General features: G+C 43.0%; 1 protein-coding gene across 2 annotated transcripts; it reads left to right on the top strand.

The window, feature by feature from the left end:
* Positions 1-32,839: 32,839 nt before the first annotated feature.
* On the top strand, positions 32,840-67,478 carry Zbtb10 (zinc finger and BTB domain containing 10). Of its 2 annotated transcripts, NM_024489.2 has the most exons (7): positions 32,840-34,327; positions 43,843-43,929; positions 47,098-47,980; positions 59,301-59,408; positions 61,995-62,171; positions 62,330-62,502; positions 62,761-63,748. In NM_024489.2, exons 1-7 carry the CDS (start codon positions 33,383-33,385, stop codon positions 63,058-63,060), a joined length of 2,673 nt encoding a protein of 890 aa, NP_077815.2. In that variant the 5' UTR covers positions 32,840-33,382; the 3' UTR covers positions 63,061-63,748. The 2 variants fall into 2 exon arrangements, with proteins under 2 accessions (NP_077815.2, XP_038959128.1); XM_039103200.2 differs by lacking the exon at positions 43,843-43,929 and having other exon boundaries at positions 33,269-34,327; positions 62,761-67,478.
* The last annotated feature ends 4,611 nt before the right edge of the window (positions 67,479-72,089 follow it).

The raw sequence follows: 72,089 nt of genomic DNA, 5'->3' as shown, positions 1-72,089 counted from the left end.
GCTTACATAGCCACTACTCCCACTCCAGGGCCATGCTCCAAGACAAGAGGCTGCTTGTAATTCCTGAGCAAAGTGCGATGTTTCTTAGCTCAGGGTAACTGTGCATGAGATCATCTTTCCACTTTTTTCCAGATTGGTCCCAAGCAGCCTACAAGTTCCAGGCCATGGGCCATTCCTTGTAGGAATTTGTTTCTGGTGTCCCTAAGTTAGACCACGGACTTCTAAAGAACGCTCATCTTTGCCTGCCCAGTAAGTAGGAGGGCATTAAAAGGCAAGTGAAATAAATACAGCATCTACCCGACATCAAAGCACAGAAAGCGAAGGTCCAGCATCAGTCATCCCCCTGCCCCTTCTCGCCCAAGACTAAAGGGGCATAAATCACTCAAACTGGGCATCCTGCCTCAGCCTTCCAAAGGCTAAGATTACAAACTTGTGGTCTGTCCATCTGTCTGTCTGTGCATAGTACTGGGGACTAAGCCCAGACCTAGACAAGTGCTTTACAGTTGTGTTATATCCCGAGTTGTTTTTAACGATTTGAGACAGAATCTCCCTAAACTGGCCAGCTAGCCTTAAGTTTGTGATCCTTTTGTCTCGGCCTACCAATTAGCTAGCTTGTAGGTGTGTTCTACCTGACCTGGATTTTACAGGAAGATTTAAAGGGAATTAGATTCATGTTTGTCTTGGTGTATGTGTGTGTGTGTGTGGGGGGGGGGGTGTCTCACTATTGTCCCTGGCTAGCTCTGAACTCAGACAGACATCTTTCCTCTGCTTCCTCAGTGCTAGGATTAAAGGTGCACACCACTACACCGGGCTATGTTTCAGAGGTTTTGTTGTTGTTGTTTTTGTTTTTTAAAATCTTAAAAAGGAAATAGGTTTTTGTTTGCTCCTTCCATCTCCAAGAGCTTTTTAATATAAGTGAAACAGGGAAGCATCAATCTCGAGACTATGTCTCCACAAAAGAAGTACACTCTACAGGGAGTTTCCAAAGACCATACATTCTATGTCCGGGACACCAACCCTTGAATGGTGCTCCTCAGCTAGTGAAAATAATCTATGGAGCTGTGCACGCTGTGACCCTGGCACTCTGAGGTTGAAACGGAATGATTGCCTTGAGTTTGAGGTTGGCTGGGTCTCTCTCTCTCTCTCTCTCTCTCTCTCTCTCTCTCTCACACACACACACACACACACACACAGAGAGAGAGAGAGAGAGAGAGAGAGAGGAGAGAGAGAGAGAGAGAGAGAGAGAGAGAGAGAGAGAGAGAGAGGGGCCAAAAAATTTACAGAAACTGTGGCCAAACCCACACTTTGAGCTATTGACATTAAGACCCAGAAAGCAGCCCTTTCTCTTTAACTCTGAGAATGCTGCTTCCCAATGGCCACATTGTTGGTCATTGTCCATTAGAGTGAGCTGAAGTAGAGTGAGGAAGATGTGCTTTGAGCAAGAAATGGACAGCGCTGTCTTCATCCAAGAACCAGAAGATCACTACACTGTTTGACCTGAGTTTATTTATTCTTACATAAGGAGATCGTTATGCCTCTCAGATAGTCTCCCAAATGGTGCAAGGGTATGTTACAGTATCTATTAGGAGATTTGAAGGACAGCCTCCCTCCAATTTACAAACAGGAACCACGTGAGCATAAGCACACCGTGACTGCCTCGTATGTAGTCGTCATGGGTTCTAAAAGCCTCTTCACGGATCTGTGACTACACCGATTCCATAAATCTAGGCATTTGCCCTCTACTGTGCTTGGAGGAGGATTGAGAAATCAGCTGTCAGCAATCTCCCCAGGGACTGGGGAGTCTTGGTGATGTAAGCACTTTCCTTCATTGGGTTAAATTTAGGAGAAAAGGACAATTTGCTGAGTTGGTGGTTTTATGTAGCTATAAGCCAGTTTTCCTTTTCATATGTTGCTGGCCCCAGGGCATGCTTATGAGGTACATGGAATTCATTTCCACTGAAGGAGAAGCCCGCCAGCACAGTAGAGAAAAATGAATGAGACGGGATGGTGGGACTAGCTATTTGCTATGAAGTCCAAAAGAGTATAAAACAGAGTAGAGGCTGGGGATTACAAATGTGCATACATTTACGCAGGCATTCCCCGGAAGCAAGCACATTTTCTTGATTTTTTTTTTTTTTCATGAAACAGGTTTCTGGAAGATCAAGGGCGGGAAAGTTTGTTTGAAGTGCCAGTACTCTCTGAATTGCCAGGCCAGTGGGATTTCAGACAGAAGGGCAAACCCACAGTTTGGTTATGTACTCTCATGGGGTTGACAGAAATTACCACCAAGAGTAGCACAGAAGAACATTTGGGACTGCAGGGACAAAAGATTTCAGAAAGAGGCCCTTTCTAAGCTGAGGTCTAAATATAATGACAGATTTCAGGTGTAAGAGTCAGGGTACGGGCAGGCAGGGCATGCTGGGATGGGGATCAAGGGCGAGGAGGCATTTATGCAAACAGAAATAGGCAGTGCATTCCAGATATTCAATGTAATTCAATATGCGAAAGCAGCACCTGGGTGGGAAGAGAGAGGAGGGGATGGTTGGGAGAGGGAGGGAGGGAGGGAGGGAGGGGCAGAGGAGGCTAGAGGCAAGCATCCAGAGCCAGATGTGGTGAGGCACACGTGTAACACTAGCACTTGGAGATAGAGACAGGAGCGAGGGGCAGGGGTTCTGGAAATTTCAATAAGGCAGGTGATAGAAGGGTGGTCTGTTTGTAGCACTAGTAGGATGAATGGAAGTGGATGGAAAGCAAAATTAACAAAACTTGTTACGTATTTGGATGATGTGGCTAAAGAGAATATGGTGAACCCTGTGCTCCAGATGTCTGGCTTAACAAAATGGAGGACAATGTGACTGTTCTCTGGAAAGGCACCAGGGGACCTGTACTAATCTCAGTGGTCCAACTGCCTTGAGAAGGAAACCTGGGACCTGTGAGTTTGGTAAACTCAAGTCACATGTACCCCAGATGGTTCTGGTCTATGTCTGTCCATAGCTCTCCAAGTTATCTACAAGTTATGTTCTGGGTTTGTTTTTTAAGATTTTACTTTATGTGTATCAATGTCATGCATAAGTAGATGTACCACATGCATTTCTGGTCCTTCTGGAGGGAGGCCAGAAGAGAGTGTTAAAACCCTGGAACTGGAGTTAGAGCTGTGAGCTGTCATGTGGGTGCTAGGAACCAAATTGGGGTCTTCCGCAAGAGTGATAGGCACTCCTAACCCCTGAGCCATCATCTCTCTAGCTTCCAATATGTTTCTCTGTTGGTTTTGTGATGGGGGGTTGGATGAGGGCCTCACACATGCTAGGTAAGCGTTGATCATTGTGCTGCACCCTCTGATTCCTTAGCACTTTTCTTGAATGCAGATCACTGGGATAGAAGTTATAAATTAATGTGTTGGAGGGATGAATTGGGTTGGGAACATGTAGTAATGAATATTCTGTTATCGTTATCTATATGAACAAAATTGCTGTATTTGTCTCATTTCTGTTACTATGATAAAACACCATGAACAGAGAAAATTAGGGAAGAGTTTATTTGAGGCTTACAGTTTCTGAGGGTTAGAGTTCATGATGACTGAGTGGAGGTAGTAGGTAGTAGGTGGCTAGCTACAGAAGAGATCTGAAATGGGGGCAGGTGGTGGGATTCTCAAAGCCCACGCCCAATAGCACACCACCTCCAACAAGGCCACACCCCCTAATCCTTCCCAAATAGTTCCATTAACTGGGACCAAGTATTCAAACATGAGTCAATGAGTGCCACTCTCATCAAACCATTCACAACTAGTATAGTGGAATTTTAAAATTACACCTATTCTGGCTTATAAACATTGTTGAATTTTGGAAATTATTATATTCCAACTTGTCAATTAAATGTTCAGATTTTGAACATCAGTGATTCTGAATATTATGAGGAAGGGCAATAGATGATAGACAGGGCTGTGTTATTTATTCTCTGAAGAGATGTTTTATTCACCTGACTGTGATTTGAGGCAGATGTGATTATTCCTTTGACATAATTGGGCTCCATTCCAAGTTAGATGGATCCGATTATGTTAATGTAGCAATCTTTAATCACTCTAAGGAAGTTCTCCTCTACCTGTGGGACGGAGACCCCTTTGAGGGTCTACTGATCCTTACACAGGGATCGTTTAAGACCATCAGAAAGCACAAATATTTACATTACGATTCATAGCTGTAACAAAGTTACAGTTATGGAGTAGCCATGGAAAGGATTTTATGGTGGTGGGGGGGGTCACCACACCATGAGGAACTGTATTTAGAGGAAGATTGAGAGCCGCTGCTCGAGGGAGTATGTTGCAGGGTCCTGGAGATGCCTGAAACCAAGCATTTTGTCTGCTGCAGTAGGATGTGAAGTTAGACCCTCAAGAGTGGGATCATGGGCTGGACGCTTGGGCCAGCTTGTGATACTGGGTTCACCTTCACTCACGCCTCTTCTTCCTTCTGCCTTTGGTATACCATGAAGTGAGCCATTTTGTTCCACCTCATGCTTTCTGTCAGGATGACGGTCTACTGTACCACTCCCAAGCCCAGGAAGAGTATATGTTCTCATACTGACACAAAGAATCTAATACAATACCTCATATATCATAATAGTCCTCTTATATATCCTTAACTTGTTTCTGCATGTATTGTGTCAGGGCCACAGGGCACCAGAGCCAGCATGTCCTAGGGCATCCTCGCCATCACTGTTTGGTTTGGTCTCACGTTGTAGCCCAGGCAGCCTCCGTCTGTCTCCTGAGTGCTGGGATTGTATGCTTGCACCATGCCCAGTATCCTGCAAGGTTACCTCTACACCAGCACTGTGGCATAGTGATAGATGGTCTGATAACCCGACTGGTGAGTCCCATATACACCGTGGACCCGACAGATAAAAGGAGGACAAACTCGGGAGGGACCAAGCCAGCAAAGATTTTATCACACTTCTCAGAACAGCACATACTTTGTAATCTCAGAACTTGAGAGACTGAGGCAGGGGCACCACTGTGAGTTTCAGGCCAGCCTGGGTACCATGGTGAGATCCTGCTCTCAAAAGAAACAAAATGTTTAGACTATTTTATTTCTGGACTTTTCCTTTTACTATCTTCCTCCAACTGTGGGCCAATGGACACGTGGACGAACGGACACGTGGACACTACTCTAGCGGGTTCCATGGCAACAAGAGAAGGCTTCTGTGATCTTTAAACGTGATCAAACTGATCTGTAATTCGGGTTTAAAGTCTCGGCATCTGCTTAAGTACTTTTAAATCCATAAGCCTCGTCTATATATTTAGAGCCCAGAACCTTCCGAAATCTACCCAAGATAATGATAGCACTGAAAACTTCAGCCTCCATTAGAAATAAGTTTTTGATAGTCATCGATATACTTTTACCTCCAAACATTTCTGGAGAGTTAACTTATACAGACTTCCCTGTTATTGCATTTTCAAACAGATTGCATTCCAAAACTGCATTTAAGGGTTGGCTCTTTGGAAAAAGAAGATACATTTTTCTTTCTTTCTTTCAGAAACACTGTTATGTGATTTCAGACTAGTGCACAAAATCAAGTCCATCTTGGCTGGGTACGTGTTTGAATCCTGGGTCCCAGAAGTATTACAAGATAGCGTGGATTTGGGAGGCTGAGACAGGAGATTTATTATGAGTGCAAACATAGTAAGGCCAAATCTCAAAAACAAACAACAACAATGACGAATTCAAATGGTCAAATACAACAACCAAAGACTGTGGCATACAGGGTTTTACCTCCACCTTTATATAACAAGGAAAGGTCTAGAAGATGTAAGTCGGTCTTAGCTGAGGACTTTCCCAAGATTCCCCTAATGGCGCAGCTGTCCTTGCTGCCTCCTCCCAGCTGGGTCTGCTGTGGTGTCTAAGTAACCCTAACGTCTGTAAGCCTGTCTTCCTTAATCACGTGCCAAGAGGCTTTCTGCGTAGTTGTCTCCTTTTTTCTTTGTGTGTGCGTGCATGTGCATGTGGGTGTGCGGACGTGGGTGTGCATGCCACTGAGCAGAGCACTAGAGGAGATCAGGGAATGACTTGGGGAAACCAGCTCTTGGTCCTGGGGTCTGAACTGAGGTCAGCGGGCTTAGCAGTAAGTGCCTTTGCCCAGTGAGTCATCTCAGCCCTAAATTATCACCTTCCAATTGAAACAGTGGTATGAGTATGCGAAAGCCTAAAGCATTCCAAATGTTTGCAGAGCTCTATCTTTAAAAAAAAAAAAATACCTTTAGCTGGGTAGAGGTGCCACACTCCTTTAATCCCAGCACTGGGGAGGCAGAGGCAGGGGGATCTCTGAGTCTGAGACCAGCCTGGTCTATAGAATGAGTTCCAGGACAGCCAGGGCTGCACAGCGAAACCCTGTCTTGAGTCCCTCCCCCACATCTTACTTTTATTTAGTCTGTCTTTATTTTATTTATTTATTTTTGAGCCAGTGGTGTCATGAAGCCCAGGGTGGTCTTGAACTCACCATGTGATGAGGATGGCCTTGATCTTTCATTGTGCTCCTGGCCACCAGGGCTGACTCTGACCTTTACTTGGTCAAATGAGGACAGCCAACTAGTGTTAACATGCCTATAAACTGTGTAAGAGTTGCCTTTGAAATTGTAAGGAACCTCTGCTTTCTAACAGAAGAGGAAACTACGCCTCAGAAAAGGGAAGTACGTGTTTTGCTTAGGGTCTCTATAGCACGGTGGTCGGGCTCGGACTGATAAGGTCTAGACCCGAAACCGCCTCAGCCTCCAGTCCTCTGTGTCTCACCTAAGGCTGAGATTCGGAAGCCACCAGAGCTCCAAATTCAATGGGAAGCTCTGAAACTAAGGCTCAGAGGACACCAGGATGCAGGATGAGCTCGGGGCCATCGTCCCAAGAAATCCAACTGTGTAGGAATTTTAGGTGTGTCTTCTCTTGGGCTGGGCTGGGGAACTGGGGGTGGGGGTGGGGTGTTTGCTATGACAACAGTTGATATCAACTTGAGATCTGGCCAGAAGGGGAATAAGGAAAAGAGTTGAGAATAAATGGAAATTAAATCGGTTGTGGCCCAGGGCTCAATCTCAGCGACTGGGAAGGCAGAGGATCAGGAATTCAAGGTCACCCTCAGATACTTTGCCAAATTAAGGACAATCTAGACTACATGAGTTGTCAATACTCATAGACAAAAGATGAATAAAAAATAAAATAGGAAGAAACAAAGGAGAAAACGATTAAGTAGAAAGAACCCAGTAAGACTCAGGGTGCACACCTGCAGACCTCAGCATTGATGCCACAGGGAATAAAGCGTTAGACTGGAGATCCAGCTCCTGCTAACAGCACAGGGGTTAGCTCCATCCTTAGCACCAGACAGGAAGGCTAAAGGAAGGTGTGATTCAAGAAGCCATAGTTTACTGCCTTGGTTGGGCTCAGAAGAGACGTAATGGCCAATCCTACAAGCCCAATCCAAGTGTCTATGGAGGCAAACCCTTTGTGGCCTCTGTGAGCCTGGTTCAGAGACCTCCCTGTTTCCTGGTGTCAGGCACGGACAGGCCAAACTCGCTTAGTGACTCTCCTCTAAGGCCTTCCTGCTAAGGGCAGAAACTTGGTGCTCAAGGCTAGGCTCTGGTTTGGGAAGGAAGTGATGAGGAGAGACCTCTGCACACCAGAGAATCCAAACCATGAGTCTTCTTCCTGCAGACTGTCATCTGCCATCTACAAGAGGTCCTCAAAGAAAACCAAAACAGAAACCCCCCACTGGGGAGGAACAGAGCCAAACTGTGTGTTATTTCCCTGGAAAAATTTTAAAGTATTATCAAGCAAATGTCTATCAAAACCTGGTCTGTCCAAAACCAAAAAACATATTTGTGACTTTGCGGTGAGAGGCAGGTTTTAGATCACTGCGTTTCTAAAACTCGAGTCACCGGATCCTGTGGCAGCAAAGTGGGGGGGTTCTTGTCAGGTGGGGGAGGGTTTTTAGATTGTGGTAAGTCTATCAGACCTGTGCTGGAGGAGATCCTAGCAGTGAAAAATACAAGTCTAGTTACTTCAAAGAAAGGTAGACAGGCCTGCCAGTTAGCAGATAGGATAGAACTTGTCGTTATTTGGGGGCGGGGAGGGGTGGGGGTGATTGGATCTGTTTGAAATTCAGAACCTCAACAAAGAATTTTAGGGTTAATCCAGAACAAAAAGCTGGGCGTGGTGCCTTACCTGCAGTCTTGGTTTGCATTGTGAGACCCTTTCTCACGCTGGATGAAACAAAACAAAAAAGCAGTAACTCATTAACTTCCTTTCTGTCTGTTTGGGTTTTGAGTCAGGGTCTCCCTAAACAGCCCTAACCCACTTGGAACTCTTATTAACCAGGCTGGCCTCGAACTCACAGAGATCTGCCTGCCTCTGCCTCCTGAGAGTTGGAATTAAGGGCACATTCCACACCTGGCCTAACTTGCTGACTTCTTTGAAGCCAATGATGATTATTAAGTGGTAGGAATGTGACTAGATCTCCCAAGTCCACCCTGAGAAAAGTAGTAAGAACCACAGGTCATTGGAAAAGATGGTCCACAGCCAGATGTGCCTGAAAGGCAGTGTTGGGGGGAACTGTGGAGGGATAAATAAATAAATAAATAAATAAATAAATAAATAAATGCATACATACATAAGAATAATAGCGTGATTTACATCTAAAGCAGTACTAGGGAAAACGGGCAGGGTAAAGACCTGAGGAGCGAGGCTAACGGCATTTGTCCATGAATGCCGCAAACGCTGAACACATAGGGTGACCCAGCTCGCTAAATTGCATTTATTACCAATCATAAAGTATTGTCAGTATCTCTTATTAAATATTAGTAATTCTTACACTGGAAAGGCAAAACAAACAGAAATGGCCCAGTTCTTCGTGGTTTCTGATCAGTCATGATACCTTGGAGACTGCAGGTCTAGAGCACTCTGATAAAGTCATTTCAGATGCGCAGGCCCAAAACTCCTTCATTTAATATTGTCACACTGTATAGCCAAGGCTGGCTTAGCTCTTAGCTCAGGCTGGCCTTGGTCTCGTAAGCACGGTGATTACAGGTGTGTTCCGCCCGTGCAGTAATTATTATAATCGCTATAAATGACTTGAGTGTCGTGTATTTATTGTTTATTTACATGTTCCACATTTAAATGTTGTGTATTATATTGACTGTGTGTGTCTAGGGGGCAGGACCTGGGCACGGAGAGCTCAGAGAACATTGTAGGAGTCAGTTCTCTTTTACAGAATGGCAGGTCCCAAAGGTTGGACTCAGATCCTCAGGCTTGGCAGCAAGCACCTTTGTCTGCTGAGCCATCTCACTGGCCTATTTATTCACTTTGGCTTTTTTAAGCCACGGTCTTACTATGTAGGCCTAGCTGACTTTGAACTCCCAGAGATCCCCCTGCTTCTGTTTCCCTGCTTCTGCTAAAATTACAGGCCATGTCCTGCCCCCAGCTATGACTGTTAATCTTAAGAATGTTACCTCCTTGGGGCTGGGGATTTAGCTCAGTGGTTAGAGTGCTTACCTAGGAAGCGCAAGGCCCTGGGTTCGGTCCCCAGCTCCGGAAAAAAAAAAAAAGAATGTTACCTCCAGGGGGTTGGGGATTTAGCTCAGTGGTAGAGCACTTGCCTAGCAAGCGCAAGGCCCTGGGTTTTGTCCCCAGCTCCGAAAAAAAGAAAAAAAAAAAAAGAATGTTACCTCCACTGTAGAAGAGTCTTTAAATGGAAAGATTTTGGAAGTGGAGCCTCACACCTGTAATCTCAGTACTGGGGAAACTGAGGCAGAAGGCCAGCCTGGAGCCATAACATTGTTTGTTTTTGTTTGTTTGAGACATAATCTCTCCACATAGTTTTGGCTGTCCTGGAACTTGATATGTAAACCAGGCTGGGCCTCAAACTCACAAAACTCCACCTGCATCTGCCCCCTGGGAGCTGGGATTAAAGGCATGTGCCACCACTGCCCGGCTAACATTTTTTAAATATTACACAGAACTTTACAATGCATTATTCTTCACAGGTCACTGATTGGTTATCCATTCAATACATACTTTTCAGGACTGAATAACAGACGTTCATAAGGGCTACCACTCTGATCCTATACATTAATTAAAAGAAGTATAAGAGTGTCTAAAATCCTTAATGATTTCTTTTTCCTTAATCAAACTGAGAGTGAGTTTTTAAAACCTGTTATCAGACAGGGGACATGGCACAACTGGGAGATTTAGTAATGGCGGTGTGGCACCTGTAACCAGTAGCTAAGAGGTAGAGACGGGAAGATCAGAGCCTCAGGGTCATGCTTGGTCACATAGTGAGTTCCAGGCTAGTCTGGCCTGCATGAGACCCTGGCTCAAAACCAAAAGCACCCAAAAGAAGCCATAGCTAAACTAAGCTAACACTCATGGTTTAGCCAGGCGTGGCCACATTCCTGGAAGCTGGAGAATTGGGAGTTCCAGGTTGGCCTGCCCTGGTGAAATCCTATCTCACAAAACAAAGCAAACAAACCCCATATAGTTAGGTGTGGAGACTGCCTAGAATCCACCTCTGGGTCAAGGAAAGGGAAGGTCAAATAAAACAGCTAAGCGAAAGTATCTAAAACTGAGTCACTGACAGCTCGCTGGACTGTTGCTTACATTCCAGGGTTCAAAACCACCTCCCACATAATAATCCTGCTTTGTTTACTAATACAACATCTGACAGTGTGCTGCTGGGTTGTCTGTAGCACAGGGCAGAGGCTCTCTTGTGAAACTTGTTTCCATGTTGTTTTTCCTAGAGAGGCAGTCTGGGTTGCTCAGGCTGACCTTGAACTAGCTGTGTAGTCTCAGATGACCTTGAACTCTCAATCCTCCTGCCTCCACCTCCGGAGTGCCAGGCTGACAGGTAAACTTTATGGAGCCCAGTTTACGTGGTGCTGAGAATCAGGGCTTCACGCAGCCGAGGGACCACTGAGCTGTGCTCCTAGCCCTCTCCTGGAACTTTTTCAAAGGCAGCCAGACTCTTTAATTAGTTTCCAAGCACTGTTATTTCTGCTGTTGTTGTTGACTGCTAAGGCAAATCAAGTGTTTTCTGAGGCACAGTAAGGAGAGGATGACAGATAAGAAAGCTCTTGCGGTGACATTTTGGGATGGCATGCAACCATGCAGATTAACAACCACCCAATTTCCAGGAGCTAAAAATAGAGCATGGGTAATTGGGCCAAATGAGTGAGTGAACATGCCGACAGGGCCGTGACCTCCAAGATTTTCTGTTGTCTTTCCTGTGACTTATAAACTGAGCAAAATGCTCTCTCCCCTCTCACAGGGATTGATACTTTACTAGAGTGGGACCAAAGCCTCACAGAATTAAGATGCAATGCCTGATTTTTACATTTCTTTTTCTTTTATTCCTGCTTTGATTTTTTTTTTACATTGAATTGGTTTTTGGAAGGTCTCAGGTAGCCCAGGCTTGCCTCAGACTTGATATGTAATATATAGCCAAGGCTGACCTTGAACTCCTGATCCTCCTGCCTCCATGTCTCAAATGCTGGGATTATAGGTGTGAGTCAGCACGCTTGGTTGCTGTCTTTTTTCAGTGGTAAGCATGGGCTACTTGTGCTTCCTTTTGCCTGACAATTCACAAGTCAAACAGTTTCAACCTACCATAGCATTTTTTTTTCTTTTTTTCGGAGCTGGGGACCGAACCCAGGGCCTTGCGCTTGCTAGGCAAGTGCTCTACCGCTGAGCTAAATCCCCAACCCTACCATAGCATTTTTTGATAAGCCTGAAATCGTACTGTCACACTGCCTAGCAGCATCTGGGTGACAGTTAACTCAATCAGCCTCCTGCTCCTTGGTAAAGAGCTGAGAGACCAGCTGTGTCGGGAACACAAAGGGTGATGGGAGTTGATGATCCAAACCCATTACAGACATGTATGAAAATGTCATGAACTCATGTATAGCTGATATGAGCTGAGTTAGGGCTGAGGAGACAGCTCCCATCACACAACTATGAAGATGCAAGTTCGAATCCCCAGGGCTCAGAAAGCCAGACATGATTGTAGACTTCTGCAGTCCCAGGATCCCCTGGAACTGGACTTGGGAGTCAGTTGTGAATTGCCTGGTGGGTGCTGGGAATCGAACCTGTGTCCTCTGAAAAGGCAGCACATGCTCTTCACTGCTAAGTCATCTTTTATTCCCCTTTCTCTACTCCAGCACCCACCATTCCCTCACGTTTCCCTGGACTACGTGCATTTGTCTGTTAGAATTGCAGCATCATTTACTGTCCTTGTTTCCCTATTGGCTATTTTTTTTTCATGTTTGTCACACACAGTACACATATGTCAGAGTCAGTTCTCACCTTTTACTGTGTGATCTGGGAGATCAAGTGAAATCACTAGGCCTGGGTGGCAAGCTTCTTTCAGTGAGCTATCTCAGCAGCCCTTGCTGCTGCTTTATTTTTATTTGTGTGTGTGTGTGTGTGTGTGCGTGCGTGCGCGCGCGCGCGCGCACGCGTATGTGCACATATGTGAATGTGGTGCTTATGTGAACATCAGAGGACAATCTCTTCATCATTCTCCATGGCATTAGTGAGGCCAAGGGCTTCTGGGTGTTCTCCTGTCTCTACCTCCCATGTTGCCGAGGCAGACATCAGAAGCAGGGACACTTACTTCATATAATGGTATCGAGAAGTACTGCTAGCAGCTGAGGAGATGGCTCAGTGGTTACAAGCAAGAGGACCTGGGTTCAATTCCCAGCACCTTCATACCAATGCATTACATACATACATACATACACACATACACACATACATACATAAATGAGAAACATCACGTGAGAGGCTGGAGATACTGCCCTGCAGTACAAAGCCTTGTTCAGTTCTGTCCCTAGCGCTTACATGCTGGCTCACGAACACCTAGTCTAGAGGCTCTGATCCCTCTTCTGGCCTCCATGGATCCAAGGCATAGAAATGTTGCACATATGCACATGCAAAGCTCACACACAGAAAATCACAACAAGTAAACCTTTGGTAGCAACATGGAATCATCATTATTTTTGAAGTTCACCACAGGGATTTGGGACCAATAAGAAATAAGAAATCTTACTTTAGTCTGTTAGATATAACTAAGATCAAGGCTTTTCCAAAAATCTGACTATTAACGTAGAATCCAAGTATAGTACAGAAATATATAAAGATTAATTATATGAAAAATCCCAGCACTTGGAAGGTAGAGGCAGGCAGATCTCTATGAGTTCGAAGCTAGAACAGTCCCCGCCATTGTTGTACCAATGAGTATATGTTGTCTGGCAGATTGGTAGCCTAAGTACTCAGGTGACACCCTGTCTTTAAAAGAAAATAATCCAAGTCAATCATAGTGGTAAATACACATAATCCTCACATTTGGAAGGCAGAGAGGCAAAGGTAAGGAAGGTGGGTTATGCCCGTTCGACGTTACCCTGGTCCATATAATGAGTTCTAGGCTAGCCGGGGCTATAGAACAAGATTCTGTCTTTAAAACAACAATGAAACGACAGAAGGGTGGAGGGAGGAGTGGGGTGAGAGTCGGGGTGGGGGGGGGGGAGAGAGAGAGAGAGAGAGAGAGAGAGAGAGAGAGAGAGAGAGATTGAGTTAGCCTATTCTGATGGCTCAAAGTGAGCCATGCAAATACGGGCTAGCCACAGACTCCACAGCTCCCAGAGGGAAAGAGTGGAAGGAAGGGGAACAGGAGCTAGAGATGATGTAGCCCAAGTTAGAAGTCTACTAGGTTCTCAATGGCAGTACCGGAACAGGAAGGGATGGTAAAGGCAGGGAAAAGAGCAGGTGCTTTTTCTTCCAGGCAGAACGGCAGAAGCAGGCTGGGAAGGATGGAAGGCAGGACTCAGATACAGAAAGGGACAGTTGACATGATTACCAGAAGCAGAATTACCCCGGGATTCCTGTCTCACCTTTTCCTTATGCAACTTTCTCCCTCTCCTTTCCTCCTCCCCCTCCCCTCCCCTTCCCCTCCCCCTCTCTCCTTCTGATTGCTTGCCTGACATGCACAAGGTCCAGTGTTTAAGCTCTAGTTCCGCCCAGGAACCAAGGTCTCTGTCTCTTTCGACTTTGTGTTTCCCTTCATTTATTCATCTCCTCTGGTTTTAACGACTTGCTATAAGTTAGTAATTTCCAGAATGGGTGTCGAAAAATCCCCAGTCCAGATCTTAAGACAGAGACCCTGTCTGAAGAAGAAAGAAGAAGAAGAAGAAGAAGAAGAAGAAGAAGAAGAAGAAGAAGAAGAAGAAGAAGAAGAAGAAGAAGAGCAACAACAACAACAACAACGACAACAAAAGCAAAAAAGCCTGTTGAACTGTGTTTCTTATTTGTTCTGCTATGGTGACATCATAGGTGACACTCTCCGGTCTTCAATGTCACACACACACACCCCCTATTTTATATGATGGCCTGGAGTTTCCCAGCTGTTATGTTGATTCCTTGCTTTAAAAAAATCTCTGCACATGTCCCAATACTTACTTCTCTTCAATAATCAACTTATGAATTACCCAGTGCCAGCTTGTGTCAATGCAAATATGGCTCGATCCAAGACACTTTCACCTACTTGGTCACCCTCAGGACCTTATGGTGCTCTCTCTCTCTCTCTCTCTCTCTCTCTCTCTCTCTCTCTCCCTCTCCTTCCTTTTTTTTTTTTTTTTTTTTTGAGACAGGGTTTCCCTGTGTATCCTTGGCTGTCCTAGAACTCACCCTTACCAGGCTGGCTTTGAACCCAGAGATACCCACCTGTCTCTGGCTCCCGAGTGATGGATGAGATTAAAAGTATGTGCCTGGGTTGGGGATTTAGCTCAGTGGAAGGGCACTTGCCTAGCAAGCGCAAGGCCCTGGGTTCGGTCCCCAGCTCCGAAAAAAAAGAACCAAAAAAAAAAAAAAGTATGTGCCACATTGACACATGGATCTCTTGTGCCTTTCAAACTGCTGTTGTCTTTCTAGAACATACCATTTCATCTGTGGTTAATTCTATGCTTCCTCTGACCTTACCAAGTTAGAACAATGGTCTTCAGTACATGCTTGTGAACTTATTAAACAATGTCTTGAGGAATGCCGCACTTTGTTTTGGTAACTGTTTCCCTACTTCACATTCACTAACTACCCATTTATAAAACAGTTTTACTTTTTGGACATATGGTTTCTGTTTCTTTATTAGTTTTCTTATTAACAGAATTTAAGGACCAACTGTCAAAAATTGGATTACCAGGCTGGGTATGGAGGTGCACATGTTTAATCCCAGCGGAAACATGAGTGTTCCTGTGAATTTGAGGGCCATCCCCAGCTACATAAGGACTTGCAGGATAGCTAGGCCTATGTACAGAGATCCTGCCTCAAAAAAATTTATATCACCATGGGTAGAAATGTGTAAGCGAAAATAGGGGCTATGGGAAGTAAGAGGGTAGGAGGTAGAGCTAACAAGATAAGGAGTGTATGGAAAAGCCATATGGAAACCTATGGTTTTGTAAGCTTTTAAAAATATAACTTTTCAAAAGAGAGTTTGAAGGCAGATTCCTTGCATGGGTGAATAACACTGCTCCCAGAAGCCATAAATTATAAAGCAAAAATCCCAGTGCCTGGTATGGGATACCTCTTTATGAGTTGTTGGTCAGGGAGGCCCAGAGGCACCCAAATATTGCATGCTATTGGCTTTGTTCTTGGTTCCTCATTAGAAATATATGATAAAACCCTTTTTACTGAAGACACTACATACTGGTTGCAAGAATCAGGTTGGAACTCAATAGAAACTTCCTTCGTGTTGGCCAGCTTTCACTGTACCATGAGCTATGCCTGATGCTGGGGAAGAAAGTTGTTTATAGTCTTACCCACCTATGAATCCTGTGACTCCAGTGCCAATCTGCAAGGCAAGATGCATTAGTGGCATGGCTGTGTGGGAGTAACCAACGGTTTATGATTGGACTGTAGACCCTCTCACAGGCGGAATCCATACTTGGAACTGTAAAAGCGGTCGAAAGTCCATGGCTCGGGAGGTCATAGGCCCCAGGAAGGAACCCACTACTATACTACTGTTTTGCTACCTAACATTTGTGTTTATTCATAGACTAGTGCTGCTCTCAGCCTTGCAAAAGAAACTTCTGCTTGTAGTGAGCAAAGGTTAATTGCAGAGACTCAAAACTATTCAAAGTACTGTGAATAAGGGACTTTTGACTGTTTATCCCCATAACAGACATCATCGCTACCCTCACCTCCACACAAAGCCCAGGGAATATCACAGAAGGAAGCGGGGTGGGAAGAATGTCCTCTGGCGATGACAGGGTCCTGTCCTCGTGAACTCCAAGCATCAGTAGTTACCCACACAAGACCAACCAGCATTCTGCTATGGACCAGGGAGGAGTTCCTGGGCCTCGTCCTTCACTGAGCTGCTGTCAGCAGTCAATGGGGCAGATGGAGTATCCCTCTTTCTCTCGCTCATGTGACTACTCACTGACACGTGCCTATGCAAGCAGCAGTAAATTAGATGCAGTGGAACACCCCCATGCACAAAAGATGTGAAGGTAAGATGGAGGCCCTCAGAAAGAAGAAGGCGTTAATGAGAAAGAGAGTAAGAGAAGAAAATGGGGGCAGGGAATACAGTCAAAGTGCACTGAAAGTGAATGAAATTGTGAATGAATACATTTAAAGATTAAAGTGTTTACAAAAAAAACAAATAAATAAACAAACAGGAAAAAGCCAGGCAGTGGTGGCATATTCTTTTAGTCCCAGCACCCAGGAGGCAGAGGCAGGCAGATCTCTGAGTTCAAGGCCAGCCTGGTCTACAGAGCCAGATCTAGGATAGTCAAGACTATACAGAAAAACCCTATCAGAAAAAACAAAAAGAAAAAAGTTTTAAAAGTGGCATAACCAGACTATGTTTATGACACTTGGTTAAGCCTTCCGCTCACCTGTCATCTTACCAGCTGTTCAGGCATTTCCTTATACCCTTCTCCTGCCAGCCCAGTACCTTCCATGACGTCTCTTCCTAATACAGTTACTTACGTGCCCCTAATCTCCCCCTCCGTTTATGTGACATCTCTATGAAGCAGGATCAGTATTCTCACCACTTGTATGTAGACAACCTATACATGCATATATACTGCACCTAACACATATAGTATATTATGTACGGTATGTATGTTTTCCTATGAATGTATATATTTCATGTATGTATTTCCTATGAGTGGTAGCCTACATACCTTTTTAAACGTCTTGCAATGACTTCAAAGTCAGATTGCCAAATGTGAATCTCGAATTTTACACATCCCTAACATTTCCTCTTCAGGAGCTACATGTTTCAGAGAGTAGTCTCAGAAACCTGAGAATTATGTGCAATGCTGTTTTCTTCTTAATTCTCCACATCCAGATTTGTCAGTTCTCTCCTCTATTATCTTTATCAAACTAAATGCTCATCACCTTTTTTTTTTCTTTCTTTTTTTCAGAACTGAGGACCGAACCCAGGGCCTTGCGTTTCTAGGCAAGTGCTCTACCACTGAGTTAAATCCCCAACTCATTAGCTCATCACCTTTCTAACAGCCTCTACAGTTCTCAACCTGTGGGTCATGACCCATGACCCCCTTGGGGTTGAATGACCCTTTCACAGGAGTCGAATATGATATATCCTGCATCAGATATTGACATTATGATTTATAATAGTAGGAGCAGAATTACAGTTGTGAAGTGGCAACAAATGTAATGTTATGGTTGGGGCCACTATAGCATGAGGAACTGTGTTAAAGGGTTGCAGCATTAGGAAGGCTGAGAACAGCTGGTCCATAGCCTTTGGTCCTTTGAAGTGGAAACTTAAGGGAGTTCTTTGGAAAGGCAGTTGTGTTGGAAGGTGTTTTGCTGGGGCAAACACATGAAGAAGTGTTTTCTTTAAGTGGACACAGGTGTAAGACTAAGGCAGCCTTGTAAAGGAACGTTTCATTGAAGCAGACATAGAAGAGGGGACGTTCTGCTAAGCAAGCATGTGAAAGGACACACGGTGAAGGATTTTTTTCTAACAACTCTCATGTATTGGTCTTCCTTACATTCGTTGTTGAGCTCCATTTGTCGGGACTCCATAGAGAGAAATGCACCACAAACTTCTCGTGCTGTGCTGCAGTTTCTTTCTTTCTTTCTTTTTTTTTTAAATATTTTTATTTTATTGTATGAGTACACTGTAGCTGCCTTCAGACACACCAGAAGAGGGCATCAGATCTCATTACAGATGGTTGTGAGCCACCATGTGGTTGCTGGGATTTGAACTCAGGACCTCAGGAAGAGCAGTCGGTGCTCTTAACCACTGAGCCATCTCTCCAGCCCCTGTGCTGCAGTTTCTTGATGCTTCCGAGGACTTGGGCTGATGGCCAGAGTGATGTCAGCTGAGTCAGGCCTGTGGCAGACACGTGATGTTTGGAGGGGGTATAAACAGGACTCCACAGACAGTGACTGAGGCAGAGCTTGGCTTGCTAAAGGCTTGCTGACATAGCTGAACGCGCGTACTGAACGGGGCTGCTGGTGCATCTGTGAGGTGTTTGTAAGTGGATAGAGAGCTGCCACTGCTGACCTGTGAACTGAACTGCCGATTTCCAGACATCACAGATGGGAGCTGCTCCAAAGACCCTTTCTAAACAGGCCCACTCCCCCATATCCTTTCTTTTCCATTACCTCTGGTGGGTGGTGGGCTGTAAGGGAGCTTTCATTTAAGAACCATCATTGAAATAGACTTTGAAAAAAATTAAAGTTACAGTCTCTCTCTCTCTCTCTCTCTCTCTCTCTCTCTCTCTCTGTGTGTGTGTGTGTGTGTGTGTGAGAGAGAGAGAGAGAGAGAGAGAGAGAGAGAGAGAGAGAGAGAGATGCACTGCCTCCTGAGTACACAGGTTTCTCAACCATTATTTGTTGGAAATAAACAGGTGAGACAGAGTCTCTATGTTGACTGCAGTTCCCTATAGTGTAAGATCCTGATTTTTCTTTAAAGGGATAAAAGGGAATAAATAAGCACATTTGCTCCAGAGAGCCGTGTTATGGGTCCCACTTTCTTTATCTCAGATAGTGCTCCCCTCAAATGTAGCCATTTGGGCCTGCTTTCTGCCCTTCAGCCCACAGCAACACATTCCTCTAAAACTCTAGAGATGCTTTTCTCCTCTTCACAGGGTCAACAGTAACCATTCTTCCCCTTAAGGTCTGTGTCCCTAGAAAGCCATCTTGATGACCTCAGAGGATTTTATTTCATTATTTTCTCTGGTGCAGTCTAGGCTGGTCTATCCTCACTCTGATTCTCCCAGAGCTCTCTGCTCTCCTCAGTCCTGACCTGTCTTAGGGCTTCTACTGCTGTGACGAAACACCATGATCAAAAAGCAAGTTGGGGAGGAAAGGGTTTATTTGGCTTGCACTTTCACATTGCTGTTCATCACTGAAGGAAGTCAGGCCAGCAACTCAAATAGGGCAGCATCCTGGAGGCAGGGGCTGTTGCAGAGGCCATGGAGAAATGCTGCTTACTGGCTTGCTTCACTCAGCTTGTTCAGCCTGCTTTCTTAGAGAACCCAGAACAACCAGACCAGGATGGCACCCTCATTGATCAGTAATTGGGAAAATGCCTCTTAGCTGGATTTCATGGAGGCATTTCCTCAGCTGAGGCTCCTTCCTCTCTGATGACTGTAGCTTGTATCAAGGTGACACATAACCAGCCAGCACAACTCCTCCTCCTACTTACATCTGTTTGATACACATCACATTAGACTCTGTGTGTGTGTGTGTGTGTGTGTGTGTGTGTGTGTGAGAGAGAGAGAGAGAGAGAGAGAGAGAGAGAGAAGATTGTGTTATCCCTTTATTATCTTGATCATTTTAATCGACACATGTTAATGATAAAATCTTTGGGGTACAGAGTGCCATTGCATGACATGTGCATAAGGTCACATGTCAGACCAGGGTACCTGGCCTGTCTGTCATCTGGATCATGTCTACTCCAAGTCACCATTGATCTGTATGTGACAGAAGATCTGACCAACACACACTACTTAGATATGTGCACTAAATGAGTTATCCACCAGGCTCTGAGCTGAGTGCTTTACCCACATTATCTTATTAAACCTTCACAATGAACTTAGGAGCTTTCTTTATTCTATCATTAGCCCCATTTTACAAATGAAGAAGCCAGTATCCAGAGTTACTAAGTAACTTGCCCCTAGGCGCCACACTGTGTGTGTGGGTGCGACTTGTGCCTCTCCGCTGGAGGTGACTTAGAAGACGTTAAATTCACAAACTCAAGTGACATCAAGCATGAGATTTCCACCACACGTCTTTTGAGCAAACCTGGAAAGCACAGTACGGGAGAATCAACAGTAGAATATGGGGCCGTTGGTAGCAAGAAGGCAAGACCTGAACTGTGCTCGCTCAGCAAGCCTGAGCGTTCCACAGACTGGTGAGGCATGGTAACTTTGCCTAACACACCTCTGGCTGTGACTGGCCTGGGCAAACAGGGCTGGGTCAGGAAGCCTGGTAAGCCAAAAGAAAGATTTGCTTCTTATCTCAGAAGCAGGGAAACAACACACCTGCCTGTCTTCAGTTGGCTGTCCCTGCCCACTAGGCTGTTACTACTGACCCAAGAGAGTAGGTAGCATGTCGACAGTGTTGAAGGCTGGCTCTCTCTGAGGTCTGCAACCGTTCAGAGTGGTTTATACAGAGATCCCTGTGTACATTTTCTCCTTCTACTCTCTTGCCTGTCCAGGTGCAGCGGTGTCTTGTTTTGGTTTTGGTTTCTTTTCTAGACAAGGTTTCACTGTGCAGGTCTGACTACAGTCAAACATGAAATTCTACTGCCTCAATCTCCCAAGCACAGGATTGTAGGAGGGTATCACTGTGCCAGGTAGCACACAGAGGTTCTTGTGTTGCTGGGGGAGGAAGGACAAAACGTTTTGAGGGGAGCCTTATGTTTGCTGATTATGAACAGCGCCACCTTTGTGTATTGGGAGTTGGATTGGGGATTATAGATATTATTGTTCAGTTATTATGCATGAAATTGTTTAATTATACTTAAATAGCTTACAAAATTGCACGTTTTCATATGGTTCCTATAACTCCCCTTCAGACAGGACTTGAATCCTCTAAGTAGCTGAAATGAGAACACCTGATTTTCCTGTCTCTATCTCCTACCTGTACCACAGTAAGGACTTGAGAAGGGTCACTGCTGCCTGATAAAACCATTGTTGTCTTCATTGTTGAGCTGGGAGGATAGCTCAGTGGAAGGGGCTTGTCTAGTGTGTGTGTCACTAGGTTAAACAGTAACACACACACACACACACACACACTAAAAAAATAGAAAAGGTTTTTACTTTTTTTTTTAAAGTCTTTATTTTATTTATATGAGTACACTGTAGCTGTCTTTGAACACACCAGAAGAGGACATCAGATCTCATTAGAGATGGCTGTGAGCCACCATGTGGTTGCTGGGAATTGAACTCAGGACCTCTGGAAGAGCAGTCAGTGCCCTTAACCGCTGAGCCATCTCTCCAGCCCAGTTTTTTACTTTTTAAGAAAGTGTTTATTGGTTATTTTCTTTACATTTCAAATGTTATCCCCCTTCCTGGTTTCCCTTCCACAAGCCCTCTATCTCCTACTCTTTCCCCCTGTCTCTATGAGGGTGCTCCCCCACCCACCCACACACTCCTGCCTCAGTGCCCTATCATTCCCCTGCTCTGGGTCATCAAGTCTCAACAGGACTAAGGGGCTCCCCTCCCAGTGGTGCCAGACAAGGACATCCTCTGCTACATATCCAACTGGAGCCATGATCCCCCAACCCCCACTGTGTACTCTTTGGTTGGTGGTTTAGTCCCTGGGAGCTCTGGTGGTGTCTGGTTGGTTGATATTGCTGTTCTTCCTATGGGGTTGCAAACCACTTCAGCTCTCTAACTTCCCCATTGGGGTCCCTGTACTTAGTCCAATGTTTGGCTGTGTACGTCCACATCTGTATTGCTCAAGCTCTGTCAGAGCCTCTCAGGGGACAGCTATAACCGGGATCCTGTCAGCAAGCTCTTCTTGGCATCAGCAATAGTGACTGAGTTTGGTGGCTGCATGTGGGATGGATCCCAAGGTGGAGCAGTCTGTGGAAGGCCTTTCCTTCAGTCTCTGCTCCACTTTTAAGCACCCTGCCCCCCTCCCCGCATTTCCTTTTGACAGGAGCAGTTCTGGATTAATATTTTTGAGGTGAGTGGTTGGCCTCATCCAGAGAGAGAGGGAGAGAGAGACAGAGACAGAGACAGAGACAGAGACAGAGACAGAGACAGAGAGGACTAGAGAATTCTCAGTGTCCCCATGTGGTGGGAGGCAGGTGGAGATAATCCGAGGACCATAGTGTCTCTAGCTTCTTGGGTAGGACTGTAAGAGGCGAGGGGGTTAACTATCTTATCTTTCTAAGGTCTCAGATCTGCAGCTCAGCAATGGTCCTCTAAAGTGGGCCTGATGGTTGCATTTTAAATATGTGAGATTCATACATACTATCCCAAATGAAGCAAATTTAGAAGAAACATTGCTTTATTTTCAAATCAACTAATCAAATGTGGCAGGGCTACATACCTTGTCTTCCTGATACGAGAAGCTACAAGACGGTCAAGTTAAAAATCGAATTGATGGACGGATGACCATATGGATAGTATGAAGGACTCAGTTGTGAGCAAGGACTGATGTCGTCAGCCCTGTGCTTTAAAACCTTTCCATTTCTTCATTTCATCTTACCAGAGAAAAACTCCAAAGCCTTTATTGTTGTCTTGTTTTGGGCTGAACCCAGGATTTGGGCACTTGAACCAAACTTTCTGTCACTGACTTCCAATTCCAAATCCCTAATTAGTCTCTCTGTACCGATCTCTCTGCCTCACCTCAAGTCTTTCTCCTACACTCTAAACACACTGACCTCTGAAATATTTGCTTATGTTTGAAATAAACTTTATTTTGACGTATTCCTCATGTATCTTAAAAATTTTGCTTCAAGGCTTTCTTTCTGACCTGGGCGCAGTAACTCATGCCTGTAATCCCACGTTTAGCAGGCTGAGGCAGGAGGACTGCTCTGAATTCAAGCATGCTACATAGTACAGTTCAGGTTGGTCTGAGTTACAGAGGGAGAACCCGTCTCCAGAAAGAAGAAAAAAAGCGGGGGAAGGGGACAGAGGGGAAGGCCAACAGAGACTGAACCACTAACCAAAGAGTATGCACAGGCTGGACATAGGCCCCCTGACCATATGGCTCAGATGTGCAGCCTGTTCTTCATGTGGGTCCCCAAACAATTGGAGCAGGGGCTGTCTCTGACTCTGTTGGGAGCCTTTGTATCCCTTTCCTATAGCTGGGCTGCCTTGTTTGGCCTTAGTGGGAGCGGATGTGCTTAGTCCTACTGTGATTTAATGCACCAGGGTGGGTTGGTACCTGCCGTGAGGAGAAAGAGAAAGGGGAGAGAGAGTGTGTGTGTGTGTGTGTGTGTGTGTGTGTGTGTGTGTGTGTGTGTGTGTAAGGGTGTAAGAGAGGGGCACTGCAGTCTGGCTGTAAAGTGAATAAACAAATTAATGGAGAAAAAAAAAAAGAGTATTCCGTTTCCCAAGCCACTAGCAGTAGTCCATGTTTCCATAGCAACTTGTACATAAGTCTATTAACATTTAACCTTCATAATTATTTTGGTTGCTGGAGATGGAACCCAGAATCTCAAGGATAGGTAAGTGTTCTTATCACTGAGCTAGCTCCGTCATTACTAATTTGGATGTCCTCCTCCCTCAGTAAAGCTCATGTTTCTAGAGAGTTGGAACAATCTTGTGTATTAAATCCTTAAAGGACAACAGCAGCATTCACTTGTCTATTGTGGAAGACAGCACACACATTCAGAGAGGACGGCTTGTAGGAGTTAGTTCTCTCCTGCCAACATGTGGGGCCTGGGGACAAGTGCCCCGTGGGTTCAGTCATCTTACCAGCCTTAAATCCTAACTTCTGATGCACGGTTGATGGAGCTCGGAAGATGCCTTTAAGTGACTTGCTGACTGAGCCCTGTGGTGAGCAGGCTGTTTTTACTTCTCATTAAATCCAGAACATTTTGTGGTATAAACCATTTTCCTTAGCTGTGCACACGCCTTTAATCTCAGCACAGGATTAAATCAGGTGGCACAGACAGGTGGATCTTGTTGAGTTTGAAACCAGCTTGGTGTACAGAGCAAGAAAAACCAACCAACCAACCACACACACCCAACAACAGACCTTGTTCTGAGGCTAGTGCTCTCTCTGTCTGGGTTTGGTGAGCTGACAAGTAACAAATTAAGCAAAGGACAGGGGTGAGTCCTTATCTGTATGCTGGCACAGGAAAATCAGGCATTGAAAGCCTCCCTTGGCTACATAGTGAATTGAAGGCTAGCCTGGGCTACATGAGACCTTGTCTAAAATAATAAACTAATAAATAAAATCATATGTTATAGCTGTGTTTGTTTTGGGGGGCCCTTTATTGGATTCTATTTGTCCTAGTGTCTGTTTTGTGTGGGTGCCATACTGGGGTTTTTGTTTGTTTGTTTGTTTTACTATGGATCTGTAAGATGCCTGGGAACAGGAAGCTTTTCCTGCTCAGGACTGCCTTGGAAGGCAGGAGCTTACCAGTCAGCTCAAGCTAGCCTTGTGCCTCAGCCTCCCAAGGAACAGGATGGACTTGGGTAGGAAGCCTGGGCCCAAGGCATCTCATGGTACACTTCACCAGGAGTCATCTTCCCCTCTTCCCAGTGTTCTCACCTGAGCTTTATGAAGGTAATTGCTTTGCACTTAAGAATTTACTATCGAGTGGAATTGCTGTGACATGCATGGCTACTGAGGAGGAGCAAGTTAACTACCCAGGCAACCGATCAGTGAAGAAATCTTAAGGTTTGGCCGCTCAATGAATAGAAAGCAATAATGTAACCAAGCATGGTAGTTTGTCCCTGAGATCTCAACAGTGGGGAGGTTGCAGCAAGAGGAGCATGTGTTTGAGGCAGTTTACAATATAGGATGAGGGGGTTGGGGATTTAGCTCAGTGGTAGAGCGCATGCCTAGCAAGCGCAAGGCCCTGGGTTCGGTCCCCAGCTCCGAAAAAAAAAATATAGGATGAGTATATAACAGGCTATAGTGAGGATCGGTGTTTTCACCAAAGACATAAGCATCAAACAGGTTCAGAGGTTCAGTCCATTAACCTCATAGTATAAACACAGTAGCTTACAGGCAAACATTGTGCTGCAGAAGTGGTTGAGCATTCTAAGTCAGGATCCAAAGGGAGCAGGGAGAGTAAGAGACACTGGGCTTGGCTTGGTCTTTTGAAACCTCAAAGCCCACCCCATGACATGCTTCTTCCATCAAGGCCACGCCTCCTAATCCTTCTCAATAGTGCCACTCTCTGATGATTAAACATTCAAATATGTAAGTCTATTCAAACCACCACAAACCCTTCACTGTTCTCATTTTATCTGACATATAAAAATCCACATTGTAATCTACTTTTATATAATTCATATACACAAAAGCAATTTACCCTTCCTTCATCCCTCTGAGAATATAGTGAGCCCTGTGGTTAAATACAAAGAAACTGAAACCATACGATGTTTAGCTTAGCATTAATTTTTAAGAAGATTTATGTGTATTTTATTTTTGGTCTGGATGTATGTATGTATACCATGTGCATGTGGAGGTCAGAAGGGAGTGGCAGATCTCACATAACTGGAGTTATGCATGGCTATGAGCCACCATGTGGTTGCTAGGAATTGAACCCAGGTCCTCTGGAGAAGCAGTCAGTGCTTATAACCACGAAGACATCTCTCCAGCGCCAACATTAAGTTACTTTTAATTTTTTAGTTAAAAAATATTGTGTGGCCTGGCAGTGGTGGTGCACGCCTTTAATCCTAGCATTCGGGAGGCAGAGACCGGTGGATCTCAGGGTTTGAGGTCAGCCTGGCCTATAGAGTGGGTTCTAGAACAGTCAGGACTACACAGAGAAGCCATCTAAAAAATAATTGTTGTCTGAGGCCTACGTGTTTCCTAGTACATATATGAGACCTGAGAGGAAAGCATTATGGATCTGGCTCTCTCCTCCTTCACATGGGTTCTGGGAGTTGAACTCTGTTTTTTTGTACACTAGACTACAGAAAATAAGTTTCTTTGAAAATTCAACTTCTAATCCCACCATCAGTTAGGAAGCTGAGGCAGGAGGACTGCTGAGAGTTCAAAAGTCAATCAAGTTTACAGAATAAGACTATAAGCAAAACAAAAGGCTTCATGAATTTAAAAAAAAAGAATATGAAAGACAAAACCAAATTTGATGGCATTGTCTGCGGTCCTGGCACATGGGGACCTAAGGCAGAGGGTAAATATCTTGAGGTCTGTCTGAGATACATAGTAAGATCCTGATTCAAACTCCTTCATGCTTGGCTTCCTAGATGGATTCATGTACATGTCCTTCTGACCGTGGCTGTTTGGTTACTACATATTGCTCAAGAGGCAGAGGCTCCTGATTTGTTTTGTTTTTTTTGAGACGGGGCCTCACTGTCCTTCTGCCTTTACTGGGACTCACTAGGAGACCAAGCTGACCTAGAACTGGTAGAATCACCTGTGTGCGGCTCCCAGGTGCGGGGACTGAAGACCCGGACACCACACCTGGCCTAACAGCCTGTCATTAGGTAGCCCTGGCTTGCCTGGCATTCTCTAGGTAGATCAGGCTTGAACTCACAAAGATTCTAAGGCCTCTGCCTCTAGGGTTCCCTGATTAAAGGTGTGTACTGACCACGCCCAGTCTATATTATTTTTATAGGATTTTCTGTAGCTCAGGTTGGCATAGTTGAGATTGACCTTGAATTCTGGATCCTACTAGGAGCCTCCACTCCCAAGTACTGGGGTCACAGGTTCAAACCTCCAAATTTAACACTGTACTCTTTTGTTATTGCTGTTATTTTGAGACAAGGTTTCTCTGTGTAGCTCTGGCTGTCCTGGAACTCACTCGGTAGACCAGGCTGGCCTTGAACTCACAGAGATATGTCTGCCTCTACTTCGAGAGTGCTGGGATCAAAGGTGTGCTCCACCACGGCACATCTTTAATCTCTTAGAGTTCTTTCCTCATGAACTAATCTCATTGAAAAGACACTATTTTTTAAAAAAATATTTTCTTAAGATTTATTTTTGTATTAACGTGTCTCATCTGAGTGCAGGTGGCCCATTGGCTCCCCTGGAGTGGGACTGCAGGCAGCTGGGAGGCACCTATGAGGGCGCTGGGAATTGAAGTCTTCTGGAAGAGCGGCAACACCGAGTCTCCCATCGCTCCTGCCTCAGGAATATGGCCTCCTGGCCCTGGAATATGATATATGACTTTGGAATTGACACAAATGTCCAGACCATGGTACCCACTCTTCTTTTTTGGTAACTTTCTAATACAGTCCTTTGCACGTTTTTATTCTATCCTATTTGTGGTTATTTATTTACTTATGAGTTTTGTGCTTTTAGACTGAGACAGGGTCTCATAGTCCAGGCTTTTAACTCACTTGGCTTTGAATTTCCTCGTTTCCAAGGCTAGGATTACATGCCTGTGCCACCACGCCTTCCTTAATATTTGTGTTTTTAAAACTGACTAACAATGCTTCTTTGTGAATCAGTGAACCAGCTTTTTTCATGTGTATATATACAAGATTTCTTGTTCCCTACTCACAATAAAAACACATTTTCCTTTAGGGGCTGTGCAAGTAGCTTTTTTTTTTTTTAATAGGGCAGTGTCTTCTTGATGTTGTTTGGAGACAGCCTTGGTAGCCTCTGCTGGCCTTGGGAGCTTTCAGCAGTCTCCTGCCTCAGTCTCCCAGGTGTGGTGCATCGCCGGAGCTCACATGGAAAAGCTGCGTGTGGTGGTTAGGGTGGTTAGGGTGTGCGTTGCAATTCCTGTGCTGAGACGGGCAGACCCTGGGGCTGGCTGGTCAGCCAGGGTACCCTACTGAATTCCTGCCCAGTGAACCAAAACTGAACACAACCAGGACCACCAAGCCCAACCATTGGTGAAAAGAACCCACTCAAAGTGTCCTTTGACCTCCACGCACTCCCTGTGGTACACAATGCATATTAAATAAAAAACAGGATGTGCATATGAACACACACACTGTGAGGGTGGAGGGAACATGTTTCTGTGTGTGTGTATATGAAAAATATATATCTAATATACATGCACATACATATAAGATATATGTATATATAATGTAATCAAATTCAATATTCTTGAAAGAGTAACTTTTTAGATAAAAGGATAATAGTTGTGTGTGTGTGTGTGTATTTTTAGCATTTATCTTAAGGAAATAGAACAGAACTTAGGTCTATAGCTCAATTGGCAGGTAGAATAGGCCTTGAGCTCTATTCCCAGCACCACAAAATAAATAAGTAAAGAAAACATTACAGTGTTGTTCTTTCAAGGGTGTCAGTTAAAAAGTTGTTTAAAAGCTGACTGGGGGGCTGGAGAGATGGCTCAGTGGTTAAGAGCTCTGACTGCTCTTCTAGAGGTCCTGAGTTCAGTTCCTAGCTACCACATGGTGGCTCACAGCCATCTGTAATGGGATCTGATGCCCTCTTCTGGTATGTCTGAGGACAGCTGCAGTGTACTTATATACATAAAATAAGTAATATAAAAAATGCTGACTGAGCACAGTGGGACAAGTCTTAGGCTACCACTGGAAGGCGTAGGCCGAGCTTTGCGTAATGGCAGTATCACAGTCAGTGAGGTTTATCTGAGGCGCGGATTATTGCTAATTGGAAGGCATAGGCCGGAGGATTGGGACTTCCAAGATGACTAGCTTGGGTTACTCGAAACCCTACCTCAAAAAAAAAAAAAGTTTATAATGGGGAGGATTGGCAAAAGACAGTAAAACAATGCCCTGATTATGACAGCTATCCATGTCCATATAGGGTGATTGAAATGACACAGGGTATTTAGTGATATTAAAATGCATGAATTGCTAAGAACGAGATAGGACCCAACTCACAAATATCCAAACTAGAATGCTAAGTACAGACAGATATACTATTTTCACATTAATTCTGGGTACTGTAAATAGTGGGTGAGATTTTCCTTTTTTCCTACAACTATACTTGAACAATAAAGTTTAATTTTTAATGTAGCAACTAAAAACAATGTATCTTATAATTTTATAGATACAACATTGTGTACAAGGTTTAGCTTTGATAGGAAGGGATTACCCTAGCTGAAAATATTCTCTAGGGTAGGGCACACTTTGAAGTCCTCATCCTCCCGCCTCAGCCTCCTAAGGGCTAGGGTTAAACAAGTGAGCTACCATACGTGGCTCTAACACAGTGTTTTCAAAAGAGTAAGTTCTCCTTAGATAAAAGAGTCAACAGAAAAGTTTATCAAAGAAGTTGTGAGGAAAGACATCATAAGCCCTCTCTCTCAAAGTCTTACTTTTTTTGCTTGCTTGAGAGTAAAATAGCACCATCTTTCTGGGAGACAAGCTGTGCCCATTCCACAGAAGCAGCATGGGCCACTGTTTCTGAAGCATAACAGGCAAAGTGCAGAGCAGCAGAAGCCTCTACCAAGGCATTAAAGGATAGTTTGGTCTGACCAAAGCTCAGCTGAGCCAGGTCTAGGAGTTCGTTCCCTATTGGTCCCACAGAGATAGCATGACGTTTTACAAAATTTAGAGTGAAATTAGGGGACAGATTGCTTGGGATTGCCCCATTCTTCAGGGGTTCCCCTGGTAAGCATCAGGGGGGATTCCCTTAAATATGGCAGAACCCTAACAGTAAGTATGGGGGCTACAGGGGAGAACAGGTCCCTGCTTGTTAGTTGGAGACTGGAAGGGGTGGGGGAATTCCTAAGCACTCCATTTACAGAGGAGAGCCCCTTGTTAGTCACAGTTCCCTTGGCACAGGGCACTTGGTGGCAGAGACCTGTTTCTGATTCCTTCAAGGTTTCTGATTTCTTGTAGGTTTTAGACACATACACACACACACCCCTACTCCTCTCACCACTGTTTGGCTATTAATTACATAAGCACTATACCAAGTCTGCCAACATCCTCAGACCCTAGTGTCATTCATTCTAAGTGTTTTTATGTGTGTGTTGGGTCAGGTCATCTGTGGAGGGCAGAAGAGGCAACTGGATCCTCTGGAGACGGAGTCACAGGCCATTCTGGGCTGCCCAGTAGCTCCCCTCCCCAGAGTATCACTCATTCTCAATTAGTTCATGTTTAAAGATAATTTCACAAAGACGACATTGTGGAAATCATTTTATTTATTTAAACATTTATTCATTAATTTATTTTTTGAGACAGGATTTTGTGTAGCTTAGGCTGGTCGAAAGCCTGTTATGTAACAGAGGCTGTCTTGAACTGGTTCTCCTCCTGCCTCAGCTTCCTCGGTCCTGGGATTACAGTAATGTGCCACCATACCTAACAACAGTGTAGACTTATAAAACATTAGGAAGGATGTCTGTGTGAGCAAAGACATTTAGCACTGTAAATGCCAATTAGGACTTAAAGTGTTTTCATTGATTCTATTGCTATAGAAATCTATAGACAGCAGATTCCAGCCCAAGTTAATGTAGTTCCTATCATACATTAACTAGGGGCACAAGCTAGAGATGAGATAAGTTGAATAAAGCAGATGACATGAATAAATACAGATGACATTTCTCAACATCTTAATCTTATAACTGATGCTAGTAACCACTTACTACCACTGGTAGCATGGGGAGAGGATATGTGTGTTGCTAGGAAGATGACCCACATCCAGAGCGTTATGAGCAGGTAGTCCATCAGTCTGCTCAGCGAAATCATGCTGCTTGTCCATAAGAAAGCTTGAGCTCATGTTACAAGTAATGCATGTCAGCTCATATACAAAACTTCATCACATCAGGTACAAGCATTAAAGGCAAATCACGTCACATGGCTTTGAAAACTCTAAACCCACACACCTCAGCGCTCAGCTTGTGCCTAATTCAGTCAAAAGCTTTAAGGTAACTGGGCCTGGGGACTCTCACCTTAAATCCTAGCCCTCGAGGAGGCGGGGCTGCTGTGAATTCTAGGCAGCCTGATCTACACAGTGACTTCTAGGACAAGGAGGGTTATAAGGTGAGACCACATAAACAAACCAAAAAGTTCCATTCAGGTAAGTTGGTTGTGGTGACAGAATGAGGCTGAGGAGAACGAATTCAAGGCCAGCCAGGACATGGTAATCTGTCTTTAGAAAAAGTGTTAGCAAATATTAATTTATAACACATTGGAGAATTAGTTTATAACACGTTGCTTTAAATTTAAAAAGTTGTGTGCCTGGGTGTCTTCTTGCAAGTATGTCTGTACATCACCGGTGTCTGGTATCGGAGCACATCCCCTGTAGCTGCAGTTCCAGGTAGTAAGCCACCATAAAGGCTCTGGGAACTCACAAAGAACAGCCTCCATCCTAATTTTAAAACTTGAAAAATGAAAGACCACTGCTCTCCCCAGCCCACCCCAAAAGGGAAGCTTCAGGCAGGTCTGTGGGTTCCAGGACAGACAGGGCTACATAGAGAGGCCCTGTCTTTTAAAAAGAAAATTAAGAAAGTAAGTTTAAAAAAAAAAAAGCCTGAAATAGGCTCAAACTGAAGAAGTTGTACAACTTGGTGGCACACACCTGTAATCCCAGTAATTCCTGGACTCTGAGTAATCCTGAAACTGAGGCAGGGTCTAGTGTATATCCCTGGCTGTCCTAAATTAACGATGTAGACTAGGGTGGCCTGGACCCTGTTTCAAAAATCGCCCCCCAATAAATAATAGATAAATCTACCTCACTTTGTGAATTAATGAGTCTAAATGCGCTAATGTTTTCCAAATAGAGCATAATTAAGGGGGGAGGGTAAGTTTATGGGTCCTTAATTGGCAAGGCCTCTTTCTGGGAAGATTAAAAAAAAAAACAACTCAAAAACCCAAAACCAAACCTAGGCTAATATAACTTCGGGAGGCTTTGACCAGCTTTGACCGATGTGATCACTCAAATTCCATACGCGATGCCAACAGCTTTTCTCAAAGTCCTAAAAATTAATTCTCATCTGCTCACCCTGTCTTCGGAGCTGCACTCTCTTCGCAGCCGCACGCGGCGCCCGCAGCAGCTGACTCCTCCCCGCTCGTGGGGAAAACCCTGCCTAATATTTATAACGCTATGACATACTGTAATACTCACAAGGTGGTTGTAGAAGTATAAACACGACTGGAGTTATCTGATTGGCTGCTGGTGATGTAACACCCATGTCAATACTTCCCAGTGAACGCACGTGTTCGACCTTTTATTTAAATTTCCATTTCATCACAGCAATAAGACACTCGGGGCGGTGCATTTTCTGTGAAACGATCGTCGCCCTGGGCTAGAGGTGCTGCCCGGCGTACACAATGCGCCCAAGGAGGTGTCCTCGCGAGGGAGGCACCGCCTGGTCCAGTCTTTTGTCAAGGAACAAAATAAGTTCACTTCCTCGGGCACGGCCACCCGCCCCCCGGTAGATGACAGGGCTGGGACGCGCTCCCACAGCAGTTACTCCCGAGTCCCAGGTGAAGTCGTGGCGAGAGTCGGGCACGGTGCGCTCGGGCGCGCGGCGGCGAGGCGGCCCCTGACACTCGCCAGCTGTTTGTCCTGGCCGAGCCGGCCCCGCCCCGAGACCCCGGCCCCGCGCCCCGCCCGCTTCCTTCCCGTGGCCGCACCCCCGCCCGCAGGCCCGAGCGGCCGGCCCCTTTCCCGGTCCCCGGGCGCCCCCGGCCCAGCCCAGCCCGGCCCAGCCCGCCCCCTCCCCCGGCCGGCCCCCACCCTCTCCCCCTCCAGCGGTTACTGCTACCCCGGTGCATTGTGGGCGCACGGTCCGTTGTTCATTTGCCATTCGACCTCCGCCAGGGCCTGGTCGGACGGAAACGCTCCGCCGGCTTTATTGTCGGCTCGCTATGTGGCGGAGCCTGGCGGCTTAGCGCGCCTCTCGCGTCCGCTCCTCGGCAGCCGGCGGCGGCGGCGCGACTCCCCGAGGACGGAGATCTGTTGGCGGGCCGGTGTGTGCGCGCAGCGCTGAAGCGGGGCAGCGGAGGGGCGCCCGCACTCCTCAACTTCGAAGGCCGCACGCGCCCCGGTTCCGCCGCCCGCCCACCTCTCCGCGCGGGACGCTGCCCGGAGCGCGGCAGGGCGGGGGTGGAGAGGACGCGGCTGGGACAGCGGCGGCGGCAGACGCGTGCGGCGGCCTGGGAGCGAGCGCGAGCCGGCAGGAGGGTAAGGCCGTGCCGGCGGGAGCGCAGCGCAGAGCGGCGCGGCGCAGCGCCGGGGGCGGGGGCGGGGGTGAGGCGTTGGGGGAGCCGCGGCGAGCGCGCGGGACGCGGCCCGAGCCCGGGCGCGAGCCGAGGCACCGGGCGGCGGCGGCGACGGCGGCGCGCGCCATGTCGTTCAGTGAAATGAACCGCAGGACGCTGGCGTTCCGAGGAGGCGGGTTGGTCACCGGCGGCGGCCCCACGAACAATAACGCTGGCGGGGAGGCCTCTTCTTGGCCTCCGCAGTTTCAGCCGCGACTCCCCGCGCCGCCCGTGCCGCCGCAGCCCAATGGGCGCGGGGCCGACGAGGAAATGGAATCGGAGGGCCTGGAGCCCCAAGACTCGGAGGCCTCCGCCGGGGCGGCCGCCGCGGAGGACGCCAAGGAGTTGCTGCTCCCTCAGGACACGGGCGGCCCCGCCTTGCTGGGCGGCGGCGCGGGGGGCCCCCTGCTAGCGGAAAGGAACCGTCGGACTCTGGCCTTCCGCGGGGGAGGCGGCGGGGGTCTCGGCAACAATGGCAGCAGTCGCGGCCGCCCGGAGACCTCGGCGTGGCCCCTCAGGCATTTCAATGGGCGAGGGCTGGCGGCCGTGGATCCGGAGCTGGACGCGCTGGAGGGGAAGGAGTTGATGCAGGACGGGGCGTCCCTGAGCTACAGCACCGAGGAGGAGGGGGCGAGCCCGGGCGATGGCAGTGGGGCGGAAGGCGGCAGCTGCAGCAGCAGCAGGCGGTCGGGAGGCGAAGGCGGGGAAGAAGCAGAGGGCAGCGGTGTGGGAGCTGGAGAAGGAGAGACTGTCCAGCACTTCCCGCTCGCGAGGCCCAAGTCCCTCATGCAGAAGCTCCAGTGCTCCTTCCAGACCTCTTGGCTCAAGGACTTCCCTTGGCTGCGGTACTCCAATGATACTGGCCTTATGTTTTGCGGCTGGTGCCAAACGACCCCCGAGGATGTGGGCAGCGTGGACCTTCCCCAGGTGGGGCATGATGAGCTTTCGCGAGGGACCCGCAACTACAAGAAAACCCTGCTCCTGAGGCACCACGTCTCCACCGAACACAAACTCCACGAAGCCAACGCCCAGGTACCGTAGATCCGGCTCTTGGTTTTCCTCAGATCTTTTGGGAAAGGTTTTATCAGTGGGAGAGACTAAAACTAAAGCAAAGAAAGGGGAGAAATTAAGATCCTTCGGGGAAGGCGTCGTTCCGGTCGAGAGAGGTTCGGGGGAGCTTATGCGTAGGGGTTTGGAAAGCCTGGAAACTAAAGTTTTCCAAAGTTGTGGATGTATTGGGGGAGGGGGGGTGGAACGACACTTTTCTAATGATAGCGCTGGGTTTATTTCTCAGGAGTTAGGGTTTGCCTGTGAGATTGATTGAATCCGAGAGAGGTTGGGAGAGGTTGGAAGAGGTTGGAGATTTTAACTTTAAATTGACTTTCGGTCAAAATTTTTTTAAGTCAGCGGAGATTTCATGGACACTAAAGTGCTAGAAGTAGTCTGAAGAATAGATTAGACAGTTTCCTTAAGCTTCGGTGCTACTGGCAAGCCACTCAAACTCATGTCAGGCCGAGATAATGTGAAATGTGAGAGGCGTATGCAAATGTGCAGGAAGTTAGTTGAATAATTTTACGGTGTTCATCCCCGTTAAACTTGTTGAACCTTAGGCAGGCTCTTTTTAGTAAGATCTTTGTTCATTTTAGCTATTTACTTATATTTATATTTCTCTTCTGAGAATCTCTGTATTATCTCTTTCAAAAACATGGTCGTGAACAGCTTATATGAAGGCTGTTAATCTTAGCTTTGGAAATGTTTAATGTGAAGTGATTTGGGCTTAATCTGCTCACTGGAAAACCGTCAGTCCCTAGTTACAAAACAAGTCTACCTATGAGTTTTAAACATTCCTACTCCAAAGACAGGAGCCTAACTGTTTTGATAGCCCTTTTCAAGTCAAATAGATGTTGGTCGTCCTCCTTTTTATGACTCAGGCAGCCTGTGGTGGTGGGTGGAATTTTCTTTTGTGTTGCTGGCCAGTCATTGATTTTAGAAAGTCAACACTCAGGTATTAGTACCTCACTGTGGTGTTTATGGGAGCGATCCTGCTGCTCAACACACTTAAACTATAGTTTACTAGTCACACAAGTAACCCAGCTTAGCAGAGGCTTTAGTTTTAAAAGCACAGGGTTATTTTGTTTGTTTGGTTTTTCTTTAACCCCCAGAAGGCAGGGAAATGGAGCTTGTTTGGGTTGAAATTTTTATTTGCACAGATTTGCCTAAATCTTAGAAAGAAGGTTCCTCCCTTCTTTCTCTCCTCTCCAGGATCTCTGGCTATTTTGAAACTCTTAACTATATAGACCAGACTGGTCTCCAACTCCCAGATCTGCCTGTCTTGGCCTCCTGAGTGCTGGGATTAAAGGTGTGTGCTACCACACCTTATGAAGGTCACTTATTTAAGGTATAAAGATTTAGTAAATTGCCTTAAACCCTGGTTGGCAACCTAAGGCCAGTGCCTATGAGGAGCTTTGTAATGGAGAAAGTGAATTTGAGCAAGCCCAGGGCCAGATCTCAGCTTTCTGCATCACTACCTTTGGATTTGTTCTGGAAATGTGATAGGTCTGACATTTTTGTTTTGTTTTCAGTGTATCAGACTGGTTTCCATTATTCTGGAAAGTAACTTGTTCTCTTTTTACAGAAGAGACATTTCAGTCATTAAAGGGTTAAGGCATGTCAGTCATTAAGAGTCAGTGATAGATACCTGAAAGTCTTTAGTAAGGTGATAGAAGCTGTGGCCTGTGAAAATGGAAAGCTGACTTCCCAAGTATTGCTATGTAAGTGTTTAGAAAAGTTTCTTTTAAAAAGTTGGAGTTTTTAAATCTAAGTAGTTAGAATATTTTGTCCTGTAGGTAGGCATGAGTGGGACTAACAATGAGCTGCTTGGTGATCCATAACTCAGGGAGGGGATTAGTTGGATAACCTTATGGTCCACCTAGTGTGTGTGTATCCTGTAGGCATGTGGCTGGGTCTCCAGAGTTCAGTCCTGGGCAAAACTTTTTCTAAACTTGACTCAAACTACCCCTTCCCAATTAATTCCTTATGACATTGTCTTTAACATGATATAGGAGCCATCCCACGTTGTTTTAAGACTTCTCTGTTAACTCCCTAACCTTAAGGGGTTATGTATTGGTTTCCTTGATTGAATTTTAGGTGTTACCACTTCTCACTGTTTCTCTTCATTTGTGAGTAACCTTAGTTTGAGGAATAGCTTGTTCTTCTAAGAAACACCTGAAAAATCTCTTTCCCTGGTTAATAATGACAGGTTCCTAGCAGGATTTGGTGGGTGGGGTGGATGGTGGTGGTGGTGGCTGTAGCCTTGTAGCCTTTGGTTACCTTTAGGAGGCAGTGTAACATTCTGAAAGAACGTTCTTGGGTCCTAATCCTCTAACCATTATTTATTATCGTGCTTATTTTATTATAGATTACTCTTAGGAAAAAAAAAATAAGATAGTGTCTTGTAGCACTGGTTGGCTTTGGTCCTCTTACCTGTTTCTCAAATGTTTGGACTACCGGCATGCCCAACACAACCAGCTGAAGGGTTAAGTAGTGTTGGGTTTGGGTAGCTGACCTGGGACCTTACACTAGATAGACAAGTGCTCTCACTGCTAAGGTCACTCCCCACACCAAGATTTGTTTATTTCCTGGTGCCTCTGTCTCTTCGTGTCTCTCAGTGTCTGTCTCTGCCTCTGTCTCTCTTTCTCTTTCTCTCTCTCTCTCTCTCTCACACACACACACACACACACACACACACACAGACACACACACCACACCCCGTTCATCAATGTCAGCGTTTACATTTTTTATCTTATTACAACAGGATCTTGTGTAGCATGGGTAGACTTCAAAGTGCCTTTGTCATCAATTTTGAAGCCACTTTGTAATGGTACTGCTCTTGAATCAAGAGCCAACTATTTTCCCTTTCATATTTTCCGAGACTGAGACCCATAAAATAAGCCTGGGCATTTTGAGTTTTTCTCACTATAAATGTAATTCAATTTCAGAGTGTTCTGTGTTAGCGTCCTCTTTAAAAATGAGGTGGAAAAAAAATAAAAATGAGGTGGAAGCTGAAGAGATGGCTCAGTGGCTTGTTCTTCAGAAGGTGTGGTTTGGTCAATCACCTTGTGGTAACTCACAGTCGTCCATAATTGCAGTTGCCAGGACATCCAGCAGGCACAAATGTGAGGCATGTGTGTGTTCATTCATATAAAACACTTAGCTTATGCCTGCAGTCCCAGTGCTGGGAAGTGGGACCATGAGATCTGTAGTTCAAGGTCATCTTCAGGTTTTTCTCTCAGACAAGTGTTAAGATAATACTAAATGTGAGTTCTAAAACTAAGGCAAGAGTTGAGTTTGACCTGGGCACGGTGTCACTTTCTCTTAATCCCAGTGCTGCAAAGGCAGCAGGAGCTCCAATATAGATAGAGCTCACACCAGTTCCAGCCAACTAGGGCTATGTAGTGAGACCCTGTAGGCTAGAAAGGATTTAGTCCCTCCTTTTCTCTCACACTTTTTTCTTTGAGACGGGATCTCACTTTGGCTCAGACTGACTGTCTATATGAAGAACCACTGCACACCACTGTGCTTTCTTAATTACTTTTTTCCCTTCCCTTCCTCCCTCCCTCCCTTCCTTCCTTTCCCCTACCCCCAATGGTTTCTCTATGTAGCCCTGGCTGTCCTGGAATTCTGTACAGCAGGCTGCCCTCAGATCTGCCTCCTGCATGCTGGGATTAAAGGTGTGTTGTCAATGTATCCAGCTCTCATTTTAGTTTTTCCACAGAGGTAAGGATCAAATCCAAGGTCTCATTTATGCTAGGTGATCACTCTGCACCTGGAAGCTTCCTTTTCCTATTAAAAGACCTTTCGTTCTGTCATAAATTTTTAATTTCCCTTTTTATCATGTGTAGGTTTGTATGTTGTATATAGTGGGTCTGTACACTTGAGTTGCAGGTGCCTGAGGAAGCCAGAGGCATGGGGTCAGCCTGGAACTTAGTTCCTGGAGCTGGTGAATCCATCACATGATATGGGTGGTCAGGATGAAATGCCAACCCCTGGGAAGGAGCAGCAAGTGCCGAGCTGTCTCTTCAGTCTCTGTTGTGATACTTTTAAAGACTTTTACTGTGCTTTATAGCCTGGATTAGTATCCAACAGAAGAAGGACCTTGTAAGTGATAGGACTTCCAGCTTGTGCAATATGGCTGTTTTTTGTTCGTTAGTGTTTTGTTTGAAGCAGGTTCTCTTCATGTAGCCCTGTCTGGTCTGAAACTCACTTTGTCGATGTTCCTGGCCTTGAACTTCCAGAGATCTACCTGCCTCTATATCTGTCAGGAGTTCCTCAGGTTAAAGGCATGTGCTGGGTTTTGAGAGTCCAAGCAGGTATTAGAACATTGTTATTAGTATATTACTAAAGTTTACTTTTATTTCTCATTTCCTTGGGAAGTCAGGTACTGTAATTGAAAAGCTAAGGCCTTTTGCAAGCTGGTGAGAGCTTTACTGTCTTTAGTGCCCCGCCCCCATGCCCTTTTTACACAGAGGCATTGTTTCTCTGTAGCCCTGGCTGGTCTTCCTCTGCCTCCTGATGCTGGAATTAAAGGTTGTATGCCACCACTACCTGACTTTTCTCCCCACCTTTTAAGACAGGATTTTGTCAGGCATTGCCTAGGCTGGTCTGGAACACTGACCTGCAAGCTCTGGTAGGCCTTAATACTTGTGAGGGTCCTGGTTCAGTCTCCTGAGTTGCTGGAACTACAGACATGTTCCTTGCCCGGGACCTGTTTCTTATGCTTTATATAAAAGTCCTTCTTTTCCTCCTCCTCTTCCTCTTCCTGCTCTTTTTTGTTTTGGTGGTGACTAACAAAACAGCAAAACTTAAGTACTTTTAACCCTGATTTTCTTTTTTGGAGATAGGTTTTTGCAAGGTTTCCCAGGCTTGTTGGAGCCTAAGCCTCTGGTCATCTCCTACCTCTGTTCCCTAGTAATTGGAAGTCAGAGTGTGTCTTTTTAATTAGACCTTAGTTGTTAAGGACTGCTCCCAAGGAGAAGTGGTGCTTTGCTTATGGGGTTTTGGGGTTTTGTTGTTTTTGAGGCATGGTTTTTCATGACCTCAAACTTTTAATTATTTTAAGGGGTGTGTGTGTGTGTGTGTCTGTGTCTGTGTCTGTATAATATATAATATAGTGGCTGGAGGGCAGCTTAGTGGATGTTGGATGTTACAGTCTTACGTTGTGAGCTTCCAAGGCACCATTAGCTGTCAGGTTTATGTGATAAACACTCTCAAGTAGCTCGACTGCCATGTCTGGGACCTACACTTTAAACTGTCCGTCTATTGCTGGGACTACAGACATATATCACCATGCCTGGGGAAGAACTTTCTTGTTTGGGGGAGGATTTTTGATCCTAGGCCTCTGTATGCTAGCTAGTCAAGTGCTACTGACCTATGTCCACCGTGGGAGGAATCTAAGATCCTTGTAAGAGAAGTAAGTCACTTAAACTTTTTGGTTGGTGCTGGAGATCTGTATAGCTTTAAGTATCCTTAGAGTCAATTTCAAGAATTATCTCATTCAGAATTTGCCCATTTGGCCCAGAAAGATTTTAAAATTGCTTTAATTATAGTGATTACCACTGTAGCTTGGTTCAGACTACTTTCTACCCAATTGTAAAATTCTCAGAGCCCAAATCACTCATTCTGTCAAACTCTCTGCAGTCTGCTAAACCTACAACATGCACCCAAATTATTATTATTGTAAGTTTAGTTAGCCTTTCCAGAAATTAAACATGAATTCAACCCAGTGATGTGATTGAAATTACTAGTTGGAATAAGTTGATGTCAGGTGGAGAAGAGAAAGGTGAGGCAGATCAGCCCTTGCTTTGGAAACAGGAAGTCCCAAAGGTTAGTTGGTGTTTACTCTTGCTTGGTTGGCTAGTTTTTAACAACTTAGAAAGAATCCTGAAAGTCTTTTGTTATGTTCTGTGTGTACATATGTGTTGCGGGGTTACATATGGGGTGCGGGGGTCATGTGTGCTATATGGCATGTGTGCTATGCAGCCTGTGTATGGAGGTCAGAAGACAGCTTTCACGAGTTGGTTCTCCTCCTACAGTGAGATCTGGGGTCAAGCTGTGGTCTTAGCTACTGAGACATCTTTCAGGTCCTAAAAGTCTTAGGGTCTCATGTATCTATCCCAAGCGGATTTCAGATTCTGTGTAGCAAGGATGACTCCTCTCTCTACCTCCTGAATACCGAGATTAATAGACTCATAACGGCACAACTGAATTAGGTGTATCCTGCACGGGGAATTGAGCCCTGGGCTGGTGTATACTAAGGAAATGACCTTTGTACATCCTTTGCCCTTAAAATTGCATCTTCTTTTTTTTTTTTTTTTAAAGATTTATTTATTTATTATATATAAGTATACTGTAGCTGTCTTCAGATACACCAGAAGAGGGCATCAGATCTCTTTACAGATGGTTGTGAGCCACCATGTGGTTGCTGGGAATTGAACTCATGACCTCTGGAAGAGCAGTCGGGTGCTCTTAACCGCTGAGCCATCTCTCCAGCCCAAAAATTGCATCTTCTAAGAAGGAAAGTTAGTATGAAAGATGAGGCTATGATCCATCAAAGTACAATTGTTTAATTAATCCATAAAAGCTGGTTTATTTCATTTGTGGTTTAAAGTATTTTGGAAGTATGTATTACATATCTACAGGTACAGTACAAGGCACAAAGTAAACCTGAAAGATATCCTTGCCCACAAGGAATAGTCACAGTGGCATGGTAGGTGTGAGTGTTGAAAGCAGTGAAGACACTTCAGTTCAGTCTGAGTTCTGCTCGTAGAGGGTGAGAGACTTGTAGAATTGACTCCAAGTAGTGATAATTAGCGCTAACTTGGGTTTGACCAAGGAGCCGAGGGTGTTCTGGCACTGCCATGGGGGAGCAGCAGCGAGAGTGAGAGTGGTGCTGGGCCTGTGAGTGGAGACTGTGAGGGAGATTGTTTCGTTCCTGAGCAGGGTAAAAAGTTAGGTTTTCAACAGGTCTTGAAGGATCACTAATGCTATAAAGGTTGCATTTGTAGGGATAGAGAGATGGTTCAGTCCTTAGGAGCACTGATTGCTCTTCTAGAGGACCTGGGTTCAAATCCCAGCACCCATGTGGCAGCTTGCAACTATAACTCTGTCCAGTTCCAGGGTATCTAATACCCTCACACAGACATACCGTACATGCAAGCAAAACACCAAAGCACATAACATAAGATAAGAATAAATGCTAAAAAGCAAAAGATTGTGTTGTAAGGTGCAGTGGAACATGACTATAATACTAGCCATTATTTCAAGCAGACGATCGCCAGGAGGATACCCTACCTCAACCAAACCGAATGCATGTGTTCCTATTTAGAAACACTAGCATAATGCATAATGCACATGTGGATATGTGAGGCAGGGTGGTGGTGGTAGCACATGCCCTTAATCCCAGCACTCGGGAGTCATAGGCAGGGGAAGGAGTTTGGGGCCAGCCTGATCTATAGAGCAAGTTACAGGACAGCTAGGACTACAAACGCACACACACACACACACACACACACACACACACACACACACACACACTCACACACGTAAAACCAAGGATTATAATCACTTAAAATTCAGCTCCTCTACCTCAAAAAGAATTAGAATTTATGGTGGATGTGGTGTGACTTGAATCCTCTACCATATAGGCAGAGGTAGGCTAATCTTTGAGTTGGTCTACATAGTAGATTCCAGGCCAGTTAGAAACCTTGCCTGAAAGAAAAAGAAACAGCAGAAGTAGAATTTCTAGGGCTGGTGTTTGAGCCATAAAAGAATCCCATCATCACACAAGGCGCTACAAAAGAGATGGTAGACACAGAGGAGAGCTGTGTCTACATTTTTTTTTTAAATCGACTATTAAATGTGTTAGCACCAGTAGAAAATTGATTATATTTGCTATGACCTTGTTTGTCTTCACATTCTAGAAGTTGAACTTGATTTTTAAATTTGGAAGCAGAAATTATTTTCTCTTACTGTTCCTAGTGTGTTCTTGAAACAAAAGCAATACTGATTTTTATGTACTTTAGGTTCACATACTGATTTGTTAGAAATGTCTTTTCTGCTGATTATCATAGACAAAATTCTGAAAAAGTTTACACTAAGTATTTTTCTATTGTTGCTATTGGATTGATAAGCTATGGTCAAGTTTGTATGACTTCCAACTAAGGTTAGCTTTACTCTTTCACCTCAAAGGGGGACTTGCTTAGTGGTTTACAAGTTGGAGTATAGTTCTCCAAGGTAACAGACAATAGCTATCTGTCCTCTCTCCCATGTCTCATCACGTAAGTTACATTGATAGAACTTTACTTCAGGCTCTGTCTCATCGCTCAATGACTTCTACCTTCCCTAGTTTCAAGGTCTTTGCTTCCTCTAATTTACCTTATTTATATCCCACGCTCTTCCTTTGTAAATAAGGCATCATGGAATGCAGTAAAGCCTGGCTGGCCTTCAGTCTGTTCTAGTCTTTTGACTAAACAGTGTGTGTGTGTATTTGTCTGCATGTGTCTGTGCATACCACATGCATCCTCATATAGGCTAAGTCCAGAAGAGGGTGTCTGTTCGCTCTCCTGGAACTGGAGTTACAGACCAGTGTGAGACACGATATGGATACCAGGAACTCAACTTACTTCTTCTCTGCAAGAGCAGCAAATGCTCTTCATTTCTGAGCTATCTCTCCAGCCCCTGAACTCAAATTATTTGTCATTGATGATTTTGAACTAATGGTCTTTCTGTCTCCACCACCCCAGTGATTGGTTTGCAGGTGCCTGTGCCTGGTTGTGCAGTGCTGTGGATCAAGCACAGGACACAGGACTTTGTACATGACAGACAAGCACTCTATCAATTAAGCTACTTACTATGCTAAAACTATTAGCAGTAGGTTCCCAGCTGGTCACAGCATTTCTTGTCTTCATCCTCTGGTATTGATTCCTCTTCATATTGCTGACATAGATCTCTCTTCAGTCTGTCAGCCAATCTAGTGTATCTTTTGTTAAGCCTGTATCTACACACACACACACACACACACACACACACACACACACACACACAGAGTCTCTATTTGTCTCTGTCTCTCACACTTATAAGTTCTGTAAGGCATCCATAACATTGACTCCTGCCCCTTTTGAAAGGTAAGCTTTTATTTATTTGTGTGACACTAGGGATAGAGCCTAGGGTTATCACAGGCAAACATTCCAGCTCTTTTAATTAATTACCTTTTCATTTAAAAGACAAGGGTCTTGTCAGCCGTAGTGGCATATGCACTTAGGCAGAAGCAGGCTTATTTTTGTGAGTTCCAGGACAACCAGAGCTACACAGAAACCAAAACCGACAGGGTGGGCTTGAACTTGAGATCCTCCTGCCTTAGCTTCCCTAATCACTGCCACCATTATAAGCCCTTGTCGTCGTTGGGCTCAGCTTTGTTTATTTAATTTATTGTGGTCCTATCTATAGCTCAGCCTGGCCTTGACCTTGTTATTCTCCTGTTCCTATCCTAGGTGTTAGGATCACAGGCATGTGTCACTGTCGATGGAAGTGCTGTTGATAAACCCGATGCAAGTGAGGGGTGTTTACTGGTGGGAAATGTAAGTGTTTATGGGCACTGGGTACACCTTGCAGTTCTTTTGTGAATCTAGACTTTCAAGGATGCTACAGACCATCTTGGTTCTCTTTTAAAAATTGTATCTCATTTGTTTAGAATGTTCAGCCTCCTACCCTATTAATCTATTTGCTGTGTCTATTTAGTTGTTTTGCAAATCTCCTTGGAGAGGGCGCATACACACACACACACACACACACACACACACACACACACACACACATATACATACATATATATATATTCATGACTTTATTTTAAAGGGCTTTTTTTATTTAAAAATATTTATCATATGTGTGTACATGTTTTGCCTGCATGTATGTGTGAAAACAACATGTATGCCTGTTAGTTACCCAAGGAGGCCAGAAAGAGAGGGTGTTAAATACCCTGGGACTGGAATTATAGGAATGCATAGTGAGACCCCCATCCAAAAAGGGAAAGCAAAATCCACATTTGGAGATGGTTATATCTAATTATTGCAGCCATCTTAAAGCTACATCACTGAGTCCTATATTTTCTGAAGTGTTTCACCAAATTATGTAATTATGTTGCATTCGTCACACAAGATGGCCTTATTTTTAAAAATTACTTAGTCAAAAGTCTACCCACATTACACCCATACTATACAAATCAAGCACTATGTAACCACCATTTTTTTTCTTATTGCTAATAGAATTACACCAATATCTGCTTTTTCAAATACCACCAGTCATCCCTTTCTCACAACTAGCTAGAAGGGCTAGCTGGAGAGGTGGCTCAATATGGTTAGGAACATTTGCTGCTCTTAAAGGGGGCGGGGGAGTCACCTTCCCAGCACTTACACATTGGCTCAATTGTATATTCCAGACTGGTCTCCAAAATGAACTTCCTGCCTTGACTTTCCAAAGTCTGTGATTACAGGTCTCCATATCATATACTTGTTATTTAAACTTGAGGTAGTTGTTTACTTTTAAATGCTAATTCACTGCTTCCACAGATCCTTCATAGAAGTGCTGCCATATTTTGTCAGATGTTCTTCCAAGGGCTCGTGCCCTTTTTACTGCACTATCTACTAGGTAGAACTCTGAACCAAACAAATGAACCTGCTTGTTAGTCAGGTATGCAGCATGCACAACAAAGTTTAAAGCTAGGTCTGTCTGTACCAGCCCGTGTTTCCTCTTGTCTGAAGAGCCTTAGCTAGGTAATGAATTTACTAAACTGCCTGCTTTTTCAATGGGGCCAGGTCTCATTAGGTCAGTGTCATAGGAAGTTAGGTTATATAACTTCATTATGGGCATTTTTAGAATTGTCAGTCTGCTTTTACATCTTGTGCTAAATATTTTGAAATTTTGTAACATGTAATATGTCAGATCTATGTTTTTAAAAATAGCCTCTTAGAATTGGGGTAGTTCTCATGCATATTCTTTGCCAGGGAGAGAGGGAAGGGAAGGGAGAGACAGTGAAGCAGAAACATTTTCCTCCCTTCACACTATTACTGAACTGTCTCTGCTTAGGAATGCTGGGATTATAGTCTTCATTTTACCATGCATGCTCCAGCTATCCCTTAATTTTTGAAGCCTCACTTTTCTTTCAAAGCAAAAAGTTAAGACTTACACTAATGAATAGGTTTGTTTCACCTATTTTATTCTTGACTGCTAGAGTTTTTAAAGATCATTGAGTATTTTAGTAGAGAACAAATGGCTACTGTGGAGAGCATGGAGCATTCTGGTATAATAGGCTGGGCTTGGGAGGTTTGCTACAACAGTAGAATGGCTTCATGAAACCTAGGCACTAAGATTAGTGGAAGATGAGGCTGCCAAAGGTCTGCTGCAATTCACTGATTTCCACTGTGTTTCACATTCTTCAGTCTAGAGCGGGTATTTTACCTCAGGTTTACAGGTGCTCCACTGTCCCCTTAGTCCTATGAAGCTCCGATGAGTACTAGAATACGGATAGTTTGTTTTGCTGCTGTTTCTTACTTGACTGTTAACAAGGGGAAAGAGTGCAGAGATACTTCAAAGCGTCATTGAAGGGGGTAGGGATTTTAAAGATTAATTTTATTGTTTGAGGTGGGGGTGTGGTTGCTTTGCAACAAGAAGATAGTATTAGATCCCCTGGAGTTGACAGATGGTTGTGAGCCAAACATGTCCTGCTGCTGTGTAAGAGCCACTAGTGCCCTTAACCATTAAGTCATCTCTCCAGCCATGTCTGGTTATATTTTTTCTTGCAGTGCTGGGGATTGAACCCAGACGGCACCCTCCTCCCCCCATTTAGGCTTGGCTCAAACACTGTGTAATTGAGGATGGCCTTGGACTTCTCTTTCAGCTCCAGTAGTATGATTACAGCTGTGAGCCACATGATTAGCTTAATTGGTATATAGGAACTTTATCCAAAGTGATGCTAAATAGAATTATAATGATTGTACACCCAATGAAAAGCAAGCAAAATTTGTATACATTAAAGCCTCTTGAATTCAGGAACTTTTAATCACTTTATAGATGAGATAGTATTTGTGATCATAAAGAGAAGGCATTTTGAAAGTTGCCTAGAAAGAAACTGGATATGCTCTTAGTGGAAAGAAGTTCCCACTAGTTTAGATTTAATTAGCATCATTGATTTTAAACTGTTGTATTACTGTGCTTGCCTGGACTTAAAATTGACCTTTGTAATAGTGTTAGATAAGGTGATGTGCCTACTTACTATGGCATTTAAGTGTAGTGAGAAGAGGCATCTGCTTTCCCGGCTGATAGAGCACACTAATTTGATTTCAAACAAATGATAATTTCTTGAAAATAATTGTTATTTTTATTTTAAATTTTAAAATTCATATTCTTAGCTTATATGTGAAAAGAAGGCAATGAAATCCTCCTGATCTTCATATGTCTTTCTCTTACCCACCAGCCCTCCCTCCCTATCTGTCCCTCTTTCTTTCCTTTCTCTCCCTGCCCCCCTACCCTACACCTCCCCTCCCTGTAAATAGTGAGTTGCACCAGACTTGGTTCATTTCTTTTGGTGTTTAATATGGTGGATATTTCTGTCTCAAAATGTATAAACTATTCATGAATTGATATAGTTGAGTAGTTTTTAATGATTTATTTTGACAGTTAACGTTTTGTTTTCCTTGGACTTTAAATTGTAAATAAAATTTAATGTTAATCTTTTCCTCCAATTACAGGAGTCAGAAATACCATCAGAGGAGGGATACTGTGACTTTAATAGTAGGCCAAATGAGAACTCCTATTGCTATCAACTTCTTCGACAACTAGATGAACAGAGAAAGAAAGATATTCTTTGTGATGTCAGCATTGTGGTGAGCGGGAAAATCTTTAAAGCTCATAAGAACATCCTGGTTGCAGGCAGCCGTTTCTTTAAGACTTTATATTGTGTTTCAAACAAAGAAAGCCCTAACCAAAACAATACTACCCACTTAGATATTGCTGCAGTTCAAGGTTTTTCAGTCATCTTGGACTTCCTGTATTCTGGGAACCTGGTGCTCACAAGCCAAAATGCCATTGAAGTGATGACAGTGGCCAGCTACCTTCAAATGAGTGAAGTTGTTCAAACTTGCAGAAATTTTATTAAAGATGCCTTAAATATTAGCATTAAATCAGAAGCTCCAGAGTCTGTAGTTGTGGACTATAATAATAGGAAACCAGTTAGTAGAGATGGCCTGACTTCATCACGGGATCAAAAAATTGCCAGCTTCTGGGCGACACGGAATCTTACCAATTTGGCAAGTAATATAAAAATTGAAAATGATGGTTGTAATGTCGACGAGGGCCAAATAGAAAACTACCAGATGAATGACAGTAACTGGGTCCAGGATGGTTCTCCTGAATTGGCTGAAAATGAATCTCAAGGTAAAACAAAAGTGTTTATTTGGAATAATATGGCCTCTCAAGAGACTGGCAAAGCAAGGAGGAAAAACCAAACTACAAAGAGATTTGTCTATAATATACCACCGAATAGTGAGACAATAGTCGAAGACTGCTCCGTGATGCAGCCACCTGTTGCCTATCCGGAAGAAAATAAGGCCCTACTCATCAAGGAAGAGCCAGGTAAATATTCAAAGGTTTTTATTCTAATCGTACTTGCTGAAGTTTACTTTTAATTGGAAGTTTTTAATTATGAAAGTAATAGAACAGGGATGCTTGAATTTTGGGTCTTTTGTCTCTGAGTTTAAGTTTTAGATTGGTAGTAACTGAAGTACTATCTGCCAAAAGCTTATTAATAACTACGTAACAGATACCTTGTGACTTAGGGTAAGGTTATATCTGTAAACACGGAGAGAGCAAACTGTCTTTAAGTTAGAAATGGTCTTACTATCTCTAGCCTATTGAACATCCCAGTTTGGTAATTCAACCAACAAGAGCTTTATTTAAAAAACAACAAAACAAAGCTTTCTAATAATAAGTGATAAATATAAATGTCTTGTGTAAATTTATTAGCTAACCAAAAATAAAATAAAGTGGTTTTAGGGTCTGCTTTTGTTTCACAATTTGGAAAATTTTAAAATTGAACTCTTAAATCCCTTCAGGATTATCGAGGAGTGTGACTCTGCACTGTTTGGCAGTGTTTACTTGTAGTGTGTAATTAATCACTTTGTCTCATCTAGTTAACATTTTTTATTTAAATCTTTATTGCTACAGAAGTTTGCTAATTCCAAGATGACTCTGTCTATCACAGGTCTCCAGAAGCAGGAATGCTTTTCTTATTGTCACCTAACTGTCATTATCCTTTAAACAGCTCCCAGAGGACTATGAGCCTGGCTTCTGGGTGGGGTTGTTTCTGTGGATCTGCAACTGCTTGTTGCAGTTTTTCTTTCCAGGCCACAGAGACCTTTGTTTTCAGTATATTCCTAAAACAGTGTATAGAATATATATATCCAAGAATCTTAGCATGTCGTAGGTGGTAAAGACCTCTGTATAAACAGGGTGGAGGATTGCTAAAGAATAGAAACAAAAAGTAGACATTTTCCTTTACCTTACTTTACTCTAGTTGTTCCTAATTTGGAAACATCTCAGGGGGTTGGCATTTCCTATTCCCTGTTTTAGGTTTGTGCACCATTAGTTTTGTGATTTGATGCCTGTTTACCTCAAAACATGCTTGAGTTGGGTACACTTACACTTCATCATTTTCAAGACAGGCAGGTAGATCTCTGCAACTTAAGGCCAGCCTGGTCTACATTACATGATCCATTACAGCCAGGTCTGTCTAATGAAAACCATGCCTGTTTAATATCTATACCATAATGATGATGGAGTGTTTTATATTAAATATTTTATTTACACCCCCCCTTTAGCCATACTCACTACTTTGTTTGTTAATTTAATCTATTTTTATGTTGTGTGTGTGTGTGTGTGTGTGTGTAAACTATAGTACACACATGCAAAAGTCAAAGGACTACTTTGGAGTTACCATTTTATGAAAGTTCCAGGATTAAAACTTGGGTTGCAAAGCACCTTTCCCTACTGAGCCATCCTGCAAGGCAAGCCTTGGGAATGGTTTTGGCTTTTTGGCTTTGAGTTAGTTTTCACAAGTAGAAAGAAATAATACATGGAAATCCACATGTATGTACAATGACTTATTGGGTTGTTCTTTGTCTCATGTAGCTGTCTAGCTGTCCTGAACTCATGTAGACAAAGATCTGCTTGCACGAGCATGCCTAGCTGCTGTTCTTTTTCCTTATATTTTATGTCAGTTTTTATCAGCTTGCTAAAAATGTCCCTAATGAGACTTTTGTTTTAGAGACAGAGTCTTATGTAGCACAGGCTGGCCTCTAATTCACTATGAGGATCACCTTTATATCCATCCTTGTACTCTGGGTTTTACCTTCCAAGTACTGAGACTCCAAGGGTGTGCCAACACTCCTGCCTCTGAGGCAGGTTTTAATGTAATAGATGCCTTAGCTGGCACTGCGTGTTTGGCTTATTATTATAGAAGTCTTAACAATGCAAAACTGGGGGCCGGAGAGATGGCTTAAGAGCACTGACTGCTCTTCTAAAGGTCCCGAGTTCAATTTCCAGCAACCACATGGTAGCACACAACCATCTGTAATGGGATCTGATGTCTTCTTCTGGTGTGCCTGAAGACAGCTACAGTGTACTCATCCACATACAATAAATTAATCTAAAAAAAGGGGTATATTTAAAAAAAATCAAGATTGGTAACTACCAGGACTTGTGCTGCATTGAGGACTCCACTGTGGCAGTAACTACAGAGCATCTAAACGTGTGTGTGTGCACATGACAACACACACATTTTTGAGCACTTGGAAACGTGTACAGTAAAAACCCTTTGGAAAATTCAGCAGATATTTTGGGTGATGGCAGAACCAATCAGAGCTTCTAATTACCACATAATATTGGAGCAACTTAAAACAATACTATTGATCCATGATAGATACTTTGAAAAGTCTTAACACTTATTAGCAATTATTTTAGCAAGCATCTTCTCACCGTCTATATCAATGCACCAGGTCTATCAAAAATTGTGCATAATGTGTCAGTTTGTCTCATCCTAGAAAATAGATAATTCGATGCTAATAATGATAATTCAGGGATTGCACTTTGGTATCTGAACTTGCTTGCATTCACAAATTTGGTTTCATCATGATAAGCTGCCTATTCAACTGGTGACACTTTTATAATTTGATGGTGTCGCTTCTTCTGTAAAGAAGAGTTACAGCATTACAGCATCATTCAGTGGCAGAAAAATGGGTCTTCTCTCACCTAAACAGTATGCAAGGTACAGGAAAATAAGTGGTCAAGCCAGTGTTTGTGGAATTCTCGTATAGCTCTTAGTCTGGCCTGCTGGTTGTCAGCCCTGTGAGTTGAAGGCGACTGCACAGTTTGTGTTTTGTGATTGCTCAAAAGGCAGTTCCAGCAGTCACAGTGCTCTTATCAAAGCGGCCTAGAGTGAGGAATAAGAACAGACAGTTGTGGGGCCACTTGTTTTGTGAGTTCATCTAGCAAATAGATGCTCAAGTGTGCAGTTCAAATAGCTTTTAAAGACTCCCTTAAAACATGGAGCCTGGAGCAGCACTGAACTGTAGCCTTGTTTTTGTTAATAAGCAAATTATGCTATACTACCTTCTTAGAAGCCTTCATAATCATTTATATGCCTTCCAATGTGCTTTTTTCCCCCAATTTTGCCCCAGAATAATACAAACTTTCACTTCCAATATAGTTTTAAAGAGAGGTAGAAATATATTTGTTGTGACTTTTGTTTTTCAAGTCAGTTTCTCCTTGTAGCCCTGGCTGACCTGGAACTTGCTCTGTAGACTAGGCTGCCCTTTAAACTCAAGAGATCTGCCTGCCTTTGTCTCCCAAGTGCTGGGTTCAAAGGCATTTGTCTAGCTTTCTTGGAACATGTAAGAATATAATCATACTAATCCTTGGTTAGTTCCTATGCCTTGTATATAATAAGAATCAAAATATATTCTCAAAAAGGTGCATCTTCTAGAAAACCTAAGTTAAATTCTCAGCACCCACATGGTGGCTCACTACCAGCAGTAAGTCCAGTTCCTGGGAATCTAACACCCAGGAGGCACAGACGCAAAAGTGAAAAGTAGCGCACATACAGTCAGGTGAAAAGACTAAGCAGTGTTTTTAAACAAGAAGGAAAATAGACCTTATTAAGAACTTTATGGTCCGAAAATAGTGAGACATTTTTTCTTGGAGACAGGGTCTCACTATGTAGCTTTGGCTGATCTGGACCAGCTAGCTCCCCATGTAGACCAGGCTGGCCTCAAACTCACAAAGCTCCTTTGCCTTTCCGGTGGTAGGATTAAAGGTGTCTATCACCATGCCCAGCTGGGCTCTCAATGTAAAGAGCTAAACTGTACATCAAAGCAGCCCCCACAAAAGCCATACGGAAGGACCATGGGTTGAATGTAAACAGAAGGAGCTATTTCTAGCAAAATTTGCTTAGTCCTTGTCAAAGAGTAGCTCTTAACTCTTAGCATAGCCTGTAGACTTGAGCGTTACAGATCCAGGGCAGCTGGGGGTTCTTAGGGACATTCTACAGGTGATTCTGCATAGGGTTAGATCAGCGGTGGAGTCAGCCCAGAATCAGTCAGCTGTTGAAAACCAGCTCCTCTCTTTATGACTATGATGGGTATAAGTAAGTTAAGCTATAGTATCTGTATTTAAAAGTTTAAAATAGAGTGCTGTTTTACAGGGTTATATGAAAAATAAATGACAAGTTATGTCTAGTGCCCTTAAAGTTAGAAAAGACGATTGAAGTTAATTAAAAGTTCTCCAGTGCCATGTACTTTCTGAACACACATTTTTAAATACTTTTTGAAGAGATAGTAACTAAGTTGTCTGCTATCTTTTTTTTTCCCCTTCATGACTTTTGCTCTTGAGATTTTTTGTTGTTTTTTAATTTTGGAAATTATCAGTCCATGAGGGCACTGTTAATGTGGCCTAAGTTTGGAGAAGAGGTACTCTGTTGTATTTTGGTAATGCTAAGCATGAACTGGCGCCTTTGCATTGTCACTAAGCTACCACCACCTCACCTCACTGAATATTTGGTTTCTGGCAGCAATATAGTTAGTTGACCAGGTTGTTTTAAATTTCTCTCTTTTTAAGTTTTTGTTCTGTGTGTTTTGCCTGAATGTCTGGCTGTTATGTACAGGCTCGGTGCCCAGGGAAGCTAGAAGAGTGGAAGTAAAAGATTATTGTGAGCTTGCTATGAGGATGCTGGGAATTTAATCCAGGCCCTAGGAAATCAGCCAGTGCTCTTAGCTACTGAGCTGCTCTCCTGTTTTGAATATCTAAGTTTGTGTAGACAATGTACATCTACCTTTTTGTTGTGTTGAATGTGGTAGGGCTTTTACTTGCTCAGTTCCTGTTTTACCAAGTGTGCTTTGCTGGCCAGGAGCATCGGGTCTGCCCGCCCGTCTCTACCCCGCACTGGCTTTGTAAGTGTCTCAAAACTGTACTCTTTGAAAAAAGGTTATAGTATAACAAATGATATTTTCCTTAGAAATTGGTTTTTCATATCATAAATCTAGAAACAAAAATTGCAAATATCAAGATAACAAGCACATTGTAGATGTTAAGATTAAGGGTCTCTTATTTGAAACTAATTCCTAAGTAAGTAGTACTTCATGCGTAGGAATTACGAGAAAGGTTACATGCAGTGTGGGAGATGGATTAACAGCTCAAAAGAGGGAGAGAGGGCAGTGGGGGTTGTGTGCCTGCCGTTGTGTAAGAGTTTGTCAGCAGAGGAAGACAGTCATGGCACAGTGGCTGTGAGCGGAGGGGACAGGAAGACAAAAGGGAATGGGGAAGAGCTGAGGGAGATGATCAGGCTAAGACTACAACTGTCTTTGTATGTCGAAGGCTAAATTGTGATCCTTGTTTTATGACTTGGACAACATAGGTTTTTTCAAGTAGAGATTTGATCTCTTTAACTAGATTTGAGTTACAGAATGTACTGAGGAAACTAGTTAAGGACTATTGATTGGTAGAATTCGGTCTTTGAATGGTGAGGGTGCTATGGGAACTAGCATTTACGTTTGTGTTGTAAAAGAAATTACAGAATGGGAAAGACAAAAGAGAAAAAGATACATATGCTATATTAAATTATGAATGATGTGTTTATATGAAAATGAAGTTTGTGTAGATCATTTGTCTCTAGAGTTTTTTTTTCTCCCCCCCCCCACCCGCCACCCCCAGCTGGGGACAGAACCCAGGGCCTTGTGCTTGCTAGGCAAGCGCTCTACCACTGAGCTAAATCCCCAACCCCCTGTCTCTAGAGTTTTGTATGACAGTTTCCGTTATTTTAAATCTTTTTCTGCCATCAGCTCAGCTCATAACGTCATTCTTTTCAAGAGTATTGGGATCCTAAAAGACTGGGTTAGCCTGCACTGCATGTAGAAATAGTGTCAGGGAGACCTTCCTCCCGCAGACAAGTTGATCACACACAGGCAAGTGCTGCACTTGCCTCAGCTCCAGAATGAATCCTAGCCTCCCTTTTCTGTCCGAGGCATGTGTACTGTGATATTGGTACTAAGACTAACCCTGATTTGATGGGAGTTTCATAACTCAGTATTATATGAAACTTATGGTTTCATACTGCAGTTTTCCTAAAATGCTCAGATTGGCCTGGGACTTGGCCATCTTCCTATCAAGTTAGCCTGGTTAGCTGGGATTATGAACTTGTGCCGTGTTTATCGTGTGTGTGTGTGTGTGTGTGTGTGTGTGTGTGTGTGTGTGTGTGTGTGTGTGTGTTGGGGGTAGGGAGTTGCTCATTTGGGAATAAGATTACTTGTTGGAATTAGTCATCTCCTAGGAGGCAGATGCCCTTAACTGCTAAGCTGTCTTGTAGGATACCCCTTTACCCCCTTTGGGGATGGGGATCAGTGAAGTAGACTGCAACTTACGTAGCTTAGTTGGCCTTAACTTGATTCTTAGACTCAGTGTTGCAAGATATTTTTGATCACACTGTGAACCCTGAGATTGTATTATTTACTGGAAAACCCTGTTTTTAGTTGTAGTGTGGCTCAATCTTAGCACATACCTTTAATCCAAGAGCTTTCTGCTTGAATATTATCAGCCATAGATCCGAGTCATTTGACAGGAAGTAGGATTATTAACAACAACAACAAAATACAGTAGGAGAGAGTTAAGAGGTCTCCTGATAGAGATGGCACAGGAAGTAGAGGGAGGGACATTCAGTGTGAGGGGAGGATTTGAGAGGGGCATTCCTGATACAGTGGGTTGGCCGAGGAAGAATGTCAGCTGGTGCCTCTCTCAGCTAGCAGCCTTTCACCCCAGCGCCTGGCTCCTGAGTCAGGGAAAACCCCAGCCTCAAATCATTTGAATCCTAATATGTACTGACCATTCCTACTGAAAAGAATATTATAGGTCTTCAAAAAAGTCTTGCTAGGGTTTTTTTGTTGTTGTTGTTTTGTTTTGTTTTGTCAAGTTGAAAAGAAATTTTATCTGTGATGGAGGATTTATAGGACTATGTTGACTATCCTGAAAATCAAGTATGTTTATCTTATAATCTTAATTATAGAGAAAATGATGACCTAGAGTTTTTGTTGTTGTTGGTGGTGGTGGTGGTGGTGGTAGTGGTGGTTTTAGTGTTTTAAATGCATATGGGTGTTATGCCTGCATGTATGTGTGTATAACTTGCTCTTTTGGTGCAGATGGAAGCTTGGGTATTGGAGTCTCAGTTTTCAGCCACTGTGTACATGCTGGGAACCGAATGTAGAGCAGCTTTTCTTAACTTCCCAGCCCAAGAGTTACTATTACCACCCCATAACAAGACTAATTCCCAGATAAAGCAACATACTTGTAAAAGCTGTTATCAGCTGGAAAACTGGCCTAGTGGGATTTGGTTTTGGAAGTGACAAACAAATGAAGTACTTGGTTTCTTCAAGAATTAGTAAGTAATCCTTTAGTAACTCTACCACAGTATGCTGTTAATTTTGAAGGGAAACAGTGCACTTGATTTTTGGATGAGGAATATTGAACCTAGTATCTGTAGGATGAGGATCGCCCTTGGATATTCATTTTTTCGTAATGATGGGCATTGAATCTTGGGCCTCATGCATGATAGACAGGTGTTCTCCACTGATGCCCAACCTCACAAAATAAGCCTTATAATACTTTAGAATAGGAGATAGGAAATGCCTCATTTAAAGAACTGGTTGATACCTAGATCATGAATGAGGCCAGCCTAGTCAGTGACCCCAAAAAGAACCAAAAAGCTAGCTGGTTGAAGAGTGGGTGTAGCAAATCACTGTAGTAGAATAATTCAGGAACAGAACAAACATGTATTGTAAGCCATCTTGACAGCATTATGATAAAAAATTGTCTGAACCTTTAAGAATAATGACTTTAAGCAGGGCATGGTGGTACATCTTTTAATCCTAGCAATAAATGCAGCAGCTCTGTGTGTTCAGGGCCAGCCAGGGCTATGTCGTGAGACCCTGTCTCAAAACAAAACAAAATAAAACATGGATAATGACCTTCCTTCCCTAGACATTGAGAAAAATTGTAGCTTGGATAATGTTTAAATTGTACTTATTTTTATGATTAGTAAAATATACTTATTAGGAAAACAAAACCACTAAATTCTGGGTAAATATTTTCAGTTTGTGGATGTTCTAGTGTAATTATTAGAAATGCTACTATTGGGTTGCAAAAGTCAAAGTATTCTACCTAGTGTTTAATAATACTTTAAAAGCCTTTTATTTGTTATGCATTATATAATAAATACTGGGAAAATACTACAGACCCTGCTCTTATGAAGAGCGAGGTACTTGAATTTCCTGTTACTCGAGCTATCTCGTGGCCCACCGTTTCATCCTATAGGTGTGTATGTATGTATGTGTGTGCATGGGGGGGCAGTGGAGGAGGGGAAGAAGGGGAGACACATGCCTAAAGAGGATATTTTATATCCTGCTCTACCACTTACCACCTTACTCCATTGAGATACAGGATCTGTCACTGAACCTGGCTAGCAGTCCCAAGTGGTCTCTCTGCAGGATCATGGCTCAGCACACTCTGCATTTCCTGGGTGCTGGGATTCACAGACTCACGTCAGTCTGCCTGTCTCCATTTCCCAAGTGTTAGGATTACTGGCATGAATCTGCTCTCCTGCATACTCAAACCTGAAACTCTGGAATCTTAAATATATTCTTTCTCTCTGTCAGTATCTGTAACATTTTAGTGACTTCTGGATTTAAAGATGTTTAGTTTCTTATTGTTTCTCTTGCTTCCATCTTCTAGTCAAATTTCTGAAGACATCCCCTATGTCTTTTATTCCCAGCACAAGCCATTCTTTCCACTTGCCCTGTTAACCTTCCAAGTATTCCCTGAGAACATTCTAGATGCTTTGTGAAAGGGATAAATACTTGTAGGGTCCTTGGCATTTTTGAGTGTTCTTATTCTTTACTCCCCTGGTATTAATTATCATTATCTGTTTACTCAGACCATTTTGTGTTTCCAGTACCAGGACCAGATTTATTGATTAAATTTCTGTATTTGGAAACAAGTAGAATAATAAAATTATTTGCATTAAGTGGCATTTATTTAATTTGAGCATTTTTGAAAAAAGTCCTCACAGAAAGTCAGTTTTTAACTTTTAGAATTATTTAGTTGGCTTAGTCCCCATTAGTGCTAAAAACCATTACATTAAAAGAGCAGAATGACCTGGTAGGGGATTCAGTACCAGGTAGAAGCAAGCCTGCCCTTTTAACTATCCAAACACTATACTTCAGGTGTGTTAGACTCAGTGGTCTAGACTAAATGTCACTTTGTACCCTCTGTACCCTCTGTCCCACCCCCTGTGTTTCCTCTGCTGCCATTGGAAGATGGCCTAGCTTCTTCCCACAATAGTAATTCTCCCACCACGCCTGTGCTGCACTTTACTGTATGATGTCAGCCCACAGCTTGGGTTATTAAGAGCTGCTTTCTGCTTGCTCTTTCTTCTCCTTTTCTGTACCTTACCCCCCCCCTGCAAAGGGCAGGCATTGGGCAACAGATGCACAGCCTGCAGCTTAAGATTGCTTTGTCATTGGTCTCCGCATCTCCTCTTAAGTTCCTTTTATTCATTCATGGCATCATGAAATAGATTTTTAGGATTCAAGTATAGAAGAGCAGATTCTTAGCAAAACTACTTACATCCTTCTAAAAGTATGAAATTCTTACCATGACCCCTCAGCACCAACTACATCACTGGTTCACAGTGATGACAGTGCTAGTTCCTTAGCACCTAAATGATTTGTGCTGTATCATATTACATTGTATGAATGAATACATAGCAGTTGATTTATACACTGTAAAGACCTTTTCCGTTAAATGTCTACTTCTTTAAAGAAAAGTTTTTGTATTTACATCAGAGCAGTCAAGGATGATCACGCCAAAGATGTCTTGAGACAAGGAGATAGATAGTTCACAAAGGAGGGATTTTAAAATGTTTTCAGATACTTAACTCAGTTGAGTAGAGGAGGGATTTAGTGCAGTAGGCATCATCCTAGGTTTAGAAGCAGGAACCTTAATAGTAAGGTCAGGCTAAACTAAAAAGCTTAAATCATACTGAAAGCTGTAATAAGCCATTGAAAAATTAGGATTTGTGTTTCAGGAAGATCTTTATTATTAAAGTGCACACTATATTTGGCAATCGAGATAAGAACCCATTAGCATGAGAGAGGAGTGAATGAAGTCAGAATTGAATGGATTTGCAGCAAATTATTGATAGCAGTGACAAGTACACCTCATCATCATGGCTTTAATAGAAATACTTCCTCTCTAGGTCTGTCCAGTAGATGAAATCAACTCTTAGCCAACAACAACAATAACTATTTTATTACATCTCCACCTGGAATTTTAACTAGGTCTATTTTTGAACTAAAAAGGACAACTCCAATCTGCTTTTAGCACATGTAGTTCATACACCACGCAGTGACAGGTGATCATCAGTCAGGCACATGATCGTAACATTTGGTTATTCAACTAAAATTCCTCTGTCAGAGCTTTAATATGAATATAAATGAGCTAACAAGGCATGCAGTCACATAACCAGTTGACAAAACTAGAGCTAGTACCTGAGACAGGTTGGTTCCTCAAAGACCACTCCTAACCAGTTGTATATGTTTTTGTGGGTGAAAGCTGTTTTCATTATGGGTTAAAAATTCAGATTGTGCTAAAAAGATAGCTTAGTAGTTTACACAAAACAAGTAAATCTTGAGTGTTTTAGGTTTATTGGTCACGTAATGGTAAGGGTGGTGTTACAGTGCTTACCTAGGATGCTTAGGGTGTTCAGAGCTCTGGGTTCAGACTGTAGCATCACACACAGCATTTAAAGAATTAAAGGAGGGCTGGGGATTTAGCTCAGCGGTAGAGCGCTTGCCTAGGAAGCGCAAGGCCCTGGGTTCCGTCCCCAGCTCCGAAAAAAAAAAAGAACAAAAAAAAAAAAAAAAAAAAAGAATTAAAGGTATTTTCATATGTTAACCCAGTTTTCACAATTATCACCAAGCCAGAAATCTCATGGCTGGTGAGGTGACTTATAAACTGGTCTGCCACACAGACCTGACATCCAGAGTTGTCCTGGAACACATACTGGAAGGACAGACTGGACTCTAAGCTCTTATACTTGCATACATGGTGTGCACACAACAGTGTTACATTTGTTTAGCACATAGTTAGAATTAGGGCATTGATTTTAGGCAGTTGGAAAACCAGAGATGAGTAAAACGTTATGGTCGCTTCACCTGGGTGCTCAGCGTGTGGTCGATACCCAATACTGGAAGGCCTCTTACTTGACCTGCATTATAAATAGAGAAGAACCAGGAGGAAAGCACTGTTCTTGGGTGGATGATTCTGGTGCAGTTTGTAAATAAACTCATTGTGTCAGTTTCAGATTTGGATGGCGCACTACTCTCAGGGCCTGATGGTGATAGGACCATGAATACAAATTTATTGGCTGAAGCCTGCAGTAGTCAAGATGCAGGAGATGCTGCTGGTAGGTACAGTAAGATTTTTGGCAAGAATGCTTGAGACGTTGTGAAGATCGCAGAGTGCTAGTGAGTCTACCATAGATTCGTGGCTAGTTGTGGGTAAATGCTTCCAATTAGAGACCAGTCTGAGGTTAGTTACAGTTGTGATAACTTTAGTTAGGAAGTTGGTAAATGTAAATTGGTATTTTTGGTTTTGTTCATGGGTGATGTCTGACACATGACCTTTAGAGCACCTGCATTCATGCCACAAATACATGTACACATGAATGATTAATCATAAAGATAAAATTTAAAAACTCATAAAATAAATTTAAGAAAAATAATAAATTTTAAAGTGATTTTCACTTTAAAATGATAAATTTTAAAGCAGTTTTACTTTGGGGAAACATTGACTAAAAAGTCAAAAACTACATGACTGTTGTACATGAAATAGATTGATAGAAGTGGACCGAAATCTATTTTGCAACCCCCAAAAAAAAAATAAACCGTAAAGGTTTTTTTACTATGACATTTTATGTGTGTGCACGCATGGCTGCCTTACTGAGAAGAAAGAGTATCTGTAGTTTAAAGTTTAAAAAAGAAATACTGTTGATTTTGTTGTACGTATTCTGATTCTGGGAGCCAGCTTTCTCTACCCAGTCAGATGACTTTGCTTGGCAGCGGTTGTTTCCATCAAGCCAGCCTACCAGCTGCTTGTATATTAATGGTGCATATGGAAAAGCATGGGACTTGAAGTGTTTTTTTAAAAATATAATTCTTGCATTGTCAGTTTATTAATAGTTTTAAATATCTCTCTCATACACACACACACACACACACACACACACACACGTAGTGAGTACCATTTAATATGGTTTCTGAGGTCAGTTTTTTGAACAGTTCAAATCAGCAATACCAGGTACATGCTAGCTTTCTTAAATATATTCAACAAATAAGGAAAGGGCATAGTCTTCTGTCTAATGTCCTGTTAGTAACATACTTAGTTAAAGAAGTGTTAAAGTAGAAAATGACAGACTGGAGGCCCAGGCTGCCATCCCTGTCCCACATGTTTGGAAATGCTAACACTAACAACAATGTACTTAGGATTATAGCCCCAAAAGGCTTTCTTGAATTAGACAACAACAAACCAAAAGTATATATTCCAAATTCAAGACAATTTTATAGTGGTAATGCAGTGCTTTAAAAACAAACAAACAAACAAACAAACTCAGATTTGTTTATGTGTAGCCCTGGCTATATTCTAGAATGAACTCTGGACCAGGCCGGTCTTGAAATCAGAGCTACAGTACCTCTGCCTCCAGAGTGAGTGGTAGGATTAAAGGCATATACCACCACCTGTTCCCAAAGAGCCTTTTTAACTTTCTTCTATAATTCTTTTACCAAAGAAAATCTTAAATTTATTCTAGTTTTTAAGGGGACACCATCTCTAGCAGAAGGAGACGTACTCAGAACTAGATGTGTTATGACGGATGGAGTCCTTATCAGGGCTTACAGTATTAATAGTGCATGGCCATTACTGACAGAAGCAAAACCAGAAATGAGGTTGGCGTCTCTCATCTAAAACTTAAAATGCTCCAGAATCAAAACGTTTTTCAGTAGCACCATGATATGCTTTAAAAGAAATTCTAGATTTGTGAGCTTTTTTTTTTTTTTTTTTTTTTTGAGCTGAGGACCTTGGACCCAGGGCCTTGCGCTTACTAGGCAAGCGCTCTACCACTGAGCTAAATTCCCAACCCCAATTTGTGAGCATTTGAGATTATGGATTTTTAGATTAGAGATATTCTACCTGCATTGCTATATGAATAAGTTCTGTGCATGCCTATATTGAAAAGGAATGTTGCAGGCAAGTCAGAGTTAAAAGTGCCTTGCAATGGGAGCTTATTTACTCTCATGGGAAAACCACACCGGGGTCCTTATTGTTGGAAGTGGGCAGTTGGAGAGAAGGGTTTCATCAGGCTAGTCTTGGTTTGGTTGTAGAAAGTGTGGACTTTTCACTGAGAGTTAGAGGGGTAGCCCTTGTTCCTTGTAGCACGACAGGCTTTGAATTAGTTTGGTTTTGGAATTAGTTTGGTTTTGGTTTGTACCAGTTTTTTGAAACAGGGTTTTACTCTTTGTCTCAGCCTCCCAGTACTAGGATTTTATTGTTTTAAGAAGAGAATGGGAGATGTGGATACAGGTGTGTGGTGAGGCAGAGGTCCCGAGCTTCTATAGACTAGACTAGACTTCTGCTGCTGGGTTTTTTGTGGCTTTTTTTTTTTTTTTAAAGCTCACACTTTGGGAGGTTCAAGAGTTTTATTTATATCATTGGAGTATGGAAATTGAATCTAGGACCTCATGTTTTTTGTTCAGGTTTTGAGGATAAGACAGAGTGGGAAGGAATTGGGTAGTGTTTGAGACTGTGCCTACCTTGTTGCCCATCGCCGACTCTGAATTTAGCTTCCCAAGTGCGAGGATACGGTGTGAGCCGGCACAGCAGCTTTAGTGAGTTTATAGTAAGGCAGCCTTGTTCTGGTCGTTGCATTTTATGTTCTCTGGCTCTAATTAAGAGTTTTCCCAACCATTACTTCAAAATCACTTTTCAATTATACTAGGAGCATCACATGATTTCAAGTATGGTTTGATGCCTGGCACTTCAAGTGATTTCAAGTATGGGTTACTACCAAGTACTTCAAATGACTTCAAATACGGATTGCTACCGGGTGCTCCAAATGATTTCAAGTATGGATTATTGCCAGAATCTTGGCCCACACAAGAGCCGTGGGAAAATGGCAAGTATTGGTCAACTAAACAACTACAAAATTCTAAAATTCCATGATTAAACACTTCCAAGCTGTGTTCATAATTGTTACCCCTTTATGGCTAAACATAGTATTGATAGATGATTTCTCTTTAATAATATATTGATCAGTGCTTTTTCCCCTTTAAGGTGACTCATCTCTAATCATGAACAAGTTGAAATGCCCTCATTGTAGCTATGTAGCCAAGTACAGGCGGACACTAAAGAGGCACTTGCTCATCCATTCTGGAGTAAGATCCTTTAAGTGTGAAATTTGTGGAAAGATGTTTACTAGAAGAGAACACGTGAAAAGACATTCCCTGGTAAGTGACTTGAAACCCCACTTGCTGGTCATGGAGATGTGTGTTTTTATGCCAGGGATATTTTAAAGTGTTTTACTTGCAAATTTAAGGAAGGATGCTAAGCTGCTTTAAACAGAATTATTTTTGAGCTGATATTGTACTTCATTTAGAAATATTAACTGTCCACTCATTACTAATTATATAGCTTAATTTGAATAGCTCAAATGCATTCTTTATATGACCTATTCTTACTGACTGGATTTTTCCTCTTGGAACTAGGTGCATAAAAAGGATAAAAAATACAAATGCATGGTGTGTAAGAAGATCTTCATGTTAGCAGCCAGTGTTGGAATAAAACATGGATCTCGACGCTACGGAGTATGCATGGACTGTGTAGATAAATCACAACCAGGAGGGCAGGAAAGCATAGATCAGGGACAAGATACAGAGTTCCCTCGGGATGAAGAGTATGAGGAAAACGAAGGAGTCGAGCCTGATGAAGAGCTAGCTGAGGACGGACAGGATCAGAGCGATGCACCGCGGTGGGATGAACCGGGAGGCGCTTACGTCTCTGGATGATTAGCTGACCTACAATATTCCTCGAGAATGCTGCATTGGACATACTATGAATCGACAATTGGGATTGTTGAACTTGAAGGCTTGCAAAATATGGTACATGCTGGATGGTAGTTACATTGCTGTGAAAAACTGTAGGGTTAAAGCCTTATAGCAAAAAACATTTTTTTTATATTTGCACAGGACTATACAGCAAACAACCATGTGGTTGATACATGGAGCCCTCACCTATTTCAGTCAGTTATCAAAGTAAAATATTTTCTATTTATAGGATATACAGTTAACTGTTTGGGTTGTATGAAAATGTAGTACCTGTCTTTTACAGAGCTTGCTTACATTCATGTGCCACTTTAACATGAATGAAGAAAATCCATTTATGGAAGTACAGTGACAGCTGACCCAATCACTCTGTCAATCAAACCACTCAGGCTAGTTTGTACTAGTAGAGTTTTGTTTCTATTTTTATTTTATTAATTTTATTTTTTTTAATACAGATTTTCAGTGAGGGGCTTTTTCAACCCCATTGGTTCTATTTTCTTGTATTTTTTTTTTCATTTTATTTGCTTCATAACTTAAAACCAAGTCTCTTCTAGTCTTAGATATTATTTCTTACTTTTGTGCTGATAGGCATGTTTATAAGAACTGGAGAGGTAATTTATTGGAATGAACTAACTGACTCCCCGCCCTCCCTTCCTTTTTTGACATGAATTTTACTACTTCACAAATGAAGAATGATGTTACGAAGTTACCATGGTGAAGCTGAAAAATACCACTAAAATGATTATGACTTAGAAGTAACTTTCTCCTGCTGCTCTAATCTGATAAATGGTTACTATATGATGTTTTCTGACATGGGTTTTGGTTTTGGGTATCGGTTACTTTGGCACTATTCTTGTTTGCCTCTTATATTTTTGCCAGTGTACTATACCTCAGCCTTATTTGAAATACAGAAGTCTAATTGAAGAATAGTCATAGAAACAGACGTAAAATGATTTGTTTTATAATTCATCCTCCATGTCCAGTTTGGTTAGCTTGTTATGCAATATAAGTGAAATATCAGGTTTTTTTTTCCTGTGCCCTTTTTTATCATTAAAATGAACACAAAATATGCATTCTCTTTTGTTTCATACTTACCTCGGGATGTTGAGTGTTTTAAAATTGTGGTTGATAATATATTTTTCCATTCCTTAAAGTCACCACACCTTGATGAAATCTTTATAGTCTCCATGATTCAACAGTGTGTAAAAATCCTCAAAGTAAAACGTTGAGCCTCTATTGTTGCATTGTCTTAAGTTCTTCAGGAGTCAGGGCTGTTCGTGCAGTTGGAACCCTTAGGTTTAAGGAGCCAGGTGAGCGAGGACAGGTGAGCAGACAGTGTGGCGCACTCAGCAGCTTTTGACATGCCAATGTGACATGTGTCAGGAGCATATTATATATATATATATATATTAAAAAACGGAGAGACGGCATATTTTCAGCTTTCTTTTAAATACAAATTGAGTATATTTTCCTATTTTATATCAAGTAACTAAATTATGACAGTTGTGTGGAAGACACCACATAGCTGCTTTGACAAATACAATCCTTTTGGTGCTCCATCTGGTCAAAGTTGAAAAGTTGATTTTCTTTTAAAAAAAGAGACAAACTTCATTGCCTCTGATTTCAGTAGAATAATGGTTTGATATTGGACAGTGACATTCTGCATGGATAAGTCAGATGAAATATTGTGTTTCGTGGTGAGACCCACCCACTGATTGCCCTCTGAACTGTATGTAGTCTCTGCATCCCTTGGGAGGATGGCAGGAGAGGAGCTGCGTTTTGATTTTTGTTTGAAATGAAGACTACACCTTATTCTCTGTGTTTGAAACAAAGGAGTAAAATGTAATTCTAGTAAAGTCCAAAGTAGACATAGTTGGGCAGAGATATTATGAATGAAAAGTATTTTAAACGTAAAGTGTTCTGCTTTGTGAATATGTAAGTATGGCATAAAGATTCTCTCACCCATCTATCCCCTTCCTTTAAAATAAACCATAGTTTACAATGGTAGATCTGTCTATATATAAATATATATTAAAGAGCAAATATATATATTTAAAAAAGATCACCTAAATCTGCTTTATTAGACAGTAGTTCACTTATTGCATAGAAACTGGACTTGGCTTTACATCCTTATTGTATTTTAGTTTACTCGATATGACCTTACCTTGAAACAGAATTTCCTTTATTTCTTAAATCATTTATGTATATCTGGTAAATTATGACCAAATTTTTGTTAGATTGCATACAGTAAATTGAAATACACATTTGGTACACTACGGGATTGTTGTGCTTTTGTTTGGTTTTAGTTGGAAACAGGTTTGATGTAGATGACTTATTGTTAATTTAAAATATCTATAATTGTCCATTGCCTTTTATGTCGTGTTGTGACAGATTTGGCTATATTTTTAGTCATCTGAAATATTCTTTAAAAAGTTTGTTTTTAGGTAATCCAAAGGAAAAAATGTTTATACTCTTGAATATATATTTGCCTCAGCCTATATAAAAGTTTCTTTGAAGTAAACACTTTACCAGAAACAGAGTTGACAGATTTTTCTACTTGCTGACTGCCTAAGTTATTTTGTTTCTCGGTCTTGAGGGATTGTCTTTTCCCTTCTAGACCTTTTTTTAAAAATAGTTTTAGTACTAAGGTATACTACTGGACGTTTCTATTTTTTTAAGTATATTCCTTTTCTGACAATACAACTTCAGGAAGTTGATGAATCTCTTAAGAACTTTTGATTGGTCTCAGAAAGGTAATGGATTGAATACTCAGAATTTTGTCTGAAAGTCTGGCAGAGTTATGTTGTACATTTGGTGAAGTTTTTCATGTAATTTATATTTTAAATAAAATATTTTTAGAGTTTTTAATTTTAATGAAGGGGAAGAACATACACTTTCATATTCCACAGTGGTAATACTATGTCATAAATACAGATCATGTGCTATTCTCCCAGACAGTTTCTTCCATATGGTCCCTTATTTGTCAAGGTTCTTGACTCTCATATTTTTTTATTAGACAAGTTACTAAATTTTATCACCCTAGTGATCAAGAGCGTGGTGCGTGCGTGTGAGCAGTGTAGTGCTAGAAGAGGAAACCGGACAATAACAAGTAGCTCTGAATTTGGGGGCAAGGAAATACTATCTGGCCATCCTAATAAAGAGTGAGTTAACTCATTACATACAGTTCCTAGAATACTGAAGCACAGAAAGCAAACATTGCAGATTAGTTGTAAGAATGGGGAACCAAGAGAAAAAAGCAAAAGCTGGTAGAAAGGGAGCAATCAGAGGAGTGAAGGGCTGGGCTTGCAGAGGGCCTGAGGAGGGTGAGTGGCAGGAGGCTCTGGGGACGTGGAACCTAGGCTCTGTGAGTTGGAGCGTTCTCTGAACATGGCATACGAGATGTAGGCTCATTCTTTGGTTTATGACTCAAACTCCCACTCTTTGGTATGCCCACACTTTTGTGTTGTCTGCCTTATTTTATCTAACCTATAAGGTAGGTGCTATTCTATTTTACAAATAAGGAAAGGCTCAGAGAAACTCAGACACTTGCCTAAATCACCACAGCTTTCTAGAGCAGGGATTAATCAGGTCTGATCTGAAGCCCCGACTCTTTAGGGACTCTTTATGGGGCTCTATTGATGCCTCATAAAACAACTTCTTTTTATACATTTATATCCTCCCTATGAAATGGCTATGTTAGGAATTTTGTTTCCTTCTGGGAGTTGCTTTTGTCACTTTTGACTCACACCTCACTGTAGTCCTTAGTGAGTGGGCTGTGATATTTTCACTTTAAGAAAAATGATGATTTTTTTTAAATATGAAGAACTAGATATAAGCCCCAGCTTGTGTGCCGTTCAGTCACCCAGATCCTTAACTTACCTATGGTACCTAATCTCCACAGTTAGAGCTAACAGGTTTTCTTAGCCAGTCTAGACTTACTAGAGTCCGTTACTTTGTCCCTTCCCTATCTATCTGCTGTATCCCAGTCTTAAGTCGAAAGGTAATTTAAAACATGTTAGGGATAAGCACACTTTGAAAGATGTTTTCTCACCCTGAATTTTAGGACACTGGGTACTAAATTTGGAATACACTAGCTATTGAGAACAAAATTTGGGGTTCAAGAAAGGGATGATTGAGGCTGTTATGATACGGGAGAAACAGCATCTTAAACACTGTAAACAGAACTCTTCTGCCTGCTGTTTGTAAAAGCTCTCTGGTAAGATCTTTTACAAAGACCAATTTTCTTTTTTAAATGTAATTTACCTACCTAATATTTAAATGTCCTGAGACATGTATGTAAACTTCCAAAACCTGTTTGTCTGTGTATTTAGAAAATACACAAGAATCTATCAAACTTAAAATATAAACTTGTGAGCACTAAACTGCTTCTGGCTTTGTGAATTTTATTGATATTTAATTCTGATTTATTTGCAGGTATTGCTAGTTTAGGCTCTGGGTAAGGGTTCGCCTTTGTAAACTTGGACATTTAGATACCTTTGCACTTGTAATTTACAACTTTGAACTGGAAAATGTGATGTTTTTCTGTTTGGGTTCGTTTTGTTTTGTTTTGTTTGGGTATGGAAGTACAAAGTAAAACTACCTCCCAGTCCTCTTGCAGGAATGCTTTCACTGATAAGTGACTTATACTCATTACTGTTTTTAGAATTTTCATAGGATTTTAGAAACATCCAAATTTCCCCGTAGTCACACATATATGTGTTCTCTTGGAAATGAGATTGAGGCCCAGGGTTGAAGCACTCAGACGATTACAAACTTCAAATTTGAAAATTGACTTAGAGTCCACACAGCAGTTTAAGCCGCCTGCTTACCTCTTTACTGGACGGACTTTACTTGTTCCCACTCTCAGCACTGCTGGCATTACAGGTACCCATGTCTGGCCTTTTATGTGGGTGTTGGGGGTTTCAAACATAGGACCTTTTGTCTGCACAGCAAGAATCCATCCAGTTGGCATGTCCCTAGCCTTGTTTTGTTTTTCAAGGTCTCATGGTGCTAAGGTTTGCCTTGAACTCGCTATGTTGCTGAAGAACTGTTAATTTTATACTGATTTTGAAAAAGATATTCATGTCTGTCTGGTGGGAGAATGGCAGCAGGCCTGTTTCTATAGCCACTCCTGACATTTATTGCTATAACATATTTCTAAATTTCAACCTTCAAATATATGAGTCAAGTTGAGCTTGGTGGCACATATCTGAACCCTAGCACTCAGGAATCCTGAGGCAGGAGAACCTTGAGTCTGAGGCCAGCCTTGGCTACATGGAGAGAATCTAGATAGGTAGGTAGATAAGGAAATCCCATGGTAATAGTTTGCCCAAATATACTTCCCAAGATTTATTGCACAGTATTTAAAAGAGACCACCACAGACATCATCCTTCTCTTGTTGAAGAGTCCAAGACTAGGAGAAAATTCAGGACAATCCAAAGCAGCTGCGGCGCCATGTGCCTGAGCAGCGCGGGGCTGCCGTGTGCTTTCCGTGGCTTATGACTAAGAGGAGAGGAGCAGGATTGGACTCAAGCCTTTACGACTCCCTGAGACAGCAGTGGAGTTTAAGGTTCTGTGTGCTTTTCTCCAGTTCCTGGCACTCCCTATTTTCAAGTTCTACATAAGCCATTTCTTGAGAACATGGTTGTTTTTTGTTTGCTGTCTTTTATGGCCGTGAGATGGATTCAGCCTACGCTTTGGCATGGCGGGAGGCAGTGTAGACACAGCCTTGTATCCACGTCATGACTGTACACCTCAGAATGGCGACTGGTGGAGAATGAGCACAGATTATGTAGGAAAGCAGAAACTGAATATGCGTGAAGCTGACTATCACTAAAAAGTCTGTTTTCCATATACGTACTGAAAGTAACTTGAAGAAAATCAGGTTGAGGTTTCAAGTATATCACAAATTAATATATATTGCCACTTAGTAATCTCCTGCCTTTCAAGAAAGCCTTTGTAAGCTGGCCTGGATGTACTCAGACTCACATGAGTCTTGCCTTAGTCTCATGAGTATGTGATTAACAGGGTTGCTGTCCTGATTTTGTGTGTGTGGAGGGTGGGTATAGGGATCAAACACAGCCTTGTGCAGGCTAGAAGAGCTCTCAATGCCCCACGTTCTTCTGCCACTACCACTGCTGTTCACCATTAATAACAACAGTCAGTGTACTTGTATTAGCCTTGTGACCATCCCTCCGAGGTTTGTACTCATTGTTGCATTCGCACGGACCAAGTATGTGTGTGAGGTCAGTTCTCTCCTTCCACCTTCACGGGGTTTCAGGGACCAAAGCTCACATTGACAGGCGTGTGAGGCAGGAGCTTCTCCCGCTGAGGCATCTCACTGTCCAACCACTTCCTGAGGGTAAGATTCAGGGACTTCCGGAAGAATTATCTTGATCCTGAGGTGTCCTGTCCATGCTGACATCACCGAGCTGGGTGGCCGCTCGGTGTGACCAAGAAGCCATGGGCATTTTCTTTTCTTTGGGGTTTGAGACCAACTGGACCCTGTGTTTCATGCATCATGTTGGAATTACATACAGTGATAGACGGCTTTGACTGGGGAACTCTCTTGGGTCACCCTGTTTGTCACAAGTTTTGAAACCTATCACGAATCCCTTGGGAGGGCCCCTGGCTCTCTCCATGCTGGGGATGGAACCTAGAACCTTGCTTACGTTGGACACTTTGGGTCTGAGCTACAACTCCAGTGTCTGGTTGGTCTTTAGTATTATTGGGGTGAGGTGGGGCGTGGTTTAGTTTGGTATTGGTGTTTTTGAGACAGGCTTTCTCTATAACCCTGCCTGCTCTGGCTCTATAGACTAGGCTGGCCTTGAACTCGGAGATCCGCCTGCCTCTGCCTCCCAAGTGTTCCTCAGCACACCTGGCTCCTGTTCCTCATGATAACCCCATTTTAAAAAATATATTATTTCTTCCTGTCTTTATTGGCAGAATTCTTTTGGGGAGATGATTGAGTGACATCATGGTGTCAGTATCTAGCATTCAAAAACCTTTTTTGAGATTTTGCTTTTATCTTAAGGGGGTTTGCCTCTGTGTATGTCTGACTGTGTGTATCCTTCAGTGCTCACAGACACCAGCAGAGAGAGTCAGATGCCCTGGAACGGGAGTTACAAATAGCTGTGAGCTGCCACGTGGGTGCTGAAAACCAAATAAATCCAAGTCCTTTAGAAGAACAGTAAGCTATCTCTTGGCTGCCCATAATCTTACTTGCTGAGCCATCTCTCTAACCCCAGCATCTGGCATTTTAGATACCTGAACAAGATCTGCAGTTTTATTTTTTAAACCACAAACACAGGGGCCAAAGCTTAACTTTATATTAAAGAAAAAAAGCAATTGAAACTAAAAACTAACCTATAGTATAACTGAGGCTTATCATTAGAAATTTTGGAAGTTTCTAAGAAAGTCATAGTCCCTGACTGTCATTCACTGGAAGACAGTATGTGGGAGTCTATTGAGGCACTCTGTGAAAAGAAGATTCAGAGTCTCTGACCTGTAACTGTTACCTGGGAGGTTTCTAAATGAGCCACAGTTAGATGTAAGCTGGCTTTACTTGGGCTGAGCAGGTCCAGTGATGACTAAGTGAATGTTTTCTTTCATTGTCTGCGTTATGAGAAGACTGTTGCTAACAATTGTTATTTCTTTAGCTCTAATAGAAACATTTTATTTTCCATCAGTAAATATTGATCTAAATTTATACGTATGTACATTGTCTTTTACAGTGTCTATACAAATATTTTTTGTAAGTAATCTACATAAGGTATTTATAATGTGACTTTTGTTTGAACAGGATCTCACTTCGTAGCCACGGCCAGCCTGGAACTGTGGGCGGTCCTCTTGTCTATAGTGTTGGCATTTCCAGCAAGAAATAGCCGCCCTGGTGTTTTGGAGGTTTTAGTTTTGGGAGGGAGTATTTTGTTTGGTCTTGTTTTTGTTTTTAAGACAGCGTCTTACATATCTCAGATAGGCTTCTAACTAGCCGAAGATGACCTTGACCTCTCCAGCCTCCTGTTTACCACCCCCTAAGCCCGGGGAATTACAGGCCTGTGCCATCATACCTGAAGTTTTAAAGTTTATATATTGTTTCAACAGCTTTTCCCTCTCTGTATTCAATCATGGCATATATTCCAAACATGTTCTGTTCTCCCTTTAGACTTCCTTCTCTAGCTCTCTAGCTGTCTCTTGGAATTGGTTGTTGGAGGGTATTTGTTTGTTTGTTCGTTGATTATGTGAGAGAGACAGGTTCTCACTGTGTAGCTGTGCATTACATCCATGACGTAAACCAGGCTGGCCTAGAACCCTCACCTGCTTCTGCAGCCAGCGCACCTCCACCCCTCCCCCCTGTTTAGCACATCTAGCCTGGCTTGGATATAAAGGCGCAGTTAAGGATCTCCCAGATTCTCCCGTGAACCTAAGGTGAACTTTAATTCGAACTTAACTGGTTCAAATTGACCTCCATGTTTACGTTTTATCCTAGCGTTTGCCTGATCTTCCAGGAACAACCGTTGTGGCACGTTTTCGCAGCCTTAGCGTCGGCTGGCTTGCCCTGACCCTGACCTTCTCATTTAAGCGAAACTGGCTAACAAGCATAGAGCAAATCAAAAAAGAAGAGCGTTGTTTCTACTCCAAATAGCCTTCCACAGGGATTTTCAATCTGCTCTGGGATCCAAGTGGTTCTTTGAAGATGCCTGTGGCCTCGCTGGCTGTGGGACTCGCTGGGGCCAAGCAGGTGGGGCCTGGGCTTCCAGCCAAGCCTCAGCTACGACTGTCTTGCTTTTATCTCCTATGCTCTCCGACTTTTTGCTTTTTGCTTTTTTTTTTTTGGTAAGCTAGGCCTGGTGACCTGTAATTCCCATGCCTGCAGGAAGGTTGCTGTGAGTTCGAGGCCGTGCGGAGCTCTGTAACTGACAAGTCAGTGATCCATTAACAGGAGTGCTATTTCAGTGGCCTTGCGGTCATGCTCCAGCTTCTACTTTCCATA

The sequence above is a fragment of the Rattus norvegicus genome, chromosome 2, assembly GCF_036323735.1.
Source record: "Rattus norvegicus strain BN/NHsdMcwi chromosome 2, GRCr8, whole genome shotgun sequence".
Lineage (NCBI taxonomy): Eukaryota > Metazoa > Chordata > Mammalia > Rodentia > Muridae > Rattus > Rattus norvegicus.
Note: the sequence above shows the minus strand (reverse complement) of the source record. Positions and strands in the feature narration are given on the sequence as shown.

Coding starts and splice junctions, on each gene's coding strand:
- Zbtb10 (NM_024489.2), top strand. CDS start 33,383: ATGTCGTTCAGTGAAATGAACCGCAGGACGCTGGCGTTCCGAGGAGGC. Junction 34,328..43,842: donor TCCACGAAGCCAACGCCCAG/GTACCGTAGATC, acceptor TTCCTATCCTAG/GTGTTAGGATCACAGGCATG. Junction 59,409..61,994: donor AGATGCAGGAGATGCTGCTG/GTAGGTACAGTA, acceptor CAATTATACTAG/GAGCATCACATGATTTCAAG.